This window comes from Uloborus diversus, chromosome 8 (genome assembly GCF_026930045.1).
Source record: "Uloborus diversus isolate 005 chromosome 8, Udiv.v.3.1, whole genome shotgun sequence".
In the NCBI taxonomy this organism is placed as follows: Eukaryota; Metazoa; Arthropoda; class Arachnida; order Araneae; family Uloboridae; genus Uloborus; species Uloborus diversus.
Window position 1 is genome coordinate 146,435,220 of NC_072738.1, and position 72,089 is coordinate 146,507,308.

At 33.4% G+C, this 72,089-nt stretch overlaps 1 protein-coding gene across 1 annotated transcript; it reads left to right on the forward strand.

Annotated features, from left to right (window-relative positions):
- Nucleotides 1–4,501: 4,501 nt before the first annotated feature.
- On the forward strand, nucleotides 4,502–37,910 carry LOC129228666 (origin recognition complex subunit 1-like). Its single transcript, XM_054863349.1, has 12 exons — nucleotides 4,502–4,531; nucleotides 7,010–7,250; nucleotides 14,567–15,263; nucleotides 17,840–18,035; nucleotides 19,526–19,611; nucleotides 21,970–22,071; nucleotides 26,243–26,414; nucleotides 28,974–29,231; nucleotides 29,957–30,076; nucleotides 31,271–31,449; nucleotides 36,554–36,678; nucleotides 37,540–37,910. The coding sequence occupies exons 1-12, from the start codon at nucleotides 4,502–4,504 to the stop codon at nucleotides 37,695–37,697; spliced, it is 2,364 nt and encodes a 787-aa protein (XP_054719324.1). The 3' UTR covers nucleotides 37,698–37,910.
- The last annotated feature ends 34,179 nt before the right edge of the window (nucleotides 37,911–72,089 follow it).

Sequence of the window (72,089 nt, forward strand, 5' to 3'; positions counted from 1 at the left end):
AGCAGCAAAAGGGTTGCCATAGCTCGGTCTACTCTTATTATTAGTCTATGCATCCAACGTCTTACAAAAATCGTAATTCCAATCTCTATCGTTGCCATTCTCAATAACCCAAGTTCTTGCTTACAATCGGCCATCCTACAATCTAGTCGTCCACGACCTAGAGTATATAGTCTTGCAAGTGAATAGGCAACTTCTTGGCCCTTTGCTTACGGAATGTATATATTTCGTCGTTCATATGCTGTGTAGTCTCATCAGTCTCGGGGAAACGGGGATATGAGTTCGCTCGACGGTAACGGTTCGCTAGCTTGTAATTCATCATCTGAATAGCTGCACGTCACATTGTCTAGTGTGCTATCTTCTTCGTTCACAATGTGAAATAGTTTGATTTGTGAAGCGTGTGCAGTAGTCGTATGTGGCCGCCTTTTGCGCCCTTGCCCTTGTGTTCGGAAGTCCGCAACTTGATACACATCTGATGGTAGGACTTTAATTATTGCAAAAGGACCTCGGTACTTGACTTGAGTTTTAGTGCTACTTCCAGTACATTCTGGCGCTCGTTTTATCACAACCACATCGCCAACTGAATACTTATAAGCTTAGCAATGACGTTTGTCAAAACCATGTTTCATTTTCTTCTGAGCTTTCAAAATGTTTTCCCGGGCTTCTTCTCGGAGTGATTCAGGTCGTGAGTTTTCATCGGAATCAGGCAGCAAATCTTTTGGAAAATCTCCAAGCTTCACTGGTTTAAAACCGTATAACAGTTCAAAGGGTGGTTTACCTGTCGATTTGCTTGGGGTCCAATTTATACACCGTTGAACATCAGATAGCGTTTTATCCCAATCTTTGTGAGAATCCTTTCGAACAGCTGACGATATCATTGGGATAAGAACACGATTTATTCTCTCGACTTGACCGTTTGCTTGTGGTCTTTGACTGCAATTCAATGTATGTTTTGTACCATACTTTGAACAAAACTCTTCAAAACTATCTGACTTGAAACATTGTGCACGATCTGTTACCACACGATTAGGACTTCCAAAATCATTTATAAATTCTTCAAAGTGTTTTAAAACACATTTAGATGAGCAGCTGGAACAAGGACGTAAACGTACAAATTTTGTCAAGTTATCAACAAATACCAAGAGTTCGTTATTGCGATTTGAACTTAGAACAAAAGGACCCAGAAAATCTAAATGAATTATGTCAAATGGTCGTTTTCCCTGGTGGGATAGGGTTTAGTTTTCCTTGAACTTTTCCTGATGGAATTTTCGCAAAGGCACATGTTACGCATTGTCGTATATGTTGTCTAATGTAGCTGATCATCCGGGGAAACCAAAACTGTTGAGATATTAAAGAGACAACTTTATCTACTCCAAAATGTCCAGTAAAATCATGAAATCGTACAGCAAGATACTTTCGCATCGACTTGGGCATTACGAATTGTTTTCTTTTCTTCCCATCTACAACTGGCACATGGTATAAAATGCCGTTGATAAGTTCAAATTTGGCATCAAGATTCTTCTGCTTGTTCAGTTTAGGGTTTTTCAACATTTCAATAATAGCTTGCAGTTCCTCATCTTGTGACTGTATCAGGGCTACTTTGTCCTCTTCCGTAGCAATGTATAACACTATAGGCTCCGACTGATTATCGTTTCCCTTGTCTTGCCTACACTGATTTTCATCATTAGCGTTTTCAATTGGAGCACGACTTAGGGCAGCCACATGCAGCATTTGAGATCCAGGTCTTTGTTTTACTTCGTAGTCAAATTCGCTCAATTGCTCAGCCCACCTGGCAATTTGTGGTTTTATATTTCTTTGACTGTTCAAATAAGCTACTGCAGAACAATCCGTAACTAGTGTGAATCTGAGACCAAGAAGCAAGGGTCGAAGTCTATTAACGGACCAAACTACAGCTAATAATTCTAATCTGCTTGAGTGATACTTTTCTTCATCTGTGGTTGTTCTCCGACTAACACAGTAAACAAGATGTAACAAATTATTTTCATCCCGTTGAAGTAACATACCCGCCAATCCCAAAGAACTTGCATCAGTGTGAAGTTCAGTTTCATGACGTGGATCAAATAATTTCAAAACTGGCTTTGACGTTAATATTCTACGAAGCCTCTCAAATGCTTCTTGGTGCCTATAATTCCAGAGAAACGATTGGCCACTCTTCAATAATAGAGTAAGTGGAGTAGCAATGGAGGCATATCTTTTAATGAATCGTCGAAAGAATCCTGTCAGTCCTAAGAATCGGCGTACTTCTTCCTTAGACTTTGGTACAGGAAATTCAGAAATTGCAGAGAGTTTTCTCGGTCCAGGTCGAATACCTTCTCTGGTCACAACAAATCCCAAGTACTCAACTTCAGACATTCCAAACTCACATTTTGATAATTTCAGAGTTAATCCTGCATTACTTAAACGTTTAAGCACTTCTCGCAGTTTAATCATCATGGTTTCAAAATCTAAGCATCCAAAAAAAAAAATATCATCCACGAAACACGATACACCATTCCACAATAAATCTCCCAAAGCTAGCGACATACACCGTTGAACCACGGAAGGACCATTCGCTAAGCCGAAAAACATACGTGTTGGTTCAAAATGCCCATCGGGAGTCGTAAATGCTGCTTTTCGAGAGGATTCATTGTCCATTGGGATCTGGTTAAAACCTTGGCAAGCGTCAAGTATGCAAGACAAATTATAACCAGATAGTTGGTCGAGCAAATCATCAAGGCATGGTAAGGGGAATTTATCTTTGACTGTTTGAGAATTTAATTGCCTGTAATCGATTACCATCCGATATTCCCCCGTTTTTTTCTTTACTAGCAAAACTGGACTACTATATTCGGAAGAGCTGTCTCTAACTATTCCTTGTTCTTTTAATTCTTTAATTATATGGCGTAACACTTCCCGTTCATGATGAGAAGCACGATAAGGTGAGCGAGCTACAGGTGAGCTATCTGGTTTTTCAGAAATACACATCAATGTATTATTGACGCATCCAAGTTCATCCGGTTTTAGTGCTATGCATGCTCTGTATTCATTCAATAAATTGCAAATTTCCTGTTGTTGTCGAATGTCTATACAAGGGCCGACTTTAATGTCTTCACGTGTAATCTTTTGCCTAATGACTTCTTTAGCCATCAAAATATTAATTTCTTGTTGGCGCAGTTCATTTTCATGTTGGCGCTGTTCATTTTCATGTTGGCGCTTTTCACGTTCTTCTTCACTGAGTCGTTCGACATCTAAGCTCGAAATGATGCCCTTAACTATTTCTTCTTCATAATTGTCATTACTTAAGATAACTTTGATCAAACGTATAACTGTTAGGTTTTTAACATCATCTTCTCCTAACTCAGTGGCAATATATTGCAAATCTCTCTTCCTGACTCTTGATAAATAGGACATTGCTTCAAAAAAATTTTTTATTATCCCACTTCTGAAGTGTAAAACTTAAGAGCTTTTATTCAATAACAACGTAAACATAAAAAAAACGTTACATCACTTAATCATCAAACGTAAATCTCTTTCTCAAACCCGATAATTCCGAAAACATCCAACGTCTTACAAAAATCGTAATTCCAATCCCCATCGTTGCCATTCTCAATAACCCAAGTTCTTGCTTACAGTTGATTACTGTTATTGAACAACACTTTTATTAAAACTTGTAACATGAAGAATATCATTGAGAAAAAAGATGTTGCCATTTTTTTTTCTCAAATATAAACATAAAATTCTGAATTTTGTTTTGAGGCTTTTCCTGTAATCAGTGCATTTAAAATTTTCCTTTTTGGTTATTTTTTTGCAATTTGTCGGAAAATAGTACTTTATTTTTTGTTCAAGCTTGATTGAACGCGTCTCACTTCACATAACTTTTATTTTCAAGGTAGACTGTGCAAAGCTGGGCAACGCAGCTCATCTTTGCACAGTCTACCTTGAAAATAAAAGTTAGAAATAAAATTGGCTTCTGTAGAGGTGTAGACTGGTATTTTTCTTTTGGTAGCCAGTGGCGACCAACACCAAAAACTTTGGTAGCCAGTTGAAATTTTCGGTAGCCATTTATTTTAGGATAAAATTAAATTGATTAAAATAAAGCTTGTAAAAATAAATATATGAACAGGATTTATTACTTTTTAGTTATTAAAATATAACTTTCAATTATCAAAACTTCTGAAGTATTTAAAAAATGCAAAAAGATTAGCAAAACTAGTGTGCAATGTCGGCACGTTTCTCGAAAATAATTGCATTTATTATTTATTAAAATAAAACTTAAAATAAGCTGACGACTTCCGACTGTCAAAAAAAATTAAAATATGTTGGTACAAGATGCAAAAGGAAATCTAAAGCACAAGATGCAATTATCCTCAAAGTGCGATTCCCTAGTTAGCATGGCTCCAAAAATAAATTCTTTTATTAAAATGGAACATGAAACAAGCTAATCTAAGGTAGCACACATCAAAATAACTTTTGCTTATCAAAAATATGAAGACAATTGTACAAGATGCAAAAAGATTTAAAATTCAACCACGAGGTGCAGCTCCCCGCGAAGTGCAGTTACAAAGGAAGCATGGCTTCAAAAATAAAACTAATATAAGGTTGCATTCGTCTAAATAACTTTCGTCTGTCAAAAATATTAAGATATGTATAAGATGCAAATGGATTTAAAACTCAACCACGTGGTTATAGTTATCCGCGAAGTACCATTACAAAGAAAGCACGATTCCAAAATTAAATCAAGTCTTTAAAATAAACATAAAAATAAGCTAAATTTAAGGCAGCCTGTGCCAAAATAACTTCCGATTATCAAAAATATTAAAATCTGTACAAGATCCAAAGGGATTGAAAACTCAAACACGATGTGCAATTCCCCGCAAAGTACGATTACAAAGGAAGCGTGGCTTCAAAAATTAATACTTTTATTAAAATGGAACATAGACCAAGCTAATCTAAGGTAGTATACGTCAAAATAACTTTCATTTGTCAAAAATATTAAGAAATGAACAAGATGCAAAAACTATTGAAAACTCAACCACGAGGTGCAGTTCCCCGCGAAATACGATTACAAAGGAAGCATGGATCCAACAATAAATCCATTCATTAAAATCAAACACGAAATAAGCTAATTAAATTTAGCCTGCACAAAATAAACTTCCGATTTTAAAAAATATTTTTAAGATTTACAAGGTGTAAAAGGATTGAAATCTTAATCACGAAGTGCAATTTTTCGCACGAAGTATGATTTCAAATTTAATATGGCTCCCTAAATAAAAAGTCATGAAAATTAAACATTTAAATAAGCTAATTTAATGCTGCATCTGTCAAAATATTTTCAGATTGAAAAAAATATATTATATTAAAATATTCGCAAGATGTAAAAGGAACAAGGGAAGCAGATTTTCGCGAAGCAAGTCGTGAAAAGTTTCATGACGCCGGTGTAAGTCGGCCACTTTAAAGTAATTTGGTACTTCTAAAAAATTGATTTTTAAATCAATAGCGTATTATACAGCAAAAAAAATAATGTATTTGGTGCCATGATTAGTTTGTCACACACGTTACAGTAATCTTTCCAAAAAAATAAAAAAAAAAATTTCTATAATAATGAAAAATGAACTTACTTGCTGCTGGTTGTCTTCGTTTTGAAGAACTGAAATAAAGTCTTGGAAGATATATCCAATTTTATTTCTCTTTGAGCTACCTCTACTCGTCATTTTTCAACCTTTTAAAAAGTCATCAGAATTAGCTACGCCGCCGTATTTACGTTTCCCCTCCTCAGGCACTGCAGATGCTGCGGTGTTGACCTTGATTGGGTTCGGGGATCATGTCTGCTGGACCGCGGGGGGGGGGGGGGGGGGGTGTCAGTTTTCACACCCCCCCCTCCCCTTCCCGAACAATGCTCTAAGCCCCGAACGCAGTGTAGGTGTAGCAAACGGGAAGTGGTCAACGAATCAGCAAGGAGAGGGGCAACATTTCAACTTTTCTTGAAGGTCAGTAAGTGATGTCGCGTATAGACGAGTTACTACCACAGCATGAAAAACTGGATCCGAAAGCACAGTGCAATCGATAACTTCAACTTGGTGGGGGGGGGATTTTTTTTCCCCTTTGGTCACACCGGTGGCGATCGGCGCTGAAATCTTTGGTAGCCATTGAAAATTTTTGGTCGCCAATTGGCGACCTCTAATCTGCACCTCTAGGCTTCTGGTCAATATATACAGTCTGTATAAAACAATGATTTCTTTCATTGTTTTACATGATCTTTCTCATGTGAATCTAATCTAAAATATGTAATATTTATGAGTAAATTTGCAAATTAAAAATAAGACACCAAACTGCACATTGGCGAGATTTTATTTTTTGATTCTGGTACTGATGGACTAAAACCATGGCTAAAAAACTCCATACTGAAAGAAGCTTTGCTCTATTATGCAGTTTTGAACAGTAATGGCAGTTTCAATCATGTTCCAAATTATCCATGAAATGCAAACATGCTTGGAGTTGCATTTTCACTATCATTACCTTTCAAATTCCTGTTAATGCCTAATACTTACAGAAATTCCTAATGAATCTGAAATTTCATAGATGCTAATGTATGTTCAAAAGTTTGTCATAAATTGTTGGTTCCAGTATCAGTGACTGGTTGTTTTAAACAAGTTCTCTGAGGAATTTTAAGTTTTAGTTTCATTTCTGTGATATTTAAGATGTATCTACGACAGTATTACAGTGTATCACCATGCTCTAGTATGGATAAAAGCATTTCTTGTAACTGAAACAAACATTTTTTTTTTAAATTTAATTTGTTCAGTATATAACTTTTACTGTACTTTTTAAGAAATTTACTCTTTATATACACTCAAATTTTACGCTGATAACTTTTGAACACTTTTATGTCTAGCTGTTTATTTTATTTATTGCTACAGAATTATAAAAATGTTGTGCATCTTTTATTTTCTGACTTTAAATTCAAATAAAAACTTTCCATTGCACATTTTAAGCATTACTAATTGTTTTTCAGGTTCTCTTTTTGCCTGCTGATACAAATTTTGAACTGTTGACTCCTAAGTTTGAGAACAGCGATGTTCCTACTTTCTACTGTCGATATAAGTTTGCAGGCAAAAAAGTTATTCCTCTGATGAATTTAGAAGCAGGCTGCATTAGTGAACCCGAAAATGTATATTCTGAATCTAGAAATGTAAAAGAGTCAAGGCCTATTATTGAAAAAGTTAAGCCAGTAAATGGATGGAAATCAGTGGATAGTAAGTTCTATCTCCTATTATTTGAAAATTTTGCTGCTAATGTTTCGCCCTGTAGATCTATGACTACTTTTGGGTGTTTACATGCCAGAAATAATAATTAAATTAAGGATTGATCTCCAACTAACATGCTAAAATGCTTCTGAGTTTTCCGTTCAAAGAAGGTTGATAAATGTTCCCACTAGTAAGGGAGAACTTGGAATGTCAGCGAATTATTTTGATCAAAAAAGTCAGGGAAAATCATTGGTTTTGTCAAAAACCTGGAGGGGGGGTCGCTAAAGTAGACCTGGAAAAGAATTAACTTTTGCATAATAAACTGTTGCAGCAAATAAGTTATTATATTCTTAAGCCACTGTGTTGAAACCAGAATGAATGTATATTTTCATATGTGAAATGATTATTTACCTAAGTACAGTCGGATCCCGACTTACTCGAGAGATGCGTTCCAAGACCCCTCGCGCAAGTCGGAATTTCGCGTTGTGGAACAACGTATGTTTAGAATGTTTTTATAAGCATATCCAATTATTTCAGACATGTGTTAACACCCCTCAAATTGTTTCAAACCATTTCTTAACTATATATTACCGTATGTTTTATAAAGATCTGACTTTTTACTGTATTTTAGAAAAAGCGTTACTATTTAACATGATTAGTCTTTTATGAAGCACAAAATCAATGATCAATAAGATACATGTACTTAAACAGTAGGGTACTTACAGAAAGAACATTACTGCATTATAATAGCACTGAACAGTAGATATCGTAATTTTAATTTTAATTTTAAAAATTATGAAGCTTATGCAGTGTGGGAACACCACTATTTCTGGCCTGGCTTCCATTTTCATGTTGTTTGTATTTTGCTCAGACATTACTCTTCGTTATTAAAACTAAGTTCTGAACTTTTGCAGATTTCCTTTTCTTGAACTTTAATTGTACGTATCGAAGATTAACTCATACCGTACGTGTTGAAGATTAATTCATACCGTACATATCGAAGATTTAACTCATACCCTACGTATAGAAGATTAGCTCATACATAACTCTTGTGTTACCTTCAAGGCACTTTATAATTCTTCAAGCATCGATAATCTTTACCTTTCCTTGCATTGTCAGAAACTTTCTGTTTTTCTTTCCACTTTTGCTAACTTTAGATGGAAGTCCTTGTTTGGGAACCATTCTGTTTTATCAACGTTCATAAGAAGGGAAAAACCCGTTAAGAATCAGAGCGGTAATTTGTATAAACTAAAGCAAAGCGTTGTTTGGACTAATACAGTGTGTGAACTTCCGCTGTCAGTGATGCTAAAGGGATGAAAGTCCATTCACTAAACCAATATTTAGTGTCAATGAAGCCTATTCTAATGCTTTGCCACTCCTTTCCAAAAAATTTCATGTTGCAAGCGAGTAATTTGCGTCAGCAATAAAAAATTCATTACTCATGAAAAACTCGCTTTATAGCCATTTCGCGCAAGTCAGATCGCTTTGTAGCAGGATCCGACTGTACTTACTGTATCGGCAAAAAGAAACTATTAAAAAATGAATATTAAAGTTATAGTATTAAAATACTTAATAGGTTGTTTTTTTTTTTTTTTTTTGCTGATGTTTCAAAGGTAAACAACCTTTTTAGAAGGCTACAAATTTAATAATCGATGCTGAAATTTCATGGAATTTTGTCTAGAAAAACTGGAAAAGTCGGGGAATTTCATTTTTCAAAGTGAGTGGGGGGGAATGTGTTGATATTGGGGGCAGATTACAAGGGGATCCCCATCCCCACAATTTTATTGATTCACATTGTGTTCAAATAGTTCATGAATGTGCCCTAACAGTCAAAAAAAATTTCATATCCAAAACCCTATATACTTCAGTCCATGCCTCTCCCCCCCCCCCCCCCTCTCCGCCGTTCCCAATGGTATTCCGCATCCATCCCTAGTTAATTACATATGCAGATTTCAGTTATTTGCTCAATTTTTCTCTGAAAACTGGAGTTGTTAACTTATATGCAAATATATATGAGAAGCAAAGAGATGAAAGGGGACATTTTCAAGTTTTGAGTGAAACACGTTTAAAGATTAGCTCCTAGGTAGGCTTTCATTGAAATTTTTTTCTAAATCATGCTGTACAGGGTGCGGCAAAAAATGGCAACCTTTTTGTATCAGTCTTTACGCGGACATGTTTAAATGCAGCTACATGATTCTTTTACTATTAAATTCTCATTATTTTTCTGTGCCAGTCATTTGCCATGTTTCCATCGATTAATTGACATGCTTTTCTATGCAAAATGTCAAACAAACGTGTTGCAATTTTGGCGCTGTTTCGACAAGAAAACCGTCAATGTGAAATTGTGCGTTTGCTCGGTGTTGGAAAGGACGTAGTGTCTAAAGCAATTAAACAATACAAGGAGCTTGGCAACGATGGCCGCCGTCCAGGAAGTGGCAGAAAGCGGACTGTCAACACGTCTGCTAACCGCTAAATCATCAAGAAGAGAGTTCAACAAAATCCGAGGGTCTCCATGAGAAAAATCGCTCGTGAGACCGGCATAAGCGATCGGTCAGTCCGCCGAATGGCGAAAGAGGAGCTCAACCTCAAGGCCTACAAGCTTCAGAAAGTTCAGCTTCTAACCGACGACAACAAACGCGTACGACTGCAAAGATGCCGCCAACTCAAGCGTCGGGCCGCTGCTCAATGATGGGAGCGTATCCTTTTCACAGACGAGAAACTGTTCACCGTCGAGCAAGCGCACAACCACCAAAACGACCGAATATGGTCCGTAGAAGCTCCAAGTACCTCAGCAGTCGTTGAGCATCGTCAAAATCCCGCTTTGGTGATGGTTTGGGGCGGGATCTGCGCCTGCGGTAAGACCCCACTCGTTCTTGTGGATCAAGGGGTGAAAATTAACCAAGAAGTCTAGCGCCGCGACATTCTTGAGGCTGTTGTGCTTCCCTGGGCTCAGCAGCACTTCGGCAATGCAAATTGGACGTTTTAACAGGACTCGGCGCCTGCTCACAAGGCAAAATGACGCAAGACTGGTGCAGGACCCATTTTCCAGATTTAATCTCCTCGGCGGAATGGCCGCCCTACTCGCCGGACCTCAGTTCAATGGATTACAGCGTGTGGTCAATTTTAGAGGCTAAGGTCTGTGCTAAGCCCCACAAAAATTTGGAGGCGTTGAAAAGCAATCCTTGCGCCGGGAATGGGCTCGATTGTTGCCGGAGGACCTGTGGCCCATCGCTGAAAATTTCAGGTCACGTCTGGACCTGTGTATCGCCGCCGGAGGAGGCCACTTTGAAACAGGCTGAATATGTTATGACCATAGGTCCATGCTATTGTTATTAATTGTTACATTTGTTAAAAAAATGTTTTTGATAAAATGATACAAAAAAATAAAGTTGCCATTTTTTGCCGCACCCTGTATAGCAGCAACTACCAGGGCTACTAGTACCATCTCTTGCCCCAAGACAGAGGAGATGTTCACCTACCATGTGTACTGGTTATCTCCAAATTTTTAATTTTGCCACTTACCCCCCCTTAAAACCCTGAGCGTGAGAAATCCCCAAGTGACTAAACACCCAACAAGTCAATCACGTGTTTCGCCCATTGGCGGACGTGACGTCAGGCCTCAAGAGTTGAGGATCTTTCTGCTGGTAGCAGTCAAGAAAGTAAATTTAAGAAATAGCAACAGTTAAAGGATTAACTGTGAGTTGCTTTCAGATGCAAGAGATGTAAATTTTGATGATGTCACGTCATTGCGTCGCGGTAACAGAGATGGTTTAAATAGAAAGTCAATCAATCAATCGATCTCTTATAATTTGCTTCCGTTCTGCAGACGGTGTGTTTTGATTTGAGCGTGTGTGCTCAATAAGATTGATTTATCCACGCAGAGGACGTGGAGGTTTTCAGATATGTAGTAACAAGATTCAATAGCCTGCTAACAGTGCAGGATGTTCTAAGACAGTGCCCTACAAGTAACAAAGGTGTTTTTTTTAAGGAATATAAATTTGAAGAGTTGATGTTTTTTTAAGTATTAGGCCTAACAGAGCCGGAAGGTTCGTCTCATATACTCTATTACGGAGCCAGTCGGACTGGATTGAATCCACTATATGGTGAGGTAGCCTCTGCTAGTGGAAGGTTCTTATTTTGCTTGAAGCTGGGCAAATAATTTCCTGTGCTGCTGTTTCTGTGGCATGGGTGTGCCTGGGATTGATTGACCATGGATTTTGGTCTGCCGTCCACGAGTGGACATTTTCAACTCGTCTGAACATCCGACAGATGGATGTTGCCTTCGATGTTATGTGTGCCAAGTTTAAAGTATGGACTTCCAGTGGTATGATTATTTAAAATAGTTTTCTGGACAGCTACCATCGTTGTGGCATGGCGTAGGGTAAAATTTTTAAAAATATTAGGAACGTTTTAGAACTGTTGATAGTTTTTTAAGTAATTGAATCTTGTGATATTTCTCTGTGATATTTGTTTGTTGGGGGGGGGGGGGGGGGTTATTATATTTGAATTGTTAATAGGGGATGTGCTTTTTTATAAATGTTTGATTGTTTTTGCCTATTTACATTTTACACATGTTTTGAATAAAATGTTATTTAAATTGAAATTCAGTTTCCATTGCTTCATTTCTCCCGAACTTACCATTCCACATCCGTTGGTCTACCTTTTTAAAGGCCAACATTTTTTTTTTTTTTTTGCAAATTCGCACAAAAGGGAGGCAACTTTGGAGACAGAAAACCCAAAAAAGAAGAACCAGAAAAAAAATTGGGGAAAATGCTGAAGATCTATTTAGTAATTGCTTTTAAGCTTCAATGACCAGGAGAATTCAACAGAAAGGAATTAAAACGACCCTATCTCTTTATCAGCTGTTCTCAAACACCTCTATTGTTGACCAGTCAATTGAGTTTTAGTATAAGACTGGAATTTACAGTGACATCCTGGGCAGAGTTCAGGGGGCAAAATATCTCAGGTTCATAAGTATCCCATTGTACTGTATTCTAAGAATTAGCTGCCTCTCAGCTTTTATCTTATGGAGATTCTTGAAAACAGCAATAAATGCTAAAAGTAATAGTGGTTTCAATTGCTATCTTCAGAATCAATACAAGGCAACTATACAGTAAAAGCATATTTATTTTGCATTCATGTAACCAGAATTACTTTTGAAAATCATTATTTTGCATCCTCAATAAAAGGATGGGAGAAACAAAAATGGCGAACATTTTCCTGATCGCACTAAACACAAAGTTTTGAACTTCACACATTTTTTTTGTTAAATTGCTTATGAATACTTGAATTTTATACAAAAGCACTTTAACCTTGTTCTTTTTCTAGTAGTTCATCAGTTTCTGATGGGCTATTTTTGTTTGTACTTGCAAAAGTCAGGTATTAATCGATCGCACCAATTTGAAAATAGCATGAAAGCCAAAACAGATATTTTGAAAAGATTCAAAATAAAGTCAAATAGGGTTAGTTGGGGTAAGTGGGTCACCCCCCTGAAACTGAAATATGGATAAAGTTTTCATTTTTTTTTTGCACTGATCATGTTAAATTTCATCACAGTGATTGGTTTTGCATATATTTGGGCTTTGTGGATTTTTTTTTTTTTTTTTTTTGATCATAGCACTTAGTCATAATTATTTTTTCACATGTAGTTTAACTTAAATTAAATTCCTACTTGGACATCATACAGCAACAAGAATTTTTGCATAAAATATTATTAATAAGTGTTTAAGAGAACTTACCCCGTAAATTTTTTGCTTCAAAATCAAAAGCAACTCTGTTTAAATGTTTGTATTAGTGAAATACAGGACGACTATGATGACCTAGTAGGAATTGATAGTTCAGCTACAAAAACTGCTAAAGCTAGTGATTATGTGTTTGTTAAGTTTACATCAAAATAAACTATAAAGTAGAGCTAATGTTAGAAGTTGATGATACAAATTTAAAAATACTGTTGAATTTACATTTTTCAAGAATGAATAGAAATAGTGACACTTTTTATTGGCATGGTGTAGATGATGTTGGAGTAATAGTGGTTCTTCCTTAGCCAACTTTACATAGACGCAGTCATTTAGTATTTCCAATTTCCTTTTCAACTTATAGTTTTGGCTAATTTACCAAAATTGATCTTACTCAACTGTATTACGTCCATTAAACACACCTTTATATGTAAAAGTAAAATATGTACCTATGGGCTTTTAATAAATTTTACAAATGAAATTGTTTTGTTTTTTGTTTTAAAATTTTCCGTGATACAGATTTAAAAGAAAGTAAATATATTACAAATGGATGCATTTACATATAAATAATTCACACTAAAAATTTACATACTTTATCATGTAAGACCTTCTTACTCCCTTTTTAGATATGCTTCATTTGAATTCAAATAAAAAAAGGGGTGACCCACTTACTCCTTACTGTGGGGTAAGTGGGACATGCATCCGATTTTAAAAAATATATAATTATTAAGAATAGTTGAAGCATTATTTTAGAAAATAATAATAAACTTTTGTTTATTAATGATGTCTGAAATAAAGTAAGACAATAAGTTTAATTTTTTTTTGTTTCAAAAGTTTTATATAACATTTCAAAAACGAACCATGCTCAGAAGGGGTCCCATATACCCCAACCAACCCTATACTAATTTAAGACGAAAAACACTCATGTGAGAGTGGTTCATTTTGCGATCGCAATTTTTGCGTTGGGTGCATTCACTTGCAATTTTTTTCTTCTATTTCTACGTAATTGCTAATGATAGTTGATCATTCATGGGGGGGGGGGGGGGGGGGGGGGGTATTTTCACCTAGAAAAAATTCTAGGAAAACAAAGGAGTGCTTTCTGCTTGATCAATCAGAGGCACTCGTTTGGTATTTCATGGTAGAATCCAACTTATATAAAAGTAAATTTTGAGTGTTATAATCTCAGTGTAACTGACCAAATAGTTTCTCAAATAACTAAGTCTTGAAGGTATTATTTGAAAATAATTTTACAATGATAATCACAAAAAAGGGGGCAAAAATAACCAATTTAGTTTTTCCCCCAAGTATAATACTTTTATATTATTCATTTATACAGTAAGATTTTCTGTTTAAAATTTATGGGACTCATTTTCTGCACCAAAGGACCCAAATCTGTTTCATAGATGGGTCCCTCGGACCCAGGTTATGGATAGTTGAGCGCAAACATTGACACTAATGTTGCGTTGAGTAACTACACTGACAAACTTTTTATGTAGGATAATCTAAAAATGGTAAGAAGCAACATACATTTTAAGCAAAATTTTAAACATGTTTTTTTTTAAACAAAAATATTTGCTTATATTTCTTTAGGTACACCTATGAAAGAAAAAGAGCTATACTGTGCTACTCCATCGGGTACACCAATGCATCCTAAAGTCTTAATTAGGAGATTAGACAAAAGAGTTCTTGAAAACCAACATAATGGTGCAAGAATACTAATTGCTGGTTCAAAAACTGAATCTGTGGAAGCTATAACTGCCAAATTCCGGAATGGCATTTCTTTGAATTCTCATCTTAATGAACAGAATCATACGGAGAAACTTTGTAGGGACCATGCTATAAACAACTGTTTTAATACACCAAGTAGACTGCCGAAAATAAATGGTATTATTTCTACTCCAAACTCTAAGAGGGAAAAATTAGAAACACCATTGAGTAAAAGGCAAGCAAGATCAAGGAGAAAAACAATATCATATAGTAAAGACTGTGTAGAACCTGTAGAGGAATCTGGTAAATTATATACACCAAAGAAGGAGAGGAAACCTAATGGCACGTGTTCCAGTAAGTTATGTACGCCGAAAAAAGAATTAAAAACAGTTGAAAAGCCTTCTAGCAAATTATGTACACCAAATAAAAAAAAGAAAGAAGAAAAGTCACCAGGCCCCTCTCCTAAAAAGTTATTTAAACCTTCAATGAATGATTTTGATGATGCTTTTTCCGATAGGGAATATAGTGTCACACGATCTGGTAGAAAAGTGAAATCTATCAACTATTATGAAGAGAAAAGGTAAGAAATGAGTTATTATTTTAATTGCCTTTTTTTTTATAAGTATAATTTTTTGTTTGTTCTCTGAGATATCAAGTAAATTTGAAGTTGCTTTAAAAAATAATAAATAAATAAATTTGAATTTAATTTAAATTGCAGTGCTTATGAAAAATTTTGCCTTCTCCATATCGTTGTCTCAGAGCAACAGTAGGATATCTTAGTGTTATTCCTGGGATTAGATGTCTTAGTGTTGCTCTGAGGCGACGATATATGCTGCGTCTGTAAGTGAATGGAATAAGCAAAAAGAGGACTCTAATTTCTGTGTAGTCACTTTATTATTTTTTCACCGAACATTGCTTGATTTTTAGCAAAAAATATGTGAGAAATCTAGTCTTCAGTACTTATTTTTATACCCGAATATTCTAACTTTCTCTGATTTGTTAAATTTTACTTAAAATTGTATAGAAGGCAATGTCGCTAATCTTTCCTTAGTGTTTATTAACTATGGATATGACATCAACAACAACTACAGTAATTTCAGTAAGTTACTGCACTATAGCCAGGGCTAAGGCAGAAATACGTGAAATACCACCTTCGGGCTGATGAGTGCTAATAAGGACGAAACTGCAGTCCTCGGCTGGAATTGATTGAGCTGGCGGTGTATTTCACGTAACAGTACAGTATTTGAGCTCTCACACAAGTTAAGCCTTGGATGTAAGAGAACTCCTTTAGCCCTGGAACTATTAATTTTTCAATCATGACCAGGAACACAAGTTATGTTCACATAGTGCTACTTGTGGAGTGATGACTAACCAGAGCATTCTTATTGAGCTACTGGTTAACTGGTTGTTTCCGAAGTCGTTCTAATAACTTCACATTTAGATCCACTTTGGACTGCAATTTAAGCTGGTTGATTTAACCACATGAAATTTTTGACAAATAATAAGTATTTTTCACCTGTGCGTTATTTTTTTGTGCGAGGCAAAACCACATATCAACTGAAAGTGTTAGATGAAGCATGGGTTGGGGAACAGCAGTGGTTGGAATAACCGCTGACGTCGTTAGCTATTGTGTGATCAACTGACTGGGGTTCGACCAGTAGCACTACCCAAAAGAAACCAGTGTCGGGCTGATTTTGGATTAAACGAGTTGTAGACTTCAAAATGCTAGGAGACATTCTATCTCTAAGTTTGCAGCTCTGATGAGAGAAGTTTCATTGTTGGGCACTCCCTTGAAGTGGTTGGCACCTAAAAATAATCGAAATTGGTGCTTTTTAGATTCTTTAGCAGTTTTCATTTGAATTCTTGTTATGGAACTTGGGGCAAAATTAAGTGCTTAACTTGACTTTTTCAAAATGAACAAATCTGAAATTTGTTTTGAAAATTAATGTACATAAAAAAGGAACAATGAGTTTACAATAAAACATGCATTAAAATACTATTTTATATTTTTGACTATAAATTTGTACCTTCAAGAAAGTAAAAAAAATTTCCTTTTTTTTTTTTTTTTTTGTCATGGGTCAAATTGTAAAACAGATCATTTTTGTAATAAAATGTTTTCTATTTGATTATTGAAAATATTTTTGATCATATGAATGTGTTAATAAAAGAATGAATGGATAATGAAACAATAAATTATTAAGTAAAATAATTAATGTATTAGAAAAAAAAAGTAAATAAGATAGTTAATAAAAAGGAAAATTAGTGAATGAATAAATGAATTATTAAATGAAGAAATGTAAATGAATTGATTGATAAATAAATGCGTCAGTAATTTAATAAATGATTGAATAAGTAAATCAAACAAACTATAACACATTGCCCCCACAATGCACTTGAGTTATTGTAAAAAACATTCAAAGTAAGAATAAGCCTAATATGAAATAGATAAATACTTCACCAATATTAATGGCTCTCAATTAATATTTAAAATGTTAATAACAAGAACATAATTATTTTATGTTTTCAGAACTAATTTTTGACATGCAAAACAATTTCGCAACATGAATATCAAATTTAGAAAATTGCTTTTATTGTCATATGCTTGATCTTTACAAATAATGTTTTCCTGACTGAAATAGACTACACGTGTCTCTATGTAGTTAAATTATCACCAGATATCAGGCACTAAATAGTAAAAACTTCACCATTTCACTTTACCCCACATTCCCCTACTACTTCTTGTCCCATGCCCTTAACAGGAAAATAACCGATTAAATAATTGGCTCCAAAAGCTGATTAGCACCTTTTCCTATCATGACCGGTCAGTTGTTGTCACCAGCCTTTGTTTGAATATCTTAGCATTATTCTTTGAGGTACAAAAATCACATTTAACAAGGAAATGTTTATAACTTGACAACATGGAGCATTTGGTACTAAACTTTAAACAGCACCTGTTCTTATCAGGAGCCCTTTGTGTATAGACTTTTATTTGACTCCTTTCATTAAGTTTAAGCTCTGCCAGAAAAGAAAAAGTTAAATAAAATAATCCTAGGAGTAGTTTATGTGTTTGGTTTTTGAATGGTTTAATAATTAATGTTGTCCATGTTTTTTTGAAATCAATAGCAAAACATTTGATTCCATTTATTTTTGTTTCAGGGAATATAGTGCTTTTGCAAGCCCAAAACTTAGTGATAAGTTTTCAAAACTACTATCATTAAATGATTCAGATAGTGATGAGAGTGATTTTCACTCGATCGACTCTTCCTCATCAGATGATTCAATCACCGACTCTGTGCCACTAGATAAGAAAAAGTCCAGATCAAGACAAAGTGTCAAGAGGCCTTCTTCTGTTGTAAATATATTTTTAACTTATAGGGTTGGTTGGGGTAAGCCCCTTTGCGAATAGTTCGTTTTTGATTATAAGGGGACCTACTTAGCCCTTATAGCAAAAGTGGAACCCCTCTTCTTAAACACTTATTAATAATATTTTATACAAAAACTCTTGTTGCTGTGAACTTTAAGTTAAACTATACATGAAAAATTAATTATCATAAAAATAATAAAAACTAACCTGGAATTTTTCTTTGAAAAATGTTGCTTGAACTCGCAAAAAAAAAATGTTTTTAGATTTTTTTTTTTTACTTAAGTACTATGACCTAGAAAAAAATTCCACAAAACCCAAATATGTGCAAAACCAATCACTGTGATGAAATTTAACCTGATCAGTGCAAAAAAGTGTGAAAACTTTATCCATATTTCAGTTTTAGGAGGGTGACCCACTTACCCCAATCAATACTGTATCAAATTTTATTAAAAATTTTTTATTTTAAATTCTAAAATCAGTTTTAGAAATCACTGATTTTACGAAATAAAACCGTTAGAAATTTAATTATTTTTTAATTTTTTTTTTCTGCTTGAATTGGATGCTAAATATATAATTCTGTTTTGAGCCTGTATATTTTGGTAATATTATATGATATTGTGTATGATGATAAGTTGGATTTACTGAAGGAAATGAGATAGCAATTTGATATTTTAAATGGAATTTCAACAAACTTATTTTATAGTATTGTCCTTAGTACAGACATGATAGCAATAGCATTATATTTTGCAATGCAAATTGTACCAAGTAGTGATTGTCTGGCTAACATGTTGGTCAGTTTTTTTTTTTTTTTTTAACCAAAAAAAAGGGGGGGGAATCTTGTTTTCACATGTTACCATGTTTTCCAAAAATGTCATAATCCCATTTGTTCTAAAAGTTTTAGTTAATTTTAATATTGGGCATTATTGGTGTCTTAAAATGTTAACTATGTTCTCTCCCTTTCTCTTTCAATACACAAAACAAAAATGCTTTTGTTGCATGTTTTTTCATTCATCAGTTCACATGTTTTGCATTTAAAAAAAAAGGACTGCATAGTATCCTCAACACACATAGTCTACAGATGTTATTGCTATTTCCTGCTTGTGACATTGATTTTGTGTGTGTGTGTGGTTTCTGATAACTAAAATTAAGTATTCAGCTTGTTGCTGCGTACTAGTTGAAAGAAAAGTCTAACTGCTAGCATGATCTTAGCGGAACCTTTTCCTTCTCCAGGCAGTTTTTAAAGGTAAAGGTTTCATTGTTGAATGTTTCTGCTTAATGTTTTACTTTATACAAGTTAAAAACAAAAATTTTTAATTGGAAAATGTAAGTTTAATTTTTTACCTGTTCAGAGTAGGAGTAGGAAGTTATGGTTTCTTAGTAGTTATTTTGTTTATTAATTATTGCAACTATATAGTCATGACATGTAGATAACTATTTTGTGCATCATGGGTAAAATTCTATGTTATCTTATTTAATAGAGGAAAAAAGACAGAAATTTGAACATACCTGAAAGAAAGACTCCTCTAAAAACTCCTCAAAATGTTCTGGAAGAATCTCGTCAGAGGTAAGTGCATCTTTTTTACTGCTCTGAATTAGCAAAAAGGTAACAAAACTAGGAAGGCTACCAGAGAACTAGGTATTGTGTAAGCGAGCTATTTTATGAAAAGCCAAAACATGCATCATTGAATTTTGTTGAGCTCTTTAAATCAGACTTCTCTAATCATTTATGATTAAAGGAATACTGATATTATATGAGTTCTAAGTCCACAAATCTTTGGTCATGGAAAGCATTTATGCTTTAGCTGTCACATAAGTCACAGTTATAGACACTGAACTCTCTAACAAGCACAAAATAAAAATTTGAATTCCTTCACTGTGCTCGTGGACTAGGATTTCATCATGAATAAATATGGCAGCTAACATTTTAAATAGCTTGTTTTTGTTGTAATAAATTTACACTATGTTAGTTTTTACTAGAATTAAAATTATACAAGAAAAGGCTAGCTGATGCATTAGTTTATGGTTTTATAGTGTTTTCTGAAGTACATGGTGTTATTTAGTGACTTTTGAAAATCCTTCATTTGTTTTAAGCAAATTATTCCTATTTCAAGCATTTTCTACCTCTTATAAGATTAACTCAGAGTTTAACAGTATTCATAGATAAACTATATGAGCAAAAATATTGGGACACTTTGAAAAATTCATATTTTTACAGATTATGAGAATTAACAGACCAATTGCTCTGTAATATTTTTCAGATAAAAGGTATACTCCAGCTTTCATTTTACAATAAAAATTGAATTCACTATTCATTTAGGGGACCAAAAACAAATTGGGAAAACAAAAATAGGTTTTTGATCATCCTTCATTGTAAATAGCTTTGAATAAGCTATAAATTTCAGAAACAAGTTTACAAACTATCTAGAATTTATTTTTACAATTTCGTGAAAGTATCTGTTATAACCACGGAGAGTTTATTGGATTTATTTCAAAAAGACAAATTTTATTTAAAGGTTTTTGGCTCATAACATGCAGGGTTTTTCGTTAAATGTTACTAAACTTTCAAAATATTTGACAGCATACAAGAGAAACATAATGATAAAATTTGAAAATTAAAGATTAAAAATTTAATGAAATATGAACGTTTAAAGCAATTATTTTTTCGCTGCACGTGCTCGAAAGATAGCAATTTATAACCTTCATAATCCAAAGCCCAAATAGATCCTGAAACTCATTAAAAAATTCTACCTCAATATCTTAAAAATTTTAAACATTATCAATGATCTAATGAACCGAATTTCAATCATTCCTGGATAGGTGACGAATCGTGGTGGATAGTTCGCAAATAATCCATTTTTATCATGGAGCACTCTGCACGATAACAGGAAAGTGTTGCCTTTTTGCAAAGGACCCCTTACCATTCGTCACCTATCCAAGAAATATTGAAATCTGGCTCATTAGCTCACTGATATTTTTTTTAATTTCGAAGATATCAAGGTGGATTTTTTTTTAATGAGTTGCAAGATCTATCTGGGCTTTGGATTATGAATATTATAAATTGCTATCTTTCACACATGCACAGTAAAAAAATAATTGCTTTAAACGTTCATATTTCATCAAATTTTCAATATTTTAATTTCAAATTTTATTATTATGTTTATCTTGTATACTGTGAAATATTCTGAAAATTTAGTAATGTGTTATGGAAAACTCGGCGTTTTATAAGCTGAAAACCTTCAACAAAAATTTGTATTTTTGAAAGAAATGTTTATATCTTCGTGGTTATAAGCGATACTTTCATGAAAATATAAAAATAAATTCTATGTAGTTCATTAACTTATTTCTGAAAATTATAGCTTATTCCCAGCTGTTTACAATGAAAGATGATCAAAAATCTTGTTTTGTGTCCTCAATTTGTTGCTGGTCACCTAAATGAATAGTAGACTTAATTTTTATTGGAATATGACAGCTGGAGTTTTTAAAAATTACAGAGCAATTGGTCTTTTGTTTCTTGAGAAATCCGTAAAAACCTGAATTTTTGAAAGTGTCCTAATACGGTCATATAGTGGATATATTTGGATTTTTTTTTTTGCCTCGTAGATAGGTGAAAATCGCAAAGATTTGATATTGTCGGTTCCAATCGTTCAATAAATTGTGACAAAATATCTTTCTTGGATTTTGTCCCTAAAGTTAGTTTACTTAAATTAGGACCAAATTATTGTAATCAAATCATTGGCAAAACTGCAGTTTTCAGGAACCATTGAAAACACTTAGTTTCAGAAATTCTCCTCTGCTGACATGTACTTTGAATTGTGCTATGATTCTCTACAATAAAATCAGGCATTCAATGTGCTTTGTTCTTCGTATTTCGTAATAAAAAACTAGATTTTTAAAAAAAATATATGATTGTTTTCTTTTATAGGCTTCACGTATCTGCTGTGCCAAAGTCTTTGCCCTGTCGGGAAGAAGAATACTCTGATATTTATACATTTGTTAAAGGATGTTTGTGTGCTCAAACTGGAGGGTAAAATATATTGACATTCATAGTCAATTTCTAGTGAATCTTTTATTTTGTGTGTAGTTTTCAAATAGAGGAGCCAAGTTCTTGTCTGTACATTGTTTCTGATAACAAGCTCAAAATAGAGGGGGGGGGGCAGACCCTTTATTTGGGCGATTAGGGAAGTCGATTCCTCCTCCTCCAGTTCTTGAAGCTTTGTAATTATGCATTGTGTTGTTTTTCTCTATAAAATGCATTGTATTGAGTGTATATGGGATCAGCTGCCCCCTCCCTCCCTATACGCCCATGCTGATAACATTTTACTATGTGTGACTCTTCTTAAACTTACCTATCTTACTTTTTTTTGTGAGAATGAGATTTTAAATTGAGACTTGATTGACTTTCTTTATTACACAAACAATTTAAAGTGACCTTGCTCTGTTATTTGAAAAAAGAGAGAAGCCAAAATTTAGATGTTGGCAATAGGAAAAGCTTTGTTAGACGAATAAATGTTGTAGACTATTTTGGAAATCTATACAATGAGACAATGATCTACCATTCCTATATCTATCCTTTATTTCTATGGTCTATTTCCATTTCTGCGGTTCTTTTATTTCTATCGCAGAAATTTTATTTTAAAGATTCTATGAGCAGCACTTCTCAAAAAATGCATACTCTGACATTTTTAGTATATATTTAACATTACTACACATTAGTCATTACTCACACATTGACATTACTATATTATATTATATACAAGTCCTATTATTAGGTGGACAGCTTTCAAGCAGCATAACAAAATCTTGGACTCATGGCTCCTGAACAACAAAACACAGCTTGCTTGTCAAAATGCTTCCAAACATAAAAGTTCCTTTCTTTTTTTCTCTCTGGGAGTTGAGGTTCCACTATCTTTATACTATTTTCTTATCTAACATTAACAAAATCCTTGTCTGTTGTTCTCCAAAAAGTCATGTTTTTGAAGAACAAGAGACAAGAATTTTGTTTTAATTTGTTTGAATTCAAGTTATTTTATTTGTTTGAATTCAACCCGGGTAGCAGAAACTGCGAGACGCGAGACGTGCGTCGCAGATTTTCGGCCGCCTGCAGATAATTTTACCGAAGAACAAAAAGAAAGAAAGAAAAAAATAATAATAAAAGAAAGAAAAAAAAAAGAAATACAACTTGGAAAAGATCGTTTGGAGATCGCTTTTTGAGCGATGGATGGTTCAGCATTTCAGCTAGAAACAAAGTCGTCATATTTGGTCATTCACAAAATCGAAGTAGAAAAGTGCAAAAGTTTTCAAAAACAAAGATGAATTGGATGTTTTATTTTTCTGCCAAGAAATGAAAATAACTTAAAATGTACAGCAAATCATTTTTTTATTTTTATTTTTTAAAATAATTTTCTTGAGGAATGAAAAGTTTTATGTTAAAATTACACCTTATCCTCATTGTTTTGGACGCAAAAGTGCTAAAGCTTCAACTAAGGTTTAGTCTCGTGAGGATTTTTATTTTGAAAATATTTTTTTGCAACAAATTCAGAAATTTATATCTTAATTTTTAGCGTAGACGCCATGTTTGGTCATTTGCAAGATGGAAATAAACGATACTATTACTTACCTAAGTTTCCAAAAACAGAATTGGATGTTTACCTCAACACAAACTATTGAAGATAACATAAAGTGTTCAATAAATCATGTTTTTTTTTTCTTTTTATAAAATATTTTTTTGAAAAATACGAATTATTATCTGCACAGTTGTGTTTGATCCTCATTGATTTGAAGGCTTTGCTATAAGATAAATATTTCGTCTAAAATGCAGTTTCCTGCAAACTTCTCATTTACTAATTTCAAAAATTTAAAAACCTATTTCAATGCAAATTTTCCATATTAAAATTAATATATCTTGAATAATTGGTTTTCATAGTGTGTAAAGCTCTATTTATTTTTATGAAAGTAGTGAAAGCTGCTGTCCCCCCCCCCCTTATTGCTTTAAAACTCAACGACAGTGGTGGCCACTAAGTTTTTCGGGTCTAGTGGCCACTGGCCAGTTGGAAAATTGTCTAAGTCTTGGCCTTCACATAGGACTTGTGTATTTTATGAAAACTTAAAATAAAACTAATAATAATGCTGCAGATTATTTTTAACTACCGAAAATAGTGTCGCAGACTGGCTACAAATTTTCTGCTACTGGGAATTCAACGAATACCCCATGAAAGTATTGAAAGATCTAGTTGACTTTTTTTCCTCATTTGGTGGCTCTTTAACAAAAAAACAGGGCTTTAGTGGTACTTTAACTTAAAAGTGGGACATTTAGTAACACATTGCGCCAGCTCTCCCGTTGAAATCAAGATGTGTGGACGCATTACAGTAAAGTCACACAAAGATATTTTGCTTCTAATGATTAAAACTAGTTTGCATTATTTCTAGACTTAAATTAGTTAGTACCTGAGCTACCAGCAATAAGTTGAGCAAGAATCTATCATTTGCTGCTGACTCATTATCAGTAAATAAAATATTTTTCATTGTTGGTAATTAGATGCTTGTCTGTATCAGCACTTTTAATTAATTATTTTTTTCCTACTTGTATAGAATAAGCATTTTATTGTTATTAAATAATTATGAGGTTTTTATGATCATCTTCAAATAATAAATGTCCACTCCAGGCCTTTTGAGACTCAGTGAATGTTCCATACTTGCCAACTGTTACCCACAATCATTGGATTTTTATTATACATCAGTCCCAATTTTTTACACATTTCAAAATCCAGTTCCATCCACCTCTGTAAAAGTCTCCTGTTTTAGTTTGCTGTGTGATTCTACCACATGGACATTACTAATTTTATGCGTACCATAATTTTATTCATTTCTTATACAGTAAAACCTCTCTAAGTCGTCACTCAATGGACCAAAAGATTTTGACCACTTATGTTTAGTGCTAAAATAAGGAAGAAAAAAAGATGCCTCACAAATACTCTGATGAATAGCTGTAGAATTCAGTGTGAAAAACAATAACTTATGTAATCAATGTCTATAAATTAGTGCAAACTTAAAAATGAATTAAAAGGGCAAAAAAAAAAAAAAATTCGTTATAGTTGGCTTGTTTTATTTTCACTTACTTATACATAAGTTAATGATTATAACAACTTATTTTAATCTACTTAAGGTACATTAAAACAATCTATCAATGTTGACTGATAAAGTTGTTGCTTACTTTTAAATAACTCTCTTCTAACATATTTCAAGCTTTAAATTCTGCATATGTTGTACCTTGAACGGATATTAAATACTGACACACTTTCTCCAGATAGAATAGCTTTTGTCTTTCTTGCTCGATGGAGTATGATTCTCTGCACTAGGCAGAGTCGCAGCAAGAAGTATGCTTTGAGTGACCAGAAGTGAGGAGCAAGATTTCAAGGAAAAATGGCTATCACAATGCATTTCAACTCAGTCCAATGCTTTTTTCTAAGATCTGATAAGAAAAGGAAATTTTTAGAAAAAATTTTTTGAATGACTAGTTAACTGGGGTAAATTAAATTTGGTAACCATTAAAGGAGGAGCATCTTACATTGCTGTGAATGTGGCCTTGTCGGGACTAAAGGAAAACAACGACTTAAACCGAGTGACCACTTAACCGGTTGGCTACTATTGAGGTTTTGCTGTATTTCATGTTCCTTAGCGGAGGACTTGCATGATCTCCATTTTGCCACAACCTTTTGGGAATTTCAATCCATTTACATCCTAGTTGAATCAAGCTAGATTATTCCTTTTTTTTAAAACTTAATTAAAGCGGTGTTGGATGGCAATTCGAATAGCAAAATGATTGAAATTAAATGGGAAAAGTTGGAAAATGTTACAAGTTACTTAAATTCAGGATTTTTTTTATTTTTTTTTTCATTACTTTTCACTTAAAATTTTGGTGATCATATCAGTTAATTTAAATGTTAAATATATTAGCTAATTAACCCTTTTCACTCATATTTTTATATCATTTTTAATTTTGTTCATTCTTAATTAAATTTGAGCAAATACTTACTTGAATGAAGTAGTAGTGGGCATAAAAAAGTTTTACTGATGCTCATATCCTAAAGTTGGCAACAATGAAGTTTTAACTTTTCCATAACTGTTGTTTTTAGATAAAGCTAGTTATTAGCATACTACTTACCAAATTATTTACTAATTTATATCTCATTTCCTAGGTGCATGTACATATCAGGTGTACCTGGAACTGGAAAAACTGCTACTGTTCATGAAGTGGTGAGAAATCTTGAGGAAGAGAAAGAAACTGGAGAAATTCCAGTGTTTTCATTTGTAGAAGTCAATGGGATGTGGATGACTGATCCTTATCAATGTTATGTACATATATTTAAGGTACAGATCACTTTCCTGTGTTTTTTTTCTGTTTCTTGAACTGTCATCATTCTTTACTAAAAAAATCACATTGTGCAAGTGCCATCCTATATCAAGTGGACAGATGATTCTCCCTTAATCGTGATCAGTCTTGCCTAACTTTGCTAATATTTTGGTCCCCAAATACTAATCTGAAGTCGTAAGTATCAACATAAGCTTCGAACTACGAATCAAGGAAGCTATGTGTTGATGTCTGTGAATTGCAAAAAATTAAAACATCTTGCATTTTCTTTTGTTTTCTTTTTTATTTTTTCTTTAGCTTGCCGAGACAACATTTTGCTCAGTAGACCTACAAAATTTGAAAGTTCACAAACTTAAACTCTTCATAAAGTAAGAGTTGAATGAATATCTTTGTGCTTAAGTACTTTTTCTTTATTGCTTTTATGTGCTTTAGTAAAATACAGTTCTTTTTAATATACCTACTACATATACTTTCAGTTTGTATTGAGTTTTATGTACAATTTTTTTTCCGCCAAGCCATTTTTAATCTTTTTTGCCCTACATTTTAAATATTTTATCGGATTATCCACAACCTGTGCCACCCAATTCCGAGGATAATCAGGAGTAGGTTTGGGCATTTTGCCGGCACAGTGGGAAACTGGAAAAAAACAAACCGGCAACATTGGCATAAAATGGCAAAAACTAGGTACATTAGCTAGACTTCAAGAACTTCAAGAAATGTACTTAAAAACAAAATTATTTTGTACATAATACAATGGAGACTTCAAATCAGAATATTAATTTCAAATTTCATTAATATGAATTTTGGTACTTAAAACTTTAAAATGTTTTTTGAGGATAGTCAATTAAAATATGTGAGACATGTGACCCAAATAGGATGCAAAATACTGAAATTGCATAATTGTGTGAACAATCACAGTTTTTTTTTTTTTTTTTTTTTTTTTTTTTTTAACTACACTTGCAAGTTAATCTATAGATTTTTGTGTCTGTACACTGTATATCCAATCATTTTAATTGGATGCACAAAATTAACAGACATGTTGAATTCATCTAGCAACCCCCCCCCCCTCCCCCCCTTTTTTTTGTCTCTGCATACAGTACTTTAATTTTTCAAAAATTATTGAATTCATTAAAAGTTCTGAAAATCACATGTCTGATAAAAACCTAATCTGCTTTGCAAATAAATTTATATACTGAAGAGGGATCCATGAAATAAAAGCTTATTTTTCAATCTCCCAATTTGGTAAAGTTAGTCATGTTGTCTTTTACAGCAATATGGTGTACTGAATATTGCTGTAAAAGACAACAACTAAGTGGGTCCAGTAATTAGACATTTATATGTAGGCACTAAAAACATGTAAACCTACAGTTGAACATTCAAGCAGCTAATAAATACTTCAAAAACAATATGACTACATTTAAAAAATGCGAAGTCAATCTGCATTTCATCATTTTTTAAATACTATTTCTTATGTTTATTTTTTTTTTATTGGAAAAAAAACCCACCAATGAACAAGATATTTTTCCCCATAAGAGATGGTTCAGTAGTTTTAATTAATAATTTAATGTTATAATTCCTTCCAACTTAATTGTACATTTTCAAACATGCTCCTCAAGTAGTGCAGCAGTAGAGCGAATTTTCTTATTTTTCAGTTGTTCATTTAAAATCTAGAAATTGATTTGGAATAGAAAGAGTTTCAAAACTTGCTTTTTGTTATGCTATATTGGAAAAACAAAATATATGTTCTGAAATAAAAATTTAAGTGAGTATGAACAAATTTAATTATTTTAAGTCATTTTATTAATTGTCATTATTCAGCTATTGGTAAGTAAAGATTGTTACATTCCTTCGAAAAAAAATAATTTCCATTTTTACTGCTGTGGCACAAAGGTATCTTTAAGGGAACGGTTTTTTCCGCGTTTTTTTTCTACCTATGGCGAAAACGTGCCTGCCCTAATCAGGAATGTACTGTATATTAGTTTGAGTGTTTGAGAAAATGTTTTTTCAAATGCATTTTCTTAGTCTCCTAAATGTAACATTTCATCCTGAACAAATATTCTTTTATGGCTGCATGTTTTTGTAATTTGTCTTTGAACTTACGCTCTACATAAAATATTCAATATGAATATGCATATTTAATTTAAGGTTGAATACTAATTACATCCATATTTTCCTCTTAATTATCGCAAAAAATTAGTTTAAGCTAAGAAGCTTTAAAAGGTGTATTGCTGCTCTTTACGCTGATTATGCAGATTAAATTAGTTTTAGTCACTTTCTGTTTTTAAAGCAAAACCATACCTAATTGTAGCTATGGAGAGTAGATTTAAAATAAGTGGTTGAACTTACTTTTGAAGATTCACTGCTTTCTCCTCCTTTTTTACCTCTTCAGTTTTATTATTTTATTGCAGTTTAACATATAAATCATATATTTATGTTGTAAATTATTATTTATAGTTTGAACTTCATGCATACTGTACTTTAACATCTGCGGAAGAAACTAGATGATTAAAATTCATTATGTATTATCTTTGATTTATTAGTTATCTTGTATTTTTCAGTCTTTGACTGGGAAAACTATTGCCCCACAGCAAGCAGCCAGTCTTCTTGAGAAACATTTTACTGAACCAGGACCTAAAAAAGATGCAGTTGTGCTACTTGTGGATGAGTTAGATCGCTTATGGACCAGGAAGCAGACTGTTATGTACAACATTTTTGATTGGCCAACAAAGAAGCATTCTAAACTTATAGTCCTTGCCATAGCCAATACCATGGATCTGCCTGAGCGTATGATGATGAACCGTATTGCTAGCAGATTGGTAATTATGTTATTTTAAACTTAGTTTGTGAAAGTTATTTTTTAAATTATCTTATTTAAATATTTTTAGTTGTGACTGAGTCGGTGGTTTCCAATCTGTGGAGCCGACCTCCCTAGGAAGGGGGATTGTAAATTAATTTGAAAGGGGCATCCAACTATTACCAACTTATCATTCTTAATACACACATACACACACAAAATCAAATCAGCCTTAGAAGTAAGAAGCAGCAATATATCATTGATACAGCGTTTGGGTTTGCGCACCCACTCTCTTAGACTATCAAAAAAAAATTTAAAGACACCAGAGTTTGAGAAAATTTGTGCTTAAAAGCAAGCCCACTCATTTCATTAACATTGTATATTTAATATTTCACTTATGCAGTATTGCAAATAACTTTTTTCCATAATTTTGTATGAGTTGTTAAATGTAGTATAATTATCAGTATTTATTTTACAGTATGCGATAAAATAAATAAATCATTGTTTTTCTAACCGATTAAATAAATTGTAAATTTATATTTATCAAAGGGAGGGGGGGGGGCAATTTCTTTAACAAAAAGAAAGGGAACAGATATAAAAGATTAGGAAATCACTGATCTAAGTACTTCTTTTTATACGAAATAATTTGTGCTCTCTATTTCATAGTAAATTTTATAGATTGTATGCTTCAATTTATATCTTCATCATAAAATACATATGCATTAAGTGTTTCTTTTTCATGTTTAGGGGCTTACTAGAAAGACTTTTCAACCTTATAACTTCAGGCAGCTTCAAGAAATTATAATGACTCGTATCCAAGAGCTGAAAGTATTTGATCCTGATGCAGTGCAGTTAGTGGCTAGAAAAGTAAACTTTGCCATTTTTGCTTCAATGTGATAATAGTTTTTATTTTAAAATTTAATTTGTTTATTTTCAAGAATAATTTTCAAGTTGTAGAAAGTGCAAATCATCTATTAATCCTTGTTTTTTCTGACATTACAGAATTGAAATTTGATAAGATTTTTGTTCTCTTAGCTGATTGAGATTTTTTCATATTTATAATGGTAAATTATGCATTTAGTCACTTCTTTAGTTGTTTAAAGTGACTTATAATGAACCTGCTAAAAGAACTTGTTGTTCAGCTGAAAGTGCTTTTGATAAATTGCTAACGTTAACAGTGTTAATAAAATATCAGAAATTTCTCTTTTATTATGCTGTAAAATTAAGTACCATGTTAAGTATTTCTTCCCCATGTAGCATTTTCTTACTGATCAAATGAATTTAAAGGTATTTAATGATAATGATGTGTTAAATTTGACGTGGGCTTGTTTGAAATTATAATTGAGCTATATTCTGTTATTTGTTACTTCATTCTAAGATGTACTATAGACATCAGAATTCAGCTATAGATTTCATGTTAAGGATAAGATTGAATTCCCATGATAATAATTTCACTAACTGGTATTGACAATGTTAATTATTTTTGCTCTTCATAATTAAATTGTGGATAATTTGATGTGGCCAACATGTTTATTTCGTAGTTTTTAAAACTGTTGTACATGAAATATATGAATACTTTTAAGGGCCTTCTTGTTTTCGGTAGAATGTAATATTTAAGCTTGTATCTCACCCAATACTAGAAGCAATATCATGAAATGATTAGCCTACTTATACCTTTTTCTTGTTTCCTGAAATTTTCAAATTTTGGCCCATTTTTTTTTATTCTGCGTATTTTTATATGTTGACCTTATGATCTATTCCGATTTAAACCACCTCCTATTTGTTTGGAAATAAATCAAGGAGTATCATTAGTTGAGGACCCTATCTTATGTTCTGATTGCCAGTGTATTATGCTAAAAACTGTCGTGTTAAAGATTACTGACTTACAATCATTGTTTCTTCTTTAGAAATTTACAATCATTGTTTCTTCTTTAGAAATTTTTACTTTTTAATCTTTGTTCAAACTAGTTGTATAATGTTAAGTTACATAACCATACTATCATATAAACTTAATAGATGGTAATCAAGTATTCATAACACTTTATCATAATGCATTTTAAGGTAGCTGCTGTATCAGGAGATGCTAGGAGAGCTTTAGATATTTGTAGATTTGCCACAGAGGTAACCAAAGTTAAAGTTTCAAAATCACCGAAGAAAGGTCAAAAAAGTCTTGTTGGAATGCAAGATGTTGATATTGCTTTGCAACAAATGTTTTCCTCACCTCTTATTTCTGCTATAAAGTAAGTTAATTTTTATACATAGTTCAATGTGAAAGGAAAATGCTCATAGAGTTCTGATTGTGCTTTGTTATTTTGCAAAATCTTTTTATTTGAATGTTAATTTCTAAAAGGTAACTTATTTTGTTGCCAGACAGTTATTTCTTTTTTTTTTTTTTCACTATTTAATATGCAAATATGAAGCTGCCATTTTAGAAAGACATCCAGAGTCAGCAGTTCTCTTTTTAGGTGCTCTGCATACACTGAAATGCATCATCAAAAATACAATAGGGTTTTAAAAAAATCATATTTTGAGTTAACGGAAAAATTTAAGTTGGTTAATTGGGATGAAATTAGTAACAGCTCAATTATTAAAGACTGTCAATACATTAACATTACACTTTGGAATTTTTTTTAAGTTGTATTTAAGGGATAATTTAATTATATTAAGGGATAATTTTTATAAGTTGTATTAAGGGCCTTGACACATTCAGACACTCATTTCTTTAGCTAAAACAAAATGGATGAAGAACACAAAATGTTGCCAGTTTTTATGTACAAGTATAACTTTAATATAATTATCAGGTTTCAAATCTCTACTTGATGATTTTGGTACATTTTTCGCTATGGGATCATGTATCCCCAGTCTCCTCTAATTTTTCAGGTTTTTGCAGAGTCAGCAATCAGTTTAAATTTCAAAATATCAACCTATTAGGATTAAGTGTTGTATGAAACAACCAGTGGGGTTAGCACGAAAAACATTCATATTCATGTATTAATTACAAAGTATTCTAAATGTAAACTGTGTAAATGTTAACAAATGTGAACAAAAGGCTGACTTGTAAGGGGTTGGTTCTACTAGTCAGCCTGTTTCCAAATTTGTATAATATTTACACAATTTGTAATTAGAATACGGCCATACAAAGCACAAAAGTGGAATCTGCAATTGAGCTCAAACTGAGATATTGCGTTTTAAAGTTTGGCTCATCCATATAATTGATTCATATGTCTTTTTTTTTTTTTTTTCAGATTTAAAAAATATATATTTTTTTCGATCAAATACACTAAAAAAAATTATTAAGTAAAATAGTAAACAGAGAACAACTTTGTTATAATAACTCAATTTTGTTCAAAAGGGGAGGCTTGACTACTTTTACTGCTGTACTTAACACGGCCGTATAGTTAACTGAAATTCAAGTTTGAGTTTTGGTTCAGCTCTAGATACCATTACGCAGTTTTGGTTTGGGATTTCTGTTGGAAAGATAAAGAAAAACCAATTTGGTTTTGATTTGGACTTAGACTGGGGTGGAAAAAATCACAACTTAAAAGCTTTCATTTTCAGACAGTAAATTTACATAGCAAGGAAGGGAAATCATACATATTTTTCTTTCAAACAATATCAATCATGTTTGAAAATCAATAGTTACTATTATTATTTCAAGTTTCAAAAACAATCTAAAATAGAAAATGTAATTCTTATGATTAGACACACCTTACCTAATATTATTAGTTGAACCACAATTTTATTTATTTCTGGTGTTTGACCAAGAAAGCTCTTAGTTATAAAACAAATAGGCTATTTTTTTCTAATTAAATTTAGCTTTATGTGTAGCAGAAAAAAGAGGATGTATGAATTGCATATATTTTTTTATGCTTAACCCTTTATATGCTGCAAGAAAAACATATATTAAGGAACCCTTTTTTTATTCATAAAAAGTTCAAATTTTCCATTTTTTTCCAATTTTTCCAGAAAAAACCCAGAAAAAAAACGGTTTTTTTTCCACCACTTCAAAATTTCCAGGAATTTTACATCTCTAGGCAAGCCACAATCTAGGCATGCTGTTTGATTACCATTTGTATGTGTGCCATGCCACATACAAACCACTCATTGAAATACACAAACAATTTTAAATTTTGATAAATTAATCTTTAAATTCATGTACATAACATGAACCTAATTTTATGACTATTTTAAAATTTGCTTCAAAAGCATGTAGTTCTTTTTTGGATACCTTGTTAACTGCTTAGTGCTACATAGCCCATTGAGGCTCTTGTATTACACCTGATGAATAGAATATATCATTAAACTGAAAGTGCCCTTAGCTTGCTTTGATTATATTATCACTTGTCACACACATACACACTGACATGCAAAGTATACAAAATAATACAATAGATCCTCAATTCATTCTTCCAGCATCATTTATTCTTCCGTATGTATTGTATAGTTTTTACTGTTCCATCACAAACACTATCCTAGATAATGTTAATTTTCCCCACTTTAATTGTTTCTGAAACTAATAGATTCCTGCATCTATCTTTCAAAATTTAAAACAGACCCTTGCACTAATTTATTTAATTATTTATTTTTTATTATTATTTTTTTTTTCTAGTTTGAACAATACTGCTTGAATTTGAAGCAGCTGCTAGTTTGTAGTGGTCTTGGAAAATAAGCTGATGAGGAAACAACTTGAGAAAAATTGCACTCCAACCCCCCCTCCTTAAATAGAAAAACTGCTCTAGAGTTAATGTGTAAAGGCTGGGAAATTCATTGGCATGACTCTTGTCAAGTATGAGGATTGCAAATTCCAATCAATAAAACAGGTCTGTGGGAAATTCCCAAGAGGCATTTTTTTTTTTTTTTTTTCAGATTTGATTCCCAAGAGGCTTTAAAAAAAAATAATGGAAATTAAAATGTCAAGTACTGAAAATTTCACAGCGTCAAAAGGATGGATTTCATAGTTCAAAGATCAGCATAGATCATTTTTTTAACAGTGCTTAAAGAGCAACTGTGAATTCCTTAACCCATTCTTTGCCCCGGCCGATACAGGATCGGCCGCGCAGTTTGTGTTAATACTGCCCCGGCCGATTCAGGCACGTATAATGCTTCAAATAATCAGGCATTATATTTTTATCTTTTCGTGGAAGCTTTGTTTCTTAGCATTCTGGCATTTGAACTCCTGATGAACAAGTGTGAAAATATTTCCTTACACATTTAACAATATTTCTATGCCTGAGTAAAGCAAATAAACAGATTTTTTTTTCTTGTTATCAAAAATCCTTCTTCTTACACAAGCAACCTTCACTAAATAGTTCAAAATCCTCAAATTTTATAATTTATTTTACACAGCATTTTTTTTTAAATTATCTTACACATCTTAATTTTGTACGAGTATGTTTTTTTTAAATTATAATGAGTTTACTACGCTTTTTATTTATTTGTATACTATTATTATTTTTTATTATTTATTTATTTTTACATCGTGATATTTTCAAACTTAAATTTTAACTTTTTATATTCCTTTCATCCTTTGATGGATTTTTAGTGATACAGTTTTGAATATTTTTAATTTCACAAACAAAAATTATGACGACCGCATTGATTATACGTAATAATTGACCATGCAAAACATAAAATATATACTACAGTACAAATGAAATTATAATATCTTGAGTTCTTTTCGCTTTACTCATACAAAACAAAACATTCCTTTTTTCCCTTTCTTTTTCAGATTTTATTTATTGTTTTAAAATAGCTCCAATGTTTTAATTGCACCTTCTTTTATGAGATTTTAAAAATAGAAATAAAATATTTGGTTTCTTTTCAATAATCAAGTTGCCTTAATTAGTAAATAATCCTATCAAACTAACTAAAATTTATCCAAATATGTTTTAAAATAAGAAAAACAATCCGACTCGATTTCAAGCAAGATTTTCTTCTTTTTTCTTCTGAAGACATGTTCTCAAATACAAGCAGTAAAACTTGCTTTGAAATTCCTTTCTGATTCAAACTGTTTTGTTGTAAGAAAATAATGTAGAAGGGTTGACTGCAAGACACCAAGGGGGACATCTCCTTAGGGAATCGGCCCAGGCAGTCTCTGTTATTCCTCTTTCAGCTGGGGGCTTTTAGTTGCATGCACAAAAGTATCCTTTGGGGAAATAGGGGATTAGCCGCAAGTTTTGATCTTTTATATTCATTTATCTTTAAAATACTTCCCACGCTTGAGCAGCTGATATCTGGACGCTCAGAAGGGATTTAAAGGTCATCGCAATTACGATAAAAGAACCGAAAAGCAAAGAGATGTCTCTATGTTTATTGGTCGTTTTGAAGGGTCACAATGTATCAAAAGGCACCGAAGAATACTTTGTATCCGCTCAGAAAATCATTCCCACAGTTAAAGCGTTTTTGTCCATTCAAATCCCTTTCTCACAGGTTGGATCGATCAGTCAATTGTTTGAAGAATATTTTGTTGAGCCCTTTTGAAAGGTAGATCATCTTACATTTAATAGTTTTGATTTCTTAAGTGTATAAAAAGAAAAGAATGATATACTGAGATAAAAGCAAAAAGAAAAATAAATCAATAAAATAATTAGTGTTACAAAAATAATTGCTTTTCGTCCTATCCTCTATTGTTTATTATTTTCCCGTTATGTACTGTGTAAATTTAATGAATATTTCAATACATATTAGCAACCTTGTATTATATTGCACTATTTAATTCAGTGCCAAAAAACTAATAAAGCGAAGCGATTTTCGAATGCAAGCTGAACAGCAAAAACAACATTAAAATCCCGAGAGCAAAATGGGGAGAAAAGCGCTATTACAACGTAGCAAAAAGCAACTCCGTTCGTTATCTGCGGCATGCGCGTTAAGGGGTTTCGGGCTGATTATGGAATGGGTTAAGATAGTTTTCCATTTTTTGTAAACTCATGTCTTCTCAAACTCTCTGGCACTAAATGCGAGGATTGTTATTTAAATTAAAGTCTAATGAGTGACTGAGTGTTACTGTGCACAAAAATAGGAAAAAACTTATTTCAATTATTCTATTCTTATTGGCCTTTTAAATTTTTCATTTGTATTGAATGAAGCAATTAATTTTTGTAAGAGCTGCTAACCTCTTTTTTTTTTTTTAATTCTTAAAATCAATTACTTTTTATTACTACATTAAGTTTTAATGTATGCAATGTTTATTGCTGGATGAAAGTGAGTTTAACATTTTGTCCTCAAACCTCAAACAAAATAAAATTTATGTGAAGCATTATGGAAAGTATTTATGTAAATTTTTAGCTTTAAGGTTTTTTTAATTTCCAAAGTTTTTCTTTTCAATGTTTTTTTTTTTAATTGCAGATCATCATCTGTAATGGCAAAGATATTTTTCCGGTGTATTTTATCAGAATTCTCAAGGACTGGTTCGGAAGAAACAACGCTTTTGAAAGTTTATCAGCAAATGACTGCTACTTGTAGGTTTGAAGGTAAAGTAATTTTCTTTTAGTCCAAATATAAGAAAGTGTCATGGAAATAGTATGCTACAATTAAAAGAACATCTTGCAAATTTCAAATCAGTAGTGAATGAGTTTAAAATAAATTGAAGACAATGATACTCAACCGTTTTCTTCCTCAAGGGCGGATACAAAGGGAGGGTTATGGAGGTCGTAACCCCCCCCCCCCCTTCCCCAAACTATCGACAATAGTATCCGTCCACATCATGCTCAAACACTTAATGAATAAAATGTAAACCATTTCTGTTTCCTTTGCAGTTCATTAATTATTTTGAAAAATAAATATTTGAAATACTATATTTTTCCATTGCTTATGAAGTTAATTTGTAAGGTTTATGCCCTATTGGAAGCATCATTCTTGGCCAATTTGGCCCCTTTTCACTGACACGTTAGCAGTTTCAGATGTTTTTCGTACCCAAAACCAGTTCCTGTACAAAAATAAGTGCATAATAACTACTTGTGTTTTTTTGACTGTTTCAATGAACACAAGAACTTTATATGTGGTCAACAGTTGTAAGAGCAACTGTTCTAGATCTTTTTTTTTTTTTTCGTCAAATGTTGGCTCTTATTAGGAAAACCAAACTTGGAAAAACATATCTTCTGAGCTGAGTTCTAAAGAATAAAAATCTCCAATACTTTGCTGAAAATTTGATGCTTGAATTGATATTGTGAATATGATGGTTTATAACATTAACTATTTTAAGGGCTATTGCATACTTGCAATGTATACATGATCAGTTAATTAGATTACATTGAAAAAATGCAGGAAAAGTTTTTAATATTGCTTAATATTAGTTTCTGTTGTAAATCCATTTTTCTCCCTTCTGTTTTAAGGTTTAACAGCCCCTACCTCTTCTGAAGTATCCAGCATCTGTGGCCAGCTTGCTGCATCTCATCTAATTTTAGTGGACAATTTTCGCAATGATCTTCACTTAAAAATTCGTCTGAATGTTAGTTCTGATGATGTTAATTATGCATTAACAGGAAGATGATAAAGAAAAATTTTAAATAATCATCAATAAAGTATCCAGAAGATACTTGTCCAACATTTTTAGGAATAACTTGAAGCATAATTTATGAGCACTTGTTTTTAAACATGAAACATTTATGAGCTTTTAAAACCAAAATTGAGGTTATAAATTGCTAATTGTCTAAACCTGATGCTGGCCTCAAAGGTGTATGGCATTTATGCATGAAAGTTGTACTTCGAGTGCTTTTTTATAAATTGAGTGATATTTTTGACGATTAAATGAGTATTTCTATATTCTACCAGTGATACAATCATACAAATGCTGTTTATATGCTTTTAAGAATTGTTTTGCATGTCAAAATAAAATCAGTTTTTAGCCTTTTTGCATTTTGTATTTTTAATGCCTTGCATATTTGTTATTCAGGAGGGTTTATTTGCTAAACGTTTACAGTGCTGTAGTGAGGAGAAGTAATATTGAAGATAAACAAATCAATGCAATACTGTTGCCTTTGTGGTGTTGAGGGAAGTGAAAACGCTCTACTTTGAATGGCTTTTTAGTAAGACAAAAATGTCTCGACTTCTGCAATTTCTTTCTGAAATTGTATTAAAAATCCTTAATTAAAGTCATAATTTTAAAAAATGGCATCCTTTGAGGGAAAAGTGAACTTTCTTTTGTGTAAATGTCTTGTATGTTAGAATGGCTGAAGTGCAATCAAATTTTAAAGAAATAGAAAACTCGGCAAACTTGTTTTCGTTTGGGAGAAAAGAAAGGAATTGCAAATAACCTAAGTGTCACAAATGTTGGTGGAAAAAAATACCTTTTTTGTTTACCACCACTAAGTTCTCATTTGACAGATTATTTATTTATTTAAAAAATATTGCACACTACAGAAAAAATCCACTTACAGTGTTAAATAACATAAGAATAACAATTCTTACAAATTATACATTTAAAATATTAAAACATTATAAAATGACATGTTGAAAATATCTAAATCGCGACAATGAATCTTAAAAAGTTTGTAAAATTTTTAAAAGACAAAAATTATCAACGTAGTTGCATTTGGTTAAAATGTTTTTAAAACATGAATGACTCCTAAGATTCTTATTTGAGATAGCAAATTGGATGGAATCAACTATATCATAGCAGTCAACTAAATTATTTAGTACCTTATTGAAAAAAGAAGACAAAAAATTTCACAGCATGGCTGGTAACATAACTATTATACAAATAAGAGTAAGAATAAATCAATAGTGATTATCAATTCTGTGACCCAAGTAATAAATAAATTTGGATTGAATCTGCTCGAGAATTTAAGCTTTATTATTGTAGTATGGATCCCAAATAAGACTACGGTTCTTGAGGTTGGAGCAGCCAGTAATTGCATTTTAAGCAATTACTCATTAGAAAAATCCCTAGTCTTACGTTAAAAAAAATGATGTTGTTAATGTGTTGTGTAAAATTAGCTTAGTACTAAAAGTGATGTTCAAATCTGTAATAAAGTCAAAACCGGCATATATATTGTTGTATGAAGTATGAAACTCCAATAAGACCAGTTAAGTTCACCTCCGTTGTAAGCTGAACGTTTTTGTCAGATCCATAATTACTCCTATATCATACCTATATCACACACTGGTATGCAAAAATTAAGGCCGAGACAGTTTTTTCAATATAACTTTTTACAAAAGCTTTCCAAATCAACACATTTAATACCGTAAGATCCTCAATACGTAAGGACATGTGTAATGTAAGCAACACTTACTAAAAGAGAAATCAGAGGGATAAAAAGAAGCTTTATTGAAAAAGTAGCATGGAGCGCAATGCGACTGAAAGCCAAAACATCCCTGTGATGGGTGTCCAACATTCGGAAAGAAACATTCGGTCTTTAGTAGGGGATATGATCTCCCCCGACTGCTAGGCAGGTTTCACAGCGTCTGGCCATGCTGAGAATGAGGGTGTCAATGAGTTGTTGAGGCATTGCTGCCCATTCGTCTTGCAGCGCCAATCGAAGCTCCCGAATCGTTACTGGTAGTAAAGTACGAGCTGCCAAGCGTCTACCTAGAAAATCCCATACATGCTCGATTGGATTGAGATCCGGAGATCACGCTGGCCAATCCATACGTTCAATATCCTCACTCTTTAAAAGCTGTTCGGCAGCTACTGTGCGATGACATGGTGCATTGTCGTCCATCAAAAGAAACTGCGGACCCATAGCGCCTCTAAAAAGACGCACGTATGGATGAAGAATCTCGTTACAATAACGGGTACCGTTGACTGAACCTGCGTCGAAGATGTGAAGGTCTGTACGACTACCAAGCATGATGCCTCCCCAAACGAGAACACCGCGACCTCCATACCTGTCCTTTTCAATGATGTTCGAGGGATGATTGCGGCTTCCCCGCTCTCTCCAGATGAGTATGCGATGAGAATCGTTAATCAGACTGAATCTGCTCGCATCTGTAAAGAGTACTCATCCCCATTCATTGTTTCTCCAATTCCGGTGTTCCCGGCACCACAGAGAACGCCTTCTCCGATGGGCAGGCGTTAGAGGTACACACCATATAGGGCGTCGTGCAAACAGACCACCACCGTGCAGCCTTCTGGCCACGGTAAAACGCGATATGGGTCGTCCAGTCGCCTGTGTCGTGTGTCTAGCGATTTCTCCCGCTGTCTCCCGCCTGTTTCTTCTGGCCTGTAAGACAATATACCGGTCATCTGCGGGTGTGGTTCCTCGTGGACGACCACTACTGAATCCCCGGATAGCTGTTCCTGTAGTTTGAAATTGTCTCCAAAGTCATGAAATGATGCTGTGAGCAATTCCGAACTCTGCAGTCACACTTGTCACACTGCGGCCTTCCTCCAACTTCCCAATGATTCGACCTCGGGTAAAAGCATCCAGATGTCGTCTAACAGATTGATTATTTGTCATTTCTCGCTGAGGCAGCAACTCTGTGTGATTTTAACTGCTATACGGCGTGCAATCTCTTTGCCAGAAATACTGATCTTACACCGACAATATGCTTTATACTACTCAGACACTCCCCCATTACGTCTGCCTGCATATCTGCGCATGTGCTACTGTACATCACCTTACTTAATCTCCTGATTGGTCTTTCTGTCCGCTCTGCCTCTTCGTTCAGCTGATATGCTAATTTTTCGACTTCGTCCTTAATTTTTGCACACCAGTGTATGTATCGACTTCTATAATTGGATCACTGAAGTCCTTCTGAAATGAAACTTGCTTTCTCTCTGGATGTTGTAAGACTCACAGATTTTGATTTGAAAATGGTGCATTGAATAAAAATTTAAATAATACTTAAAATTTCAAGGGTATTAAGCTCTTCCAGAAGAATTTTCTTGAAATCTTTAAACATCCTCAGCTTCCCCACTTCTAATAAACCTGCTCTTCAGTTGTAAAACACTACACATATAGAGGTATATTTCTATTTCTGTTTTTAACCATCTTTCTAAATTAAATGTCCCAATAGTTTCAACCGTTCAAAACACTCAAAATATATTTATGAAAGTGAAAACATTGCTTAGTTGAAACAGGCACCGCGGACCTCCTATTTTTTCATATTTTTTTTTCAATTTTTTGAAAAAAATTTTTTTTTCCCTTATTTCTTTATTTTTTAATGGATGATTTTGCTTCCTCCATTTTACAATGTTTACCTGCATATTCGCAGATAATTTGTTATAAAAGTGCAAAATTAATGATGCACGGATCATTTGTGTGTGTGTGTGTGTGTTTTTTTTTTCTCGTCAATGTTGAAACTATCAAACCTCAACACTAGGATTCATTTTTAAAAAAAGACTGCTACTGCTGATACGTTGCGAGTGTAGGCTCTAATGATAAAAATAAAGATTTTAAATTTAGCCTGAATCTTTATGATTTGTGAGAAAAGCTAAGTCTGAAAAGAGAGAGAGCGAAAGGACGAGAAAAGAGTGAAGAATTTTAAAACGGAAATAATTTTCTGATCTATTTTTTCTCAGGGTGCGTGACCCGTAGCATTTGCCACTTCTGCTCTATGGCAAATCCGGCCTTGCTAAATGACTATTTTTGGATCATAGTTCAGTTGCAGCCCTTGGTTTACAGTTTAGATAGTGATGTTGAGGAACTATGCAATGAGTTTTTAACTGAAGGGATTGAGCAAAGAATTAATAATTACTGGCAGGAAGTTCCTCAGTTTAAAAAGTTGCTTACTGGGAATAAGAAATATCATAATCTCTCAAATCTCATGAAAAATTGCCTAATGCTCTATCATAGTAATTCTGATGTGAAACATGGTTTTTCTTTGAAAAATTATATATTGCCCAAGAGCAGGTTAAACCTTGTTGAAGCACCAATGACTGGGCTAAGACATGTTAAATGTGCTATTAAAAAATCATGGAGGTATCCCGGCTGTACCTTTGACACAGAAGTGTTTGGGATCCGAAAATTTGGGGTTGTCTTTTCCAAAAATTTGACTGACTTTCATTCTAAAAAAATTGTTTGAAAAAAAACTTTTTATTTTATTTATTTATTATTATTATTATTTTCAGTTATTTTTGTATGCATATTTGAAGAGTTTTTACATGAGGCGGGAGGGGTCGAGCTTCCTCATAGTTTCAGAAAAGTTCACATTGTCTTCAGAAAAATTTTACTTTAGTCCTCTATCACCCTTGCTTTGACACCAAAGTTTTTGAATTTGTTTGCAAAAAGTTATGCTGCCGAAAAAGGAAGCAGTAGCTAAAGCCACTCATGAGGAAAAGAAAACTTAAAGAAGAAGAAAAACAAAAAATAGAAGAAGTTAAGGACCAAAAGTTAGAAACTTAAGAAAAAATAAGAGAATTGAATAGAAAAATAAAATTTTCATAAGGAGAACAGAGTTTTCTAATACTTACTTTGCAGAAAATAATGAAAAACTAGCAGCCGAGGTGATTAGATTAAGTGGTGGCCTGTGCCTCGCTGCCTCCGGTGGGTTGTTGTTCAACACTGATACTCCAAAGTTTGGTGCTGTACTTCGTGCCTTCGCTTAGCCAAAGAAATTTACTTGACCTTTTGATATGTGAATTACTATCCTTCTAAAGAAAAGATGAAGAAATATTATCAAAAAAAGTATTGCTTGCATCGGTACATTAACTTATTTGCAGTGCATTAATTTTCAGCTCGACCACTGCAGCTCTTGAATCATTCTATCTCCAGTCCATTGCGCACCTTGTAACTGAATCATTTACTAGAACTGTTCTATAACTCCCGCTTTAAGCAGAAAAAGAGGCCCTGACCGTTGCAAGCTCGTGTAGCCTTGGGAAAAGAAAACTATCATGGCAAAAAGTGCTTTCCTTCGGGCGGTAGAATGTCCATGAGAATAAAAGTTTTAAATTATATCTCCGCTAATTAGAGACGTAGAAAAACGAATCCTTCCTAAACATAAGCCAAAAAAATATGATTCTATTGATACCTGGTTCGATCATCAATTCTCTGGAATTACGAAGAAGTTAGAGTGTCACACATAGATAGATGGATTAAATAGATAGATTAAACAGATAGATAGATAGATACAAAGATACACACAGTTTAAAAAAAAAAAAAAGAAAGATTCCTTACAAAAGAAAGGCTATATGAATGTGACACTGTTATCCTGTTATCAGGTCCTGATCTCTTAGTAATCCTGAGAACTTGAACCAGAAATAATCCTCCGTACAAAGATATTTTTTTCTCAAGTTGTGAAAAGATAAAATGAAACAAACTTTACTCATCGACAGTGGTGGATACAGCCGGCGGGCAACCGGGCATTTGCCCGGTGGGCCGGTCATGCTTCGGACCGATCAACTAACAGCAAAATCTTTCGGGCCTGTCTACTAACAGCAAAATGTTAATTTTAAGCGCATGTGTTTAGAATAATGCAAATTCGCAAACCACAGCCTCAGCTCCTCTTTACGCATGGGGTCAGGGCTCTCCAACCTACGGCCCGCGGGTCGGATCCGGCCCGCGAACAGATTTTGTCCGGCCCGCGAGACGTTTACAAACTTTTTTTTTCCGGCAGACAGTCTTGTTGAAAATATAATTGAGATATTATTTTTAATTACAAATAATTACTTAAAATCTTTTCACCATTAATTTAAAGCGTTTTCTAATCATTTTTTACCGTCAACTACGTTTGCAGCACCCATCTCTCTTTTTGCTCTTTCCGAGAACAAATCTCATTTCTTCGCGTCACATTCTCTCGTTAGTGGCCTGACATTGGGCTTTTCCTGGCGCCAGGGAAAACGTGCTCCATTTTACAGTTCTGTACCAGAAAAAGATTTTCTTAAAAATTTATGCTAGAGCTATGTTTTCTCATTTTGCATCCACAAGTGTTAACAGACATTTTCAAAATTATGTTGAATCTCAGTATAGATTTTTTTTAACAAACAAACCTTTAAAATCACTCTTAATGATCGGAATTACAAATTTTGTCCCTGAATGGACTGAAATTGTTTGCGGTAAACAAATGCAGTCTTCGCATTAATTTTTTAAATTTTTTTAAAAGCTTTACACGTGTTGTGTTCTTACTTGTTTCGAAATTTTTATTCGTAATTAATTCAATAAAATAGATTTGTAGTACATTGCAATCATTTTGTCTTGTATCACTCACTCATTAGCTTTTTTTTAAAAGAAAAACTTCACTTTATTTTGTGACAAAGAATGCTGAGCTATTCTAAAGTTCCTGAGCTATTCTAAATTTTACAAGGCTCCCTATCATTATATTATTAGAGATTTACGGGCATTTGAAATGTAATTTAATTTAGCTAACAGCAAATATGTGTAAGGAAATATAGAAACTTAGAAGCAAGCCCACAAATCCTTAAAAACCACCACTGAGCGCTAAATTAAAAAAAAATATATTCGCTATGTATGGGTGGAAGAGGGGGGAGGGCTAGTGCTAAATAGACCATCTGAGCTAAAATATTGTTCGACTGGCCCGCCTCGCCTCCAAAAATTGACAATGTGGCCCGCGAGTGAAAAGGGTTGGAGACCCCTGGGCTAAAGCTTGCAGGTGGAGGTAGGCAATGTCGTCACCAAAAGGAGGGAAGGTGAATTTCTGAAATGGGGCTGCCCAGAGCGTTATTACCACACAGGCTGACTAGGCCTAGACCTGGCGCCCCATGTTCCTAAGAGGCCCAACATTTTTTAAAACATTATGCATAGCATTGTAACGATATGAAAAATACATGTATTTAAATATAAAAAAAAGATGATTTATTAATTGGAAAAAAGTTCTTTAAAGGGGAATTTTTAATCATTCTGTGAGTAACGAATTTACTTGGTCAGGATTATGAGGGGGCCCGATGGGGATACATAAATGCACCTAAGTGATTTTATACATAGTTGTGTGATCAGACAAAGAGGCCTCCAAAAGTGCATTCGTGTTTTTAAAATGTAAATCAAACACTGCATAGTCTTCAGGGGGCCTCAAAATTAATGTGGACCTAGGGCCTCACTTTTAGTTAGTCGGGCCCTGGGGCTGCCAATATATTTTTAGTGGTATAATTTAAAATAAAAAAAAAAACGGAAACCTTATTGTTCGTAGAAAGTTAAAATACTTTTGGTCTCTTTGACGCTTTTATTTATAAACTAGCAGTACGAGCCCGGCGATGCCCGTGCTAAGAATTTAAAGGAATTCCGTTGAGTAAAAAAAATCTAAGCCCCCCCCCCCCCCCTTTGTAAAATAATCATTTTTCAAAAGAAACATTTTAAAGTCTTTTTGGAATTTAAAACAATTCGTGAAAACATTTTAAAAGATTTACCGAAGCTTTAAAACTCAAAATAATCGTCCAACTGTATAGTTCATCGCTTAACGCGCCAAAGTTCCACATTAACATAACCCTGCTCCTTAGCGAATGAAGCGCTTTTTATCTGCAGTTTGAAATGTTTCAACAAATAACCAAAAAAGACATCAAATAGTATCTTTCAAATGTAAAATAATTCCGCAACTCTATTGTTTGTTGCCAAACTCGGCAAGCGACAACGCTACCGTAACCCAGCTCAATGTGAGCGAAGCAAACTCTGATTGATTACTATCCCATTTGTCTAACGAAAAAAGAAAAAAAAAATCCCGTGGGACATTCGAAAATCGTCGTCAGAAAAAAAAATAGAAAAAGTCGTATTTCATTCGATTGAAAACAAACAGAGGTTTTTTTGGAATTCAAAACAATTCGCCAAAACATTGAATCACATTTACAATTGCTTTAAAACTTAAAATAATTTCCCAACTATTGCTATCGCCTAACTCGCCAAACGACCGAGATACCGATACCCAGCATTTTTGCGAGTGAAGCGGATATTTTTTTTTTTTTTTTTTTGCAATCATAAAAGTTTCGCCGAATAAACGAAAAAGGCGTCAAATTACATTAACAGTAGCTTTCAAAAGTAAAAAATTCCACAAATCTATATTTGTCGCCAAACTCGCTAAGTGACCCCGCTGCCATAACCCAACTGATTAGCGAGTGATGCAAACTCCGATCGATTTGCAACATGATCAAAGAAAAAAAGTTCCATGATTAAAAGGAATCCCCCTTCCCCCTCTGATGTAAAATAATCTATTTTACAAAAATGCATAAAGAGCCTTTAAATAGCTGAAAACAATCATTTGCAATTTTAATATTTCGCCAAAGAAACAAAATATGTATCAAAATTACATTAACAGTAGCTTCTAAATTGTGAAAAAAAATCCCGCAATTCTATTGCTTATCGCCAAACTCGTCAACCGACCGCGCTACAGTAACCCACCCAATTAGCGAGCGAAACGAACTCCGGCCGATTAGCGATCCAACGTTTTTTTACGAAAATGTTTAAACGGAAATTACCCAACAGAAAAACAACGTAATTAAAAAACACAGTACATCTACTACGAAATGGAAATCTTGTATCCCGTACTCCGTAAAATGTAAGAAAATTTCAAAAATATGCTTACATCGTCGTCATGTCAGCTCCGTCTTTTCTAATTTCTATTTTAAGATTTTTTTAGAGACTACGCATCCATTAAAATCGTACATGAAAACATCGGCTTGCAAAAACCCAATCAAAAGGGAATATATTTTAAATGCCCTGCTACACACAGACAAAGCCCCGGTGCGTTAAAAACCAATTGCAAGAAATTTTACTTTGCTATATAATCCAGTCAATGAACACATTGTAGCGTGCATGGAATATGCGATAATTTTTGATTGCAGAATGCTGTTAGGGGTAGTTAGTAAGTAAACATACTAAAAGTCCCCGACTCTGGGGGGTGTGCTAAAGGTGGGAGGGAGGAAGGAAGAAAATTTTGGGTTTTTCGAGAAAATGTCGGAAACGGTGGAAAAAATGCGATTAAAATAAAAATTCAAGCTAAATAAACTTACTATGAAACTTTTTCTACGCATGTTTGTCAAATTTCCAATAATTTTCCGGGTATATGTTATGAAAAATCGATGATTTTCGGAAAAAATCTCCCTTTTTGTCATGCATTTGCTCCTAGTGCCTCCCAGTACCAGTATACATAAAAATTGTCAATGACAAAGTTGTAGAGCTTTAAATTTCCTCCAATTTTATATGCTATTTTGTTATATCTTATTCTATCAATCAAACGTTACAGAATTTCAGAATTTCAAACACGCACTTTCAAGGCAAAAAATGGAACACTTGCCATTTACAAATTTCAAACTGATTCGAAAGGATCGCGCACTTCCTCTTTCTTCAATGAACTCGACATTCCTGATGAACAATAAAGAAGTATTTGTGGGTTACTACAACACAAATGATGTTTAATGTGTGTGTGTGTGTGGGGGGGGGGTGAAATTGCGACTTTGTGACATTGTGACAAGGGGGAAGGAAAGAGTAAGAAGTGTGACATTAACGTCAGTTAGAAAATTGAAACGACGTCAAACAAGAAGGTTTCTTTCCAACTTTCATAATAACAATAAGCTGACGAATTCGCTAATGATGAAGCTGTTGAAAAACGAGACAAATACGCTCCGAGCTTTAGGTGATGTTGACGTTGATATTGCGAAGACGGATCAGATGACAAAATTCTTCGGTAGCTATCATTTGAGAGGAAGTCCTCCTGGTTGTCCTCTTGATAGCCAAATCCTCAACTGATCACAACATTTTGCCAGAAATCTAAAATCATACACCATGTATCTAAGGTATATATCAACAGTTCCTCTTCCCTTGAATTCATTGAGGCTGCTGGGGTCATATGTATATCTCATGGTATGGTGCTCAAGCCACAGAAAAGTCCCTCAATGAGTCCCTTACAGATCATTTATCGAAGTAGCTGCAAACATTAAGACTGATCTCTAATTCTGCCGTACTACCAAGTTAACCTGTAGTTAGGAACTTAATGGTTAAGTATCGGATTGGAGGTTCGGGAAAGGAGGAATGACCAACTCGTGCTGAAACTCTCGGAATCGGATGTTGCTCCTGACGGAATCTTGAAGATGATTTTGACAGATTAATTTTCTACAAGTGACCAGGAGGTCACTTGTAGAAAATCATCGTTAGATTACTCTGTCGCAAACTTGCATTGCAAGGGCAGTTGCAACAACGGAATCAATATATTTATCCAGGACGAAGGGAACGACGATGACATCAATACATTACCAATTTCTAAGAACAACTTTACCACTGCTGGTGACATGACCCTTCCGCCTCAGAATAGAACCAAGATGTCAGCTTAAAGATGATATTTTCATTTTCTAATTACTATCAGTCCATATTCCATATAAACACTTTCAAAATATGATTAGTAATAATGTAATAAAAACTATAATTATAAAAAGGTGCTCCCGGTCAGCTACATTTACCTTATTTCTATTATTAAAATTTTCATTTTCCTGCTATAGCGTTACATATTCATTTCAATAAGAGTAACGAAATTGAGTACATGCTAGAACTTCATAGTTTTTGATTGCTTGCCAGCTGGGTGTCGCTGTGATTGGGTATAAGCTTCGTATTTCTTTGGTATCAGGTTTGAATCTGCAGTTCAAGTGTTCAGCCGGTGGATCTTCAAGACACAGAAAACTGTCAGGGTCCTTGTCACATACTGCACAAGATCCCTTAAGTGTCTGCTTGGCACAGACACTCCGAGACAAAAAGAACGAGGTAATTTTTTTTTCTAAAAGTATTGATTTTCAAGAACGCGTACCTAAAATAACATTGGAAATGTGACATATATGTATGAAAACAATTTCACAATAAAGTTAGTTAACTTTTACTTTTTTTCGGAACACATTTTTCCTGCTGTTTCAGAGATATAATCGAAAACCACAAAATTTGTCTCCCCCTTCCCACTTTCGTGTAAAGGGTAAAATATCCTAATGGTGAAAGGTGTAGAAGGAAGCTTGTGAAAAAATTCATCTTTGTCTTTTTTTTCCCCGGATCCGCTTTTGCTCTCGGCGACCCTGTTTATAACAATTGGAATAAAAGTGACAAAATATTTTTTTCCGTAAAATTATTTTAAAAAGTGCAATCTTAAAATACCATTGATGAGGATCATGAAAGACTCTACATTTTTAAGATTACCAAATCAAAGACCAAAGGCCGCCGAAATGTGAGTTTCAAATATATTTTGACGAAACATAAGGTATTCTGTACGTTGTACAAATCATAGTTTCGGGCACCTCAGTTTAAAAAGAAAATAAGTTGACAAAAACCAATGTCGAAAGAACTCCGGTGGTCCCCAGAACCTCTTCCTCCCATCTTAATATCATCGAAGATCGTGTAAAATTTAAATTTTTGGGCTTCAATTTTGAATTACTTCATAAGAGAACAGCCGAATCCACTTCCGCCATAACATGGAATTCCAGTTTCGATTATTTACTGGAGGAAAGTATTCGAACCTCTCCCATTTTTTTAACATTCCCAAAGATGGTCTAAAACTGTTTTTAAATTAACAGTATCAAACATTTTCTGGGAGAGTACCCCGTCCATTCCTCTTCCTCGGCATCATCAATGAAGAACGTTTAAATCTCGTTTTTAGTGCTTTAATTTCGAAAATTTTCCGGGGTGAGCCTTCTGAAAACTCTTTTTCCTAACCTCACTGAAGGTCAGCAAAAATTTCGTTTTTGGAACTTAATTTTCGAGTAACTGCCGGTGCCCTAGTCTTTACCAAAAAAAGGCTTTTAAGACTTCAATTTGAAAATTTTATGGTGGATGGCCTCGGAATCTATTTCGACTTAAAATCACCAAAGATCTTCTAAAACTGTGTTTTCAGAGTTAATATTTTTTTAAAAAGTTCATAGGAGAGCCCCCCGGACTCGCTCTTTATACCATATACTCGAAGATAATTTAAAATTTTGTTTTTGGATTTCCACTTCTAAAAAATTGCAGCAGGAGAAACCCTGGACCTACGCTTCCCTAACATCACCGAATATTGTCTAAAATTGAGTTTTTAAGACTACAATTTCGAAATTTTTCCGGGTTAAAGGCCTCCCAGACCCCCCTATTTCAAACTCAATGTTACTCTTTCCATTAAGTTTATATTGCTAATACTTTAATGACTCCCAGAAGCCAGAAAGCTAAGTCCACTCTCTTTCTCTCTTTGTATTGATACATGCGTTTGAAAAAAATTAAGGGGCTGTCAAACTCGTACCCGACCCATCCCACCAGGTCTTTGACCTCACATCGAGTCTGGGGGTCATCAGGGTATGGCAGCATAAAAAAGGGAATGTTTATGACCGGGTCCAGTAATGTATATGTTTGTATCGAGGGACCCATCATTTCCTAAGACGGCCCTAGTCTTTCACCCATGAACATCGGTAGATCAGTTTCATATAACAGGGCAATTAAGTTACTTCTTATGACTGCAGAAAAGGACATACTAGCCAAGCATTGTTATCACTACGGAAATATTCAATCAAGTTCCGAGCATTATAAAAATACTTAAATGGACAATTACAATCACAATTTTTTCCTAAAATAAGGTTTAGCTAATACTGTATCAATTGGTTCACCATTAAAGCGCAGAAGTGTTCCTATGTGTTAAATTTTGTTTAAATGAAACATATTTAGTTCTTAAGAATAATTTCCTCATATTTAAGTGATATCCCCCCAATCGTTAGGTAAAATTTAATATCTATAAGAGCTATGGGGCCGCTACATCTCCTAATGCCAGGGCCGATTTTTTCAATCAATCCGCCACTGCTCATCGAGCAGTTTAGGTGGCCTATGCAAAAAGTACATCTTATTTCTTTATACCTTTTTTTTTTTTTTTTTTGCTGCAATGGAAAACTTGATATGGTCAAAAAAAAAAAAAAAAAGTAGTATTGAAAATGCTTGAAAAACTTCTGGACTTGCAAGTCATAGGGTCAACTACTATATGTTTCTCATACACGTAAGCAGAAAATGGCGTGAAATGTGTTCTAGTAATATATGATACATCTTCCACAGAAACTCCATCAGATATCTGTCGGTATATTCATTTTACTTAGTCATACAAAACAAGGCAGATAATTTGAGCACATTACCCATGCTTAGAGATGTAAAATTTCCGGAAATTTTGAAGTGGTAGAAAAAAAAACGTTTTTTTCCCTGTTTTTTTCTGGAATAAATGGAAAATTTGATTTTTTTCATGAATAAAAATAGGGTTTCTTAATTTTTCTTGGAACGTATAAAGGGTTAAGCATTAAAAACATACGCAATCCAGGCATCTTCTTTCTCTGCTTGACAGAAATACACATAAAGTTAAGTTTCATTAGAAAAAAATAGCCTTTTTGTTTTATGACCGAGAGCTTTCTTAGTCAAACACGAGAAATAAATCAAATCGTGGTTCAACCAATAATATTGGGTAAGGTGTGTCTTCATAACAATTAGGTTTTCTATTTTAGATTGCCTTTGAATACCTTTGTGCTGAACAGTAAAGTAACAACGTCTAAAAAGCACAAATTCGCAGATTACTGCGAACATATGTTTCGGCGTTTCAGGGAACGCCTTTTTCAATGCAAAACGCAGTGAGCTTATGGATGAAAAGACATCCGACAAAAGAGCGGGAACAACAGGGTTGTTTTTGATAAGTAAGTAATACGAGGCATATCCAAAAAAGAAATAGTGTTAGCATGCAGGGAAAAAAGATTTTATGGCCGATATTCACCAGTACAATTATCATTATTTGCAGCATATAACGTTATGTATTTTTTTCTTATCAATCTTAAATGATGGGAATTAGTAATCTAGAAATTCTGTATTTAGATGAAATGTTTGATGTTTAAGTTCATCTATGTAGGTGTTTTTTCCCCCCCTTTTTTTTAACGTTAAGTTTGCATGAGTTAGCCCTGAAAAAAATATGAATAAAATCAATGATTTGTAACAAAGGTGATGAAAATTTCGCTCTCTAAATAAATATTAAAAACAACCGTAATAATCTGTAACCATGGTATCTGAAAAATCAGATCAGCATCAATTTGGTCACGTGAGGATAAGCAATTCGTGATTGCTCAAAAAATGCAAATGCACTTATGCTTTTGCATCTCATACGGGCGCTAATTTTAACATACCAGTAAGCATAACGCACAAAGCTAGATAATGAAGAAAAAAAGCAATGAAAGAAGAGCCCTTTGAAATGAATTTTCGTTATCTTAAGAGAAATCCATTACTTACACATCGCATACATTTTATCAGGAGAGCACTATGCCACAGCTAAAATAAAAGTTCTGCTCCTCTAGACTGAGCGGTGTAGATCTCAACTAGAACTAATATTAAATTAAAAACTTTCAAACAGTTCAAACCTTAAGAGATACACCTCATATTAAGATGAATCTTACAGACCTGAACACATAGAGTGGCTCCCAAAAGTTCGTACACCTACGACTTTCAATGAAATAGGCCCCTATGCATTGGTTAGGATTAATATTTCGGAATAGGTATTTAATTATAAGATTTATGATCTATTTTTAACAAAACTACATGAAACTTTTTAATAAAACATTAAAACTTAATTTTTTAAAAATCAAAAACCAAAAAGTGCCGGAAATTTTATCTCACAAAAGTCTTTGTACACTTTGAAAAAATGTCAACAAATTAGTAAATAATCTAATAATATTTTACAAAATTATTATTTTGTGAAGATCATGCGGTATCAACAACAGCTTTTAAACGACTGGGAATAGATTTCATTGTTTTTTCTTTCTTTTTTATGCAATTTCTGAATAAGTGTTCAGCCGCCACTTCGAGTCTTACTGTTTCTAGTTCGCTTTTCGTTTCCATGGTGTATTTTCGTAATCTAGCCACCAGATATCTCCAAATATGTTTCATTAAGTTTAAATATTGCGACTGAGAATGTATTTCTAAGTTTAAGGACAATTTTTGAGGCACCAAACGCAAACGTGTACTTCTTATCGTTATCTTTGTTAAAAAACAAAGTTGTTTCCGATTGCCAAATTTTGGGCTGATAGTTTATAATTGTTTTTTGAAATATTTAAATAAACAGCATGATTCATTATTTCATCAAAAAATTACAAATTTCCAAGTCCTGATGCTGTTATGCACCCTCACACAAGAACACCTTCAGCGTCTTGATTAACTGATCCAGCTAAGTTCTTAAGATTTAATTCCTTATTTTTGCTTCTATGGATAATTCTACAACAATCGAACCCAAAATATTAAATATATTTTCATCCACAAGTAAAACGTTGTTCCAAAACGTTTTGAGCTTATTTATCATTGATTTTACGACGGAAAGCGTACTGTTTGACTACGGATTGTATGGAATGACAAACATCTGTTTTACAGCCGGAAATGGACAAATCTATTATTTTTAGCGATGTCAGCTTTTGCAGAAGCAGAGTCTCATTTAAATGAGCGGAATACGCGCATCAAATTTTTACTTCACCCCCTCATTCAGATAGATTCCTCTCATCTGGACGTTTGAAAATTCCATACAATCCGTGGTTGGACAGTATAAGCTTACTGTTTTTCGCACGAACAAGAAAATTTCTGCGGGAAGAGGTCCTTTTTAATTCAGCTAATCAGAGAACTTGGCGAACAATTTTAGGTGAAAATTAAACGAAAAATATTTCATTCAGATCTGCAGAAACTTTTTCAGCGCTCAAATGTGTATTTTTCATAATTTTTTTTAATTGTAAACCTCCAATCACGCTTTGTTAACTTTGCCAGTTGACCTTTTCTTTCCTTGTTTTCGATCCGATTCTTGTCTTTAAATCATTTTATCAAGCATTTCACTATAGAATGATATAAATTAACTAATTTAGAGACATTTTAAACCAATTTATGGCTACTGTGAGGGGAAAAAAAATCAAATTTCGATTCGTGTTTGTTGTTTTCTACGCATGCCTGCCATTTTAAAATAAAAAGCAGAATATTAGGGAATAAATAAACAAAAATTTAAAGGCAAATGACTTTATAGTGTCAATACAATGCAAAAATAATAAAAAAAATCACATATGATAATTTTAATCATGAATTTGTTCGAAAATATTTCAGTGTACGATGATTTTAGTGGTGTATTTTTTCTCTGTCTCATCGTTTTTTGACAAATTTCAAAAATAAAATCTGAAAATATTTTGAAAAAAAAAAAAAAAAACTACTGGGTTTTATTCGGAATGGCATAGGAATGGTGTGAAAAAAAATTGGACTTCATATTCGAATTCAGTTTTGCGTTATTTTGCTTTTACTACAAAATTTCAAGGTGTACGAACACTTTTGGGAGCCACTGTATAAAATTTAAATCTAATCCAAGTTTTCCAGGTAACATAGGAAAAGGCAGAAAAGAAAGTTTTGTTAGTCGTAAAAGCAAAACGAGAAGAAAGTTGAAAACCGTTTTAAAAGTCGTGCTAATGCACTAAAATTCAACTACAAGTATTTTATTTGTTGGCAAACAGGAAATGGCAACAGATGAAAATTTTAAATCCTTGAGCTTTCTCCGACCGTCTACCAAAAGTTACCAACTAGCAATCGTGAGAAAGGCTTAGAATTTTATCTAACGTTTAATGGAAAATGTTATTGTTCTAGTTCTTTATAACTTGGAAGTTAAAAACAAATTTCAACATATGCAGAAAAATTTATTCCTTCGATTGCAGTATTGATATGCAGTAGTTTTGTTTAACTTGAATCTTAGATGATAAAATTTAAGTTAAACAAAAAGAAAGCTACCCAGGGAGCTTTGGCCCAAGTTAACTAGAGAGATTTGATCCAAAAACTAATTTGATGTTTTCGTTTAATTTGATGTTTTTCCAATGAATTTTTGTTTATGAACAGCTAAAAATATTGTGATTTAGGCCCTATGATTTTATTTTATTCAAGCAATAACTCTAATATCGTAAATATGAAGATCATATTTTTTTTACTTAATGAATAACTAAAATATATAGTATTTTGGTCCAATAAATTGTTTTTATTTGACAAATAACTAAAATACTAACAATCTTTAAGCCCAATGATTTGTTACTTAATAAAATAACAAAAATATTGTTTTTGGTCTGATCTGATATAATTTTGAATTTGACTTCTGCTTTTCTGCTGATGTGGAGTAAGATTAATTAAAAAAAAATAATTTCAATTCTGAAATTTTCAATTCAAATTATATTTTTCGAAATTACGAACTGAGACAGGACCCTACTCATTCGAGTTATTGTTCCTTGAAACGGCTCCTGTCCCCCCCCCCCCAAGCCTGCCTCTCCTCCTGGGCGGTTACGTGTGCATAGTTGTGTGTGTGCGTAGACCTGTGTGTATGCACGTAAGCGTGTGTGAAGTCGTGTGTGTGTATGTGTGTGAACGTGCCTGTGTGTAGGACATGAACGCCTCCGACCAGGAGAAGCGGATAGCTCAAAACCGGAGCAGCCGCGACGGCAGCAGAGGACGGTGGGCGGTGGTGCTGCAAAGGCTTCTGGTCCAAGTTGAAAAAGGCACGGACGCCAAAAACGGTCAAATAAGAACAATAAGCAATCGTGACTGCTCAAAAAATGTATAACACTTCACCTAAAGAGTGAACATTTTGTACATTCACTTCAAGTACCACTTATTGAAACAAAAAACACCATCAAACCTGAGTTTTTGATTTCAATATCTATGAGTCTTTTTGAAGGAGGTTATGTGAACCTAAGTGGTTGGTCAAGTCTCCCTACATACAGGGGCTCCCAAAAGTGTTCGTACACCTGAAGTAGGCCCCATGCAGTGGCGGCTCGTGGGAAGGGCCAGAGGGGGCCCGGACCCCCTTACTTTTTTCAGACAATAATTTATAACTTTTTTTTTGTGCGTACGTGCTTGAAATGTAAAAAAAAAATTGTACCTTATTTTCTTGCTTATAATCCGCTGATTATCTGTTAAAAAAAGTGTAAAATTAACGAGGTGTGGATTAGATAAGCTGTCGTGGATTATCTCCCCCCCCCCCCCCCCCCCAACACCAACGCATTGAACCTCAATATTTACAGCAGGATTCGCCGAGACCGTTACCGCTATGTAAAATAAACAAGATTAGACCGTTTGTCCCTCTTTCTTGATTTTTCTTTTAAAGAAAAACTTTGAATTAAAAATTTTCAATAGTTACAGCTAATTGGTCAGCTACCCCCCCCCCCCACCCCCGTCCTATTTCTTCCTTCTTTTTACAAGTTCGTCTGAAAATAAAAATGTCTCTACTCCCAATACCCCCCCCCCCCTTCCTCCAAAAACATTACGAAACATCTCAACTTTCATTTCCAGATCTTCAATGTCGCAAATTTTTCAGGGAAAGTCTACGTTAACCTTACAATATCGCTTAAAACTGTGTTCGGAAATTGCTTAAAATTGCGTTTTTGGAGCTTCAATTTCGAAAGATTGCTGTCCCTAGTGTTACCAAATATGGTTCTACAATCGCTTTTTTATGACTTAATTTTCAGAAAATATGTGGGCAAATGCCCCCGAACCGCTTTTTTTTTAATATCATGAAAAAATAGGTTTTTTAAACAGCCGATTTTAAAAATACTTAAGTGGGATAGTCTCTGAACTCCTCCTTATAATATCATAAAATATCATGCTTAAGTTTTCAGGGCTTCAATTTTGAAAAAATTCCAGAGGAAAGCTCCAGAACCCCTTCCCGTAAAAATCTTCAAATTTTGTCTACAATTGCGTTTTTGAAACTACAATTTTGAAAAATTGGAAATGGGAGGAGTAATTGATTTCTATCTATTTAAAAAAAAGAAAAAAAAAAAAAAAACAATTTGGGAGATCCCTTACCCTAACGCCAATAAATATGGCCTATAAACCGCTGTTTAAGGCTTCAATTTATAAATTTCCGAGGAGTTCCCTGTACCATTCTTTCCCCTCACATCACCAAAGACCGTCTAAAATTGCGTTTTTAAAACAACAAGTTTCAAAATTGAGGGTATTGATGAGCAAATCAAATAAATAAAATTGATGAGATTTTTTTTCCTATTGTGCCCCCCCCCCCCCTCCTTTGAAAATTATTTTCTAGCTGCGCCACTGTTGTGTGTTGTGTTGTAGGATGTACGTATGTGCAATGTGCATACATCGTTACAAGATTATTATTTTTTTATACAAAAAATGTCTTCCCGTTGTTACACAGAAATTATTACTTATTTTAAAGTATACTTCTTATGTAGTTTTAAAGACAATGTGACAAATTATCAATAATTTGAAGAAAATAAAAAGTTCGATTTTTTTTTCTTTGTCTGCATAAAAATTCTGAATCTGGCCCATGTGCGCCGGCATATTCATATGCAAATGGGTACACTCGCATGGAAATCGCTGAGGTTTTTTTTTAACAAGTTTTTTAATTTATTCATTTTTAGTTTTTTACAATTTAGTTTACCTATTTTTATTTTATTTATTTTAAAGCGAATACTGACATGCATTTTCATCTTTGATAAAGTTAATGAATTTATAATTGTTACATACTTCTCTGATCACTTTATTTTAGCACTTTTGTAATTTGATCTTGCTTAAATTAAAATTTATTTTACTCATTCAAATTTTTTTCTTTTTAAAAGATTAAAAATAATATTACTATTAAAAATATTAGATTAATATTGCTTTTTAAAATTGATTTATTTATTGAACAAACTCTTATTGGCCTTTTGTTGAGAAGCAAAAGGGTGAAAATACCTCCCTTGCGGCCCCTTACCTGAGCTGCAAGGGAGACGTACTGCAGCGCCGGAAAGCGTACTGGATATAAACGTGGGTGAAACGTAATTTTCCTGGTATGTTTTGTCGCTTTTCCATATCTGGTTAATTATATTTTATTTGTAAAAGTCAGGGGGTGAAAAGGCACCACCCTGTCGGCAATCATGGTCATAAACGTGAGATTAATATCTTTCCTGATTTACTCATAGTAGTTTAAGTATTTTGTAGCTTGTCCTGTGTTTAAAATGAATTTAATTTTATTAATTTAAAAAAAAAAAGACAAAGTTTTTTTTTTTTTTCAAAAACTTGGGGGCGGGGGGGGGTGCGAATGATCCATAATCTGGCCCCCTCACCTTTTCAAGGCACGAGCCGCCACTGGCTCCATGCATTGGTTAGAATTAATATTTCGGAATAGGTATTTAATTACAAGAAGATCTATGATCTATTTTTAACAAAACTACACGAAACTTTTTAATAAAACATTAAAACTTAATTTTAAAAAAATCAAAAACCAAAAAGTGCCAGAAATTTAATTTCACAAAAGTCTTTGTACACTTTGAAAAAATGTCAAACAAATTCGTAAATAATCTAACTTTTTACAAAATTATTATTTAGTAGAATATCATACAGTATCAACAACAGCTTTTAAACGTCTGGGAATAGATTTCATTGCTTTTTCTTTCTTTTTTTATGCAATTTCTGAGTAAGTGTCCAGCCGCTCTTCGAGTCTTATTGTTTCTAGTTCGCTTTTCGCTTCAATGATGTCTTTTCGTAATCTAGCCGCCAGATATCTCCAAATACGTTCCATTAAGTTTAAATCTGGTGATTGAGGAGATATTTCTAAGTTTAAGGATAATTTTTGAGGCACCAAACGCAAACGTGTACTTCTTATCATTATATTGATAAAAAACAAAGTTGTTTCCGATTACCAAATTTTGGGCTAATAGTTTAAAATTGTTTTTTTAAATATTTAAATGAACAGCATGATTCATTATTTCTTCTAAAAATTCTAAATTTCCTGAAAAGTCCTGATGCAGTTATGCACCCACACACAAAAACACCTTCACCGTCCTGATTAACTGATCCAACTAAGTTCTTAACGCTATTATTTTTAGCCATAATAAATGTTCAAAATAACAAAATATTTGTAGATATATTTTATTTCGTTTTAACTATTCTAGGAAGAAAATTGAAAATAAAAAAATAAGAATTGGGTCAAATCTCCCTAGTTTTCCCTATTTATAGTTGGTCAAACTAGTCACATAATACTTTTTAATTTCGTTGAACTGCAGGTTCAAAAACGATCACATAACCTTGATTTTTATGCTAAAACTCATCGGCAATGTAGCTCTTTTTTTGACAATTCTTTCCTTTCTCCTGAATTCGAATACAGTGAACTCCTGATTATCCGCTAGCGGATTATCCACGAGTCAATCGATTATCGGGAACATGCATTTTCTCAGGAAAAAGCAAATACAATAGCTATATTTTCTTGAAAAATTGTAAATTTAAACTCAGTTCTTTTTATTTTATTTATTAATTAATTTATTTCGCTTCTTTCATTCTACATACTTGTTCTTTATTGATGTTGAGTTCTGTCGTGCGAAAATACAAAACTCTGTATGTAGAAAGTATTATGCATCAATGCAACTAAGTTTTTGAGGGAGAACAATGGGGTTGTTTCCAAAATTTTAAAAGTATTTTTTTTTTTTTCTGAAAGAGCATGCTTAAAAACATAGGATCTGATCATTTTTCAAATAATTTATTTAAGTTTAATATTTTAAAAAAATTACTTAAATCATTGCGCTTTCATTGTTTACATTTCTTGCCGATGACATCACAAATGATGAAATGCCATTCTGTGTTGCCATTCACAGAGCAAAATATTTAATTCGCATCTTTACTCACGTGTATTGGCAACGATAGGGTTGATAGCAAGCGTAGAGCGCAATTTCAATTGGCTTCTGGATTATCATAACGTGGAAACGTGGTAGAAAGATGCGCGAAAGAGCATCATTTGTGACGTCATCAAGACCACGCCTTGTGTGCAAAATCGGACGTTTTAAAAAATTAATTAAAAAACAACTGTTGGGAAAATGAAAGAATTTTCTGGGTCCATGTTTTTTTTTTTGCTTAATCTATCAATTTCAGTGACTAGAAGTACTACTTTTGACTGAAGGAAACAAACCCATTCTTACCGTATTTGTCCCGCATTTTAGTCTCTTTGCTGTTTATCCGCGATTCTTATTATCCGCGGCACTTCTGCCACCCATTTCCGCGGATATTCGGGAGTTTACTCTATATATTTTAAAACTGGTTAGCAGCTTTAAAAAAAAGATTTTTTTTTTCTTTTCGTTTTTGAAGTTAGATAACTAATTCCATGGTCGGATCAGATGAGCAGTGTCGTAACCCGAAATTAGAAAACAGATGTCAGCCAAAAAAAAAAAGGCTATTTCGGATTTTAAGTGTGAGCTGTAGTATTTTCTCGTAAGAATATTTCAGAAGTTAAGAATGATTTTTTTAGGCGATCTTTGCAAAACGTTAAGCTAGTAGTAATTAACTTCCGCTTTCATTTTAGTCCGACATCTGCCGTTTTTTTTCTTGTTACTTTTTTTCTTTTCGGCCTCCCATTTATTTGATTTTTACTTCTGCGTTATAATGTATCTTACGCAGAAATCTAAGTAATGTCTCCAAGAAACGTAAATCTCCCTAACTACGATTTAAAAAAATCTAGTTTGCCTTTATCCTTTTTTCCCCCTTTCGGCTGCGTTTGCTGCTTCTTGAAGATTTTGTAAGATCCCGTATGTTACGCAAAAGTGCAGACTGTAATTAGCTTGAAAAACTAATTAAAACCGAGATTGAAACTGTAGTTCAAATGATTATTTTAGCTTCTACAGAAAGTTATTTAAATTTATTTATTTTTTGCTATGTAGTTGAGATAAAAGAAAACAGGTTACAACCAGTATATTATGAGCCAAGTTATATAAAACAAGTTCAATATTGTTCTAACAGAAGTAGGTAGAGCTCTCACGTCTTACATAAGGAGTAAAAATCGTAAATAACGACTTTAGATCGCAGCTACATGGCTATGGAGTCAGAGTTGGACTGATTTTTGGGAAAGGAGTCGGAGTCGGGAGTCAGAAGAAGTCGGGGTCAGTCATTTTCTTCCGCGTTTGTTTCTCTGCCAGGGCTGCGGTTTCGGAGTCGAGTCTTACTGATTTTGGGGTTAAGAAGTCGAGTTGGATCATGGGTAGAGTTAGACTGTTGCGGCTAGGGAGGCTGAGACCACAGACAAAAAAGTAGTGCACAAATTTAAACATGAAGGTAACTGTTTTGTACGCAGTCAGAGGAATGGCAGAGGAGGGTGGATCAGGGTGTTATCTCCCACGGAAATTTTTTGAAATTGAAGGCTTAAAAATAGTTTTAGTCAATCTTTGATTTCGATAATAAAAAAAATCGATGAATCATTAAGGGCCCTTCCTCGGAAAAATTTTCAATGGTAACTTTAAAAATGGCAGCTTGAAGTCTGTGGCTTCAACGCTCAAGGAGTGGGTCAGTTTCTCTACGACATCACAGCTCTGCAAAATTATTTTCAGAATTAATTATCCAATAAAGAATAAAGAGAATCCACCAATAACAGGGAAAGAAATACTTGTTAGAAGTAAAATGTCTGTTTTGCGTGGCTATATGCCAGTGTTCTTTACTGCTTGTGATTGGTTTAGTTTGTTTGTTGCTGCTGTTGCCATTGGTTGCCTTTTTAATTCGCTTTCTTTATTTTAGATTCCGATATTATTCATGCCAAGGAAATTTCTAACACAATGATAAATGTATGGCAATGATATTATCCTTCTTGTTATTAGAACTGTTACAAAAATCAACTTCATCATTCAAACTAAAATAACTTTGCTCTCGTTTTCTGATTTTGTAGTTGCTTTTTGAATTATGTCACTAATGAAAGATTTATTTCTAAGAATTCCTATGTCCGTGATATTTTATGGTCAGCGTTGGCGTTAATGTTTCAAAAGTCAATCTATGTGTACTATACATATGAGGCAATGAGAAGCTAAGGGATGTAAATGGACATTTTCAAGCTTTAAGTAAAACGCGTGTAAAGATAAGGTCCTAGGTCGACTTTCATTGGAAAGTTTTTCTAAATCATGCTGTATAGCAGCACCTACCAGGGCTACTGGCACTATCTCTTGCCTCAAGACAGAGGAGAGGTTCACCTACCTTTTATATAGGGGAGGGAGGAGGGTGGTCCAATGCGGGTAGGTTTTCGAAGAACGCTCGAAAATTATAGTTTTTGGATTTTTATCGCAACAATTTCGGTTTTATTTTCAAGCAGGGCTCTTGAAGTTCAAAATAAAAGTGTGATTTTTGTATTATTTCAAACCTAATCTTTATTTATTATCAAACTTTGCAAACATTTTAAAAACCCGCTTTGCCTTACCAGGGAGCCCTAAGCGAGTAAGCTTAACTAATTGTGATTTGGTACATTTGCCAATAAAATATGAAGTTATAAATGATTAAAATAGTTGACTAGCTATCTGCCATCATAAAAAATATGTATACAAAACAGTTGTACTTATCCAATTCAAAGTCAGCACATTTTTCTTTATTCTTTACTAATAATAAAACTGAAAGTCTGGATCTCTGTCTGTCTGGATCTCTGTACGCGCACATCGCCTAGACTATTCGAGCAATTTTTCATGAAATTTGGCACAAAATTAGTTTGTAGCATGGGGGTGTGCACCTCGAAGCGATTTTTCGAAAATTCGATTTTGTTCTCGTTCTATTCCAATTTTAAGAACATTTTCCCGAGCAAAATTATCATAAGATGGACGAGTAAATTACCAAGTTATCATAACGTGGAACCGTAACATCGGCAAGCCAATTGCCGAGAAATTCACCATACATTATTTGTACATACAGGCGAACCAAAAGACCTTTTAATTTCTACTACGGGCAAAGCCGTGCGGGTACCACTAGTTTGTTTATAAAACATAAAGAACTAACCGATGAAATTAATAGACTAACTGTAATTAATAGATTAATATACCATTCTAAAAATTAACATTTTAAAGTTATACTTATCCTGTTGAAATAGAAAATCTAAGTCAGCACACGAGTCAAGAAATTATAAATAAATATATGATTAAATCCTATACTTTTTTGCCCAACCCGCTTTACCCTAAGGCACGTTTTTCATTTCAGTAATTATAACCTTAAATTTAAAAAAGAAACAAACGAAATGACTATCGTGGTTTGTTGGTGGATGTTGTCAGAATAAAGTAATGTTATTGACAATCAAAAAAATAATCTGGTCTTTAACTAATCACAAGTTACAAAACTTCATTTTTTTTAAATGAAATGTATAATTTTTTTTATTTTAAGATTGGTTGCGCCATGCCGCTTCATTGGTACTGATTAAAACTCGGGGGTGTTCATGTAAACACGACATACGTGTGCATCGCCGCTTACACATGGGGGGGGGGGGGGCACACGAAGGCCTACCCGCTTTGGGTGACCCCGGCTCTATACGAAATGACAGATTTGAAAGTAGACCAATGGAACTGTATATGAATAGATAGATAGATAGAGATATTGCAAGTACAGAAGTAAAAAATGTGCATGTAAACATGCACATTAAAATTTCAGTATATTTTTTTACATGTTCTGAAATAATCATAGAATTTTTTGTATCATAATAAAAGGTGTAACATCCGTTTGTGGAAAGCTACAAACACATTAATTGATTTCGACGCCAAGTTACTAAGAAAATCTAGTATGTTTCTTTCTTCTAAACATTCCCTAAAAACAATTTCGTGGTAAATTCCTTCTTTAGTACACAATTCTCCTTAAGTAAACGAGCATTCTTGCTTTTGGAAACATAATGTGTCACTGCGGTGGACACATATCTCTTGATTCAGTCGAAAATTAAGTTTTACTTTAGTTTGAGCGAATACAATGTAGCAAAGAACTAACACAGAGTGAAAAACTGAAAAACTTTAGACATGAAAATAGTTTTTTCAAAACACTTTCTACAGTTTTTTTTTTTTTTTTTTTTTGCTGAGCGCATATTTTATCCGTTTAAAATCAGTGTTAAAACTGTTTTTGCAATTTACAAAACTTAGTAGCCTGTTACAAACTCAAGCAAATAATGTCTCGAAAATTTAATTTCAGGTGGAACCAAATATCGAGGATAATTATCCTGCAGTTTTTTCTGGAATGATGTAATTCCATAAATTGTTTTAAAGGATAAATTGTTTTGATGGATGTGATTTGTGCATTTTTTCTCTAGTTACTAAAAAGCGAATTTTACAACCAGGAACATGTTTTATACAATAAGTTAAAAGGAATGTGTTTTATACAAAAGTTAAATTGAAAACATACATTCGTGCATTTATTCATTTTAGTGAAATCAGATATTTTTAGTTACCATATAAGGTAAAACACCAGTAGTGGCCACTTCAAGTTTACTTATATACTTTGAAGAAAGAAATGAACAATAATAATTTGATTTTTTTTGTTGGTACTTAAGGGGGTCCGGGACACAAAAATCGTCAAATTTTGCAATTTATTTTATCATGTAAAAAATTACTCCGTGTTTTTCTGCTTAAGAGGAGGTTTGAATCTTGTTTCTATCTTAAATAGAACGAAAGATATAATTATTTTTGTTTCATGCACCTAACTAATGTGTACTTAACTTTAAAACTTTATACGCGTTTTTCTCCATGATGCAATTTTTCCCGATTTCTTGCATTCAAACTCTTATAACTCAGGAACCGATAAAGATAAAGTAATGAAACTTGGAGCATATCTTTTTCAAACAGTTTACTTTAAATTTTATTCGTCGAATTTGAAAAAAACGTTTACTGCAAAAATTACGATTTAAAAAAAAAAGTATCTTCGAATTTTTCGAAATTTTTCTTCAAATATTTTTTATTTTTAATTGAATCAATATTTTTAAAATCGCCGAATAAAAATTAAAGCTTAGGTATTTGTGCGTAATTCATTGAAAAAAAATTTAAAATTGTTTAAGAATATTTTGAGTTAAAGCAATTTAAAGCAACCCCATTTTTAATAAAAAACTAATTAAATTTAAATAAAAAATTTTCTTTTTTTCATATTTATGTTACGATTTTGCTTATTAAATAAATGGTGAATCAGTGCAAAAAATTTCAAAACTCTTAAGTATATTAAAAAAAAAATTTCAAAATGTGTCCCGTACCCCTTAATGTAGGTAACTATCTTATTAAATAACTTTTATTCATCAGTTATTTGAATTTAAAGTAAGTAATGCAAATTCTTTGGATGGAAGAATGCCATGGCCACTACTGAAAAGTTCAGATTTTGGACTGGCCACAACTTGATCAAATTTGAGGATTGGGGAAAAAATGGATAAAAAATTGAACAAATTGAAATTCTGGCATTTTTATAAAATGGGACGATAAAGGAAGAAGCTATAATATTCTCATTGAGTTTCAAGAGAGGTAATTAATATTGTAGACCCACTAAAAAATATACTTCACTGTGGTCACTACTAGTGTGTTTTAAACCTTGAAATGGCCACTACTGAAGCACTGACCAATTATGGTGATTTACCTTATTTCACTTTAATGATTATCTGCTTTTTAAGGCATGTACTTATTTGAAAATATATCTGAGAAGATTCTTCTCAGGAATAGATACGATACACCCCCCTACACGATAGTGTAGTAATGAAACAAAATAATTTCTAGCAATTAAAGAGTAGAGTGAAGCACCATTATTTGCCCTTGTGTCTCCGCAATCGAAATATGAAATCTTAAAGTCTGTCAACATTTTTAGAAAACTCTCCATATCAAGTTTCAGTGAGTAATGGAAGACATCTTTCACCTTTGCAGATGGATGTCCTCTCACAATCAGACAGTGAAATCGTGCTGTGCTTTGAATTTCTCGCCAAGTTTTTAGAATCTGGACCTTTTCTTAACATTTAGGCAGACTTTAAAACCTTATATCTCGATAACGGGGCCACGAGGGCAAACACTTTCCGTGTCCAGAAAATGTAGCTTTCGTTTTATACCTATTTCAATTTTTTTCATTATTACACTCTTCGTTGGGTTCCCTCGTTAGTTAAGATTGCTTACAATCTTATTACAAAGTTATTAATATAATCGAGGATGTTTTAGATCCAGAGTTTTCTGAAATTCAACTTCTGTTTTGAAAACCTTCACCAAACTCTGTCAGGTGAAATCTTTTGACATAGAAATGCTGTTTATTTATTTATTTTTTTTCGAATAGGAAATAAAGATAATAATTTTAAAAATGTTACGAAACAACTGTTCAAATAGCCTTTATCTTCTTTACTAATAATAAAACTGAAAGTCTGCATGTCTGGATCTCTGTATGTCTGGAAATCTGTTACGCGCATAGCGCCTAGACCGTTCGGCCAAATTTCATGAAATTTGGTACAAAATAAATTCGTAGCATGGGGTGAGCACCTCGAAACGTTTTTTTTTTTTTTTTCAAAAATTCGATTTTGTTCTTTCTCTATTCCAATTTTAAGAACATTTTACCGAGCAAATTATCATAACGTATACGAACAAATTACCATGACGTGGACGAACAAATTACCATAACGTGGACGGGCAAACTACCAGATGCGACTATTGGGCGAGCAAATGAACATAGCAAATTGGCGAGAAATTCATCATCCATTATTTGTAAACATACAGGCGAACCAAACGACTATTAATTTTCTACTACGGGCAAAGCCATGCGGGTGCCGCTAGTGGGGAATAAATCATAAGCAGAAACAATATCAAAATGCATAGCATGCGCTATATCTATATAAATAAAACAGAGAATATATGTGTGTTTGTGTGTATTAGGGTGGATAAAAAAAACTTTTTTTCATTTAGAGCCCAGGACATCCCCCCGCCGCCCCCCCTTTTTTTTTTGCACTTACTAATAGTATTATGCTGCAAAAGTTTTAGCTTCTTACTCTAATTTTAAGAAGGTGCTCACTGACCTCTCAATTTAACATTAGCCATAGCATAGAAAATACCAAAACTTTAGAAAAATTTAATTTCCCCAGCTGTTTTTTTGCAAATGATTATTTTATTGCAATGTATATGCATACTATTAGTGTATATTATAATATGCAGCATTGTTTTTTTCAGCTTAATGTATTTTTTTAGCCTCCCTTCCCATACGTTGGAAGTTTGGGGAGGGGGTTCAGCACCATCTGCCAGTTGAAATACGAAGCTGAAATTCATCCAGTATATTACTATCCAAAAGTGTAATAAAATAATAGTTTAAAAAACTAAAAAAACACGCTTTCGTAGCAAAATGAACTAAAAAGTGAAAAATAATCTTTGGATGATAGTAGTTGACCAATCACTTAATTTTAATGTAATACAAAAAGCCGTGGGGTGCTGTCTATTAACATTTTTGCATGGACAACAAATGGAAGAAATTCATGACAACTGATAAGAAGCCCCCCACGCTTTTTTGTACTACATTAAAATTAAGTGATTTGTCAACTACTATCATCCAATGATTATTTTTCACTTTTTAGTTCATTTTGCTACGAAAGCGTGTTTTTTTAGTTTTTTAAACTATTATTTTATTTTCTTCTTTTTAGTTTAACTTGTTTTACGAAAAAATATTCATTTCAACATTGTTCAAAATCTTTTATATTCATGAAATTTGTCCAAAAAAAGCGACTAAAGGTCTCGGGTGGCATTCGAAACGTGGTCTCTCGAACTCCAAAATGGACAATTGTACCCCTTAATAGCCGAGCACTAAAAACATTCAACTTCGCTGATAAATTGTCTGTGTAGTAATTGTCTAATCCAGCTAATCCATCTCAGTCATCGATGTATGTGTGCGGAAATCATATCTACATTACTTTGAAAAAATTTGAAATGCATTTGAATAAAAGTTTTGTTCAACAATGGTCTGATCAGCAATGAATTTCCAATTGAAGGCTCACCTAAATTTTGGCATGAAATTAGTTAAAAACAATTATATTTCATGTTCTAATTACCTTGGAACATTGGAACAAATTTTGTCTGATGCAGAAAAATTAAAGGTTTTTGTAGATATTTTTAAATAATTTTTGCGAGCATTTTTTAATATATTTTTTTAATTTTTCCTTTTACACATTGTTGGATTTATGCCAAAATATTGATTAAAATTGGAGGAAACTAACAATTAAAAGAGTTAATTAATTAATTTGATTATAGAATATTGCATTGTCATCAGGTCTGAGGTCGCGTGCCAAATTTCAAAAGAATCCGATCGCAGGAAGTGGGCGAAATTAGAGCTGCAAGATTCCGTTACAAGATATATACATACATATATACATACATACATACATACATACAGGTGAAGCTAATAAAAGCGTGTTAAAAATATTGAGGGGTGTCCTGGTATCTAGGAGAAACTTTTTTTTACGTGTATGTTTCCCATACAGATCCACACTTTATGTCGGATCTCGACCAAGTCTAGCAATGAAGTACTTGGGCACCCGAGAAGGAACGTGGGGGGGGGGGGGGGGGGAAGGGTTGTAAAGCCAAAAAAGAACCGACCCGTTCGAATTTTAATTTTAGTACCCGAAAATTATGTTTTTATATACAAATACAAATGTGACGACCAGCAACAGGCTCTTGGCCCAGCTAGGCTGGTCCTAGTCAATTTATTAGTCCTGAATGAAGATCAATGGTCCTCTTAAAGCTATCCACCCCCCTTGCTCATTACCACCTCTTCCAGTAAGCTGTTCTAAGTGCACATAACCCTACTAAAGTAAGTTTTTCCTAATTTTCAGGTTAGCCTGAGATTTGAATATCTTAAAACAATGACCCCTCGTCCTGCTTTCGGTGCAAAAATTTAATCCATTAACATCATTCATTTTATTAAATTGAAACAACTGAATCAAGTACCCTCTGATCCTCCTTTGCTCCGCTATACATATTAAGCCTATTAAAACTGTTGTCATAATCTAAATCTGAAAGTCCCCGCACTAGTCTAGTTACCCTTCTTTGAACCGTTTCCAATACACAAATATCTTTCCTCAGAAAAGGTGACCAAAACTGCACAGCATACTCCAAATGAGGTCTTACTAAACTCCTATATAAAGGCAGAAGAACTTTCTTAGATTTGTTTGAAATAGATCTATTGATAAGCCCAAGCATTCTGTTGGCTTTGTTACTTGCAATGCTTTGTTACTTGCACTGTTGACTAAACTTGAAATCCTGATTTATTAAGATACCCAGATCAATAACATTTTCTGCCTGACTAATGATTGAACCCTATAAGCGATAACTTGTATGCTTATTTCCATGACCTAAGTGTAACACTTGACATTTCCCTACATTAACTGCCATACCTCACTTATCCGCCCACTTAGTAATATAATCTAAATCCTCTTGAAGCTGTTTTACCTGTTCTTCATTTTCTACAATCCCCATAACTTTTACATCATCAGCAGAACAATTCATGCTTCCAGAAATATTCTCATTGATGTCATTCATAAAAATAATAAACAAGAGAGGCCCTAAAACTGAGCCCTGAGGAACCCCGCTTAAAATATCACTCCATTTAGAATGATTTCAATTCACAACTACTCTTTGTTTCTTTCCAGTCAGTCAATTTCTACCCCAAAGTAGTTTTTCCTCCTCTTCCTATATCAGCTAATTTGCTTAGTTTCTGAAATTGGGCACAAGCATAAAATTTTCAACTTTGTACACTTCAAATTCAATCCAGAACCTAATGCTGATATGATCACTATCTCCAATATGATACCCTACACACAACCACAGAACAGATCTTCCTACGTCACAGAAAACTAGATCCGAAATCACCTCCTCTCGAGTCTCCTGAGTTACAACTTGATCTTAGAATCTATATAATCTAAGAAACTATTTTTATAATAGGAGGGAGAAAAAATGCTCGCAAAAATTAGAATAAAATATCCATAGAAACCGCTGATTTTTCTACATCAGATTAAATTTGTTCCAATGTTCGAAGGGAATTAGAACGTGAATTATAACTATTTTTAACAAACGTCATGACAAAATGTAGGTAAGTCTTCTATTAGAAATTCATTGTTAATCCTGGTCATTGTTGAAAAACGATTTTATTAAAATTTGAAGCTTGAAGAAAATCACGGAGAAGAAATATCTGTTGTCATTTTTTTCTACGAATAATTATGAACGAATAAAATTTTGGCTTTTGTTTTGAGGCTTTTCCTGTAATCGGGGGATTTAAAATTTTCCTTTTTGTTTATTTTCCCGCAATTTGCCGAGAAATGTTACAGATCTTTTTTGTTCAAACCTAAATGTTGAACACACGGCACTTGACATAACTTTTAGTTTCGAGGTAGACCGTGCAAAGACGGGCGACGCAGCCAGTGTCTGAATGAACAAAATATTTAGAAATGTGTTCGAATATGTAAAATATAAAATTTATGCTCCTGTTTAAAAAGTCAATTTTTAAATGAAAAAGCAGAAGAAACATGGGCAGCAGCTAGTGACTTAAATCAATAAATTTAACTGAAAGAAAAATTAGTAGTCTTTTTAATCGACTTTTTTATGTATTTTTGAAAAGTTGCACAAAAAAAGGTTAACAAACAAATAAATATAATAAAATAAACCTGCATTGAAAAATAAAATTTTGAAAGTAAGGTAATGAGATGAAGAAAAGCGTGTCCGTCAGTCCTCTTCATAATAACTTTTCGTGATTAGGATATTCCTTTTCTTCGTCTGATCTATTAACTTTAAAAAGTTATTGTTCAATATTGAGAAGCTTAAAAGAAAAACCTTTAAATTTTGCTAGAAAATTTGACTTTCCATGTACTATATCCTGATTTAACAGGCGGATTTTTTCAAACATTTTTTTTTTTATACAGCGAATAATGTAGAAGAGCAATTTTTTTTTTTTTGAATTTTATAATTTTAAAGGATGTATTTTGAACAATAAAAATACTTTTAAACAATTATCATCCATTGGGGAGAATTATTAAAGGACATTTTGTAAAAGTAAACCCAATTCTTCTTGCACATCTAGCACTTCAACACAATGAACCACAGCACACAATTTGATTCAAGAAGCTACAAATTTGCAACTGCCGTTCTTTTAAACGTTCTCTGAGTTGTGTCTCACCGCGAAGGATAAAATTTTTCAGAAAGCCTCATGAACATTTTATGAGTATTGGAAAAGTCTGATTTAAGAGTCGCTTCCGTTCTGATGTGACGCTAGGGAAATGAAACTTAAGTGCGAAAGGCCTTAAAAGTTTCGAAACAGTTATGGGCTGGAAAAGCGCACCTACTGCAATGCCATTGCACAACCAAAGTATGAAAGGAAAGAATAAGGCATAAGATTTTGAGTACTTTTATTAAAACGGATACCTTTCACTTACTTATCCATATGTATATATCTGTACACACATATAAACAGATATATATACTGCCATGGGCAGGTTAAAGGCAGTATCTACCGAAATGAGTTTTCGAGATATTTGAAGAAATGTGTGGCGTATTCAATACTAATAATAGGAAAATGTTGGAACTGGACCCTTTTTACGTGCCTTTTTTGAAGCGGAAACTAAATAAGCTAGCTTGTACAATAAAGCTAACGTACAAGAGATGACAAAATTTCAAAGAAAAAAGAAGAAAAATGGACAGTTACTGCCCTTTACCTGGCCACGGCAGTACATGTGTGAAAATACATACATACACACACACACACACACACACACACACACACACACACACACACACACACACATATATATATATATATATATATATATATATATATATATATACTATTGGTACCCCGCACGGCTTTGCCCGTAATAGAAAAATTAAAAGGTCTCTTGGTTCGCCTGTATATTTACAAATAATGTATGGTGAATTTTCTCGCCGATTGGCTTGTACCCATGTTACAGTTCCACGTTATGATAATTTCGTATCTCGCCAATTGACTTGTGTCCATGCTACGGCTTCACGTTATGATAATTTCGTAATTTACTCATCCATCTTATGGTAATTTTGTTCTTAAAATCGGAATAGAAAAAGAATAACATCGAATTTTTGAAAAATTGCTTCGAGGTGCACACCCCCATGCTACAAAATAACTTTGTGCCAAATTTCATGAAAATTGGAAGAAAGGTTTAGGCGCTATGCGCGTCACAGAGATCCAGACATCCAGACATCCTCCGGACATCCAGACAGAGACTTTCAACTTTATTATTAGTAAAGATGCATATATATATACACTGCTTGACAATTGCTAAGGAACAAGTGATTTATGCAAATTTGTTCCTCAACTACCTGGCCAATGGAAATAATTTC

Bases quoted from the DNA above. Each gene is read 5' to 3' on its own strand.
- LOC129228666 (XM_054863349.1), top strand. From the start codon at position 4,502: ATGCAAAAAGATTTAAAATTCAACCACGAG. The intron at 15,264-17,839 runs GTAAGAAATGAG...TTTTTGTTTCAG, and splicing joins AACTATTATGAAGAGAAAAG to GGAATATAGTGCTTTTGCAA. The intron at 26,415-28,973 runs GTACAGATCACT...TGTATTTTTCAG, and splicing joins GTTATGTACATATATTTAAG to TCTTTGACTGGGAAAACTAT.